The following is a 72,089-nucleotide window of genomic DNA, read 5'->3' as shown; positions in this document are numbered from 1 at the left end:
ATTGTTTGGATTCTAACATGTACCCTCCCGACATCCCATTTATAGCTGTGACAAAGAAGTAAGCAATTAATCAGACATCCCTTCTAACAATACTGACCTGCCAGCATTCAAATGCTTTAATTAAAATCGCTTCACAATGTATGCCAGGGGTAACAGGTGAGCACTGTCTCCACCAAGCAGGATGCCGCTCTCCTCATCAGCCCTGAAGCAAACATGGCATTACGGATGTCCCTAGCATGGGACCTTCAGTGAGAAAGGAAGGAAGTCTCTTGAGACGGCTTGTGCATGCCGCTGCTCACCTTCAAAAGTAGATTCAGTTCCTATCATGTTTTCAGAGGCTTTAGTATAAAAGGATGCACCCAGTGCAGAAATTTCCTCCACCCTTTCATTCTCATCTTTTTTCTCTTTCTTTTCTGAAACTTGCACAGTGATGAGCCAGATTGCCCCCAGCAGTGTTAGGCTGAAATCACCTTTGCTGCTTTAAAAATAAAATGTCAGTGCTACTTTGAGATTTAAAAATTTTAAATATCAGTAAGCACGGAAAAAGCTGGATTTTTTTTTTCCCTTTCAGTGTTAACTCACCCTTGTGACAGGTTTTAGCCTCTTGATATTCATGCCTGCTCCCCAGTAGTTCTGTTCTGGCTTTCTTGTATACAGTAATATAAGGATTCTACAATCAATGAGGATGCATTGAACTTATAGAGTTAGATTGGTTTGGAGAATTTGGAAAGATGGTCAACCATTCATTTTTATTACACTTAAATAATTTTAAAAGGTTTATGTATAATTTCATTGAAAGGTGTCAGCATTGTCTGAAACACACACCAATCCCACTATTCTCTCCTTGATTAATAGTACTTCTGTATTTATCCATTGCCTCCAGTGCCCATTTTTTAACTGTTAATATGGTCATGGAGATTACTTCTCAACATCAACATAAGCCAAGTAACTTAAAAAGATTCTAATTCTGCATGTCCCTCATTCATTGTCTTCCACCTTGAGTTTAAGTATTATTTCCTCTTTTGCTTCTATCCAAAATTCCCTTAACACATCCTTATGCAAAGTCTGTTTAAAGAGTTAGTCTTATTTCCAAATGTTCCACTAGAGCAGCTGCCTGGCAGTGGTAATATCAGACTTTCAGTTGATTTTCAACACTTCACGTGCCTTTTTCTATAAATCTAAATCCTTAATGTCTTTTTTCTCATTTCTCCCCCAAGCCACCCTCAAAACTTGTGGTCTTTGGGAATCCAAAAAAAATCCAAAAAAAACCAAAACAAAACTATGCTTTCAGAGTTTATCTTTCTTTCCACATGTGGCCCCTCCATATTTGGGGCATCTATGGAGAGTTGGCTGTGTCCCTGGCGCCCTCAAGAATGGAGTGCTGTCTGTACTCACCTTCCCCAGACACCCCTTCTGAGTCCTCTCTAGCCTCCAGGAAGGGAAGCCTCCCCTCACTTTGTTTATCCACCCCTCCCTTAGGACTCTGCATATGGTGAGCTTCCTCCTCCACTCAACAGCCCATCACGCCCTTTCTTTTTCATATCCTGTCCCCTTTCAAGTTTGTGTTCTTTTTCCTTTGAAGGACACTGATACTTCCCACAATGGTTTTCAAGTTGGAAAGATGAAACTTAAAACTTTCCTTCATTTCCCCTCTCACCCTCTCTACTTCCCTTCTGTGTATATTGAAATAATCTCTCTCTTTCTATCTGCCTCCCTCTCTCTCTCTTTCTCTCTTACACACACGCAAGCAATTCCTGCCAGCAGCTCAGGTTCAGAGAGAAGGACAACTGTCTTTTCATCACATTGGCCTGATTATCATAATAAGACCATGGGCAAGCTCAACAGAGAGTACATAGATCCAGTAGGCTGCAGCCAAATATAATTTGATTATTTCTAACAGGAATTAAGAATCTCGTCAAGGCTGTTTGACACAGAGAAATCATTTCCTTCTCCAAAGTTTGATTTTTCTCTTCACTCTCTCCATTATTTCCTCCTAATTCTTTTTGGCCCAATCTGCTCTTAAAATGTTTTCTAGAAGGTATTTGCGATAGTCAGGCTTCTCCAGAGAAACAGAACAAATAGGACTTGTATATATAAAGAGATTTATTTTAAAGAATTAGCTTGCATGATTATGGAAGTGTAGGACTTTCTCCTTAGTTCAGCTGAAAACGGAGCCCTTTCACACAACCGTGAAAAATATTAGGCTTGCAGACACTTTGAAGGATGAGAAAAATGGAATTTATTGAGCAAAAAGGAAAAAACGGGAAACAAGGGCTCTCTACAAAGCCAGAGTACTGCTAGTGCACTTCCCACCTCGCAGATTGAATCCCAGGTACTACCTGGGGAAGAGGAGGGGTCAGCCTCCTCCTCCCTGCAAACGGTGTGAACTGCCTCAGGCTCCACCCCAGTGCATGTTCCTCCCAGTTCCCAGGCTGGCCAGAGGTTCCCCAGGGACCCATTTATACTTGGCTGTCTCAGAAGCTTGATAAATCTAAAGTCTGCAGGGTAGGTTGGCAGGCTGGAAACCCAGGGAAGAGCTATGGTCCACGTCTGCTGGAAGAATTCCTGCTTACTCTGGTGAGGTCAGTCTTTGTTCTTAGACCTTTAGCTGATTGGATGAAGGCCACTCACGCTATGGAAGGCAACTTTCTTTATTGTGGCTCAAATATGTTGACACATAAAATGAACCATCATGGAAGGGATTCTCAAATTGTGTCCGACGGAACACTGATCCTTTGGCTGGAACACTGGATTGAACTGATGTCTCTCTCAGATAGTTGCTTCCATTATTAAAGGAAAAAGAATAGATGTTAATATTTATTCTATAACCCCTAGTTGCTCAATGTTCACTATCTCACTTACTTCTTATAACCTTATGAAATAGGTATCATTATCAGAATTCTTTATATGACAAATCACTTGTAGGAAATAATATATTAATTTAGAAATATGACTCTTTTTCAACCTCACATTTTGTGAAAAAAAAATGATTCAAGCTCTTCATCAAAGTATTTGCCATCATTAAACAGACCACCTTTCAAATAACTTAAATCTATCTGACTCTGCACATCACCTCCATTTAAATCCACAGGCACACTAGGAGATATTGTGGGTTTGGTTCCAGGTCATCACAATAAAGTAAATATTGCAATAAAATGAGTCACCCAAATTTTTTTGCTTTCTCACTGCATATAAAATTTATGTTTACACTATACTGTAGTCTATGTCTCAAAAAACAATGTACTACAGGGGAAAGGACCGTCTCTTCGACCTCTTGCCATATACAAAAATCAAATCAAAATGAATTAAAGACTTAAATCTAAGACCTCAAACTGTGAAATGACTACAAGAAAACATTGGGGAAACTCTCCAGGATGTTGGTCTGGGGAGGGATTTCTTGAGCAATACCCCACAAGCACAGGCAACCAAAGCAAAAATGGACAAATGAGACAATATAAAGCTAAAAAGCTTCTGCACAGCAAAGGAAACAATCAACAACAAAATGAAGAGACAACCCACAGAATGGGCGAAAATATTTGCAAACTACCATCTGACAAGGGATTAATAACCAAAATATATAAGGGGCTCAAACCACATTATAGGAAAAAAAACTAATAATCTAATTTAGAAATGGTCAAAAGATTTGAATGGACATTTAATGGCAAACAGGTATATGTCAAGGCACTCAACATCATTGATCATCTGACAAATGCAAATCAAAACTGCAATGAGATATCATCTCACCCCAGGTAAAATGGCTTATATCCAGTAAGACAGGCAATCACAAATGCTGGCAAGGATGTGAAGAACAGGGAACCCTCCTACACTGTTGGTAGGAATGTAATTAGTACAACCTCTATGGAGAACAGTTTGGAAGTTCCTCAAAAATCTAAAAGTAGAGCTACCATATGACCCAGCAATCCCACTGCTGGGTATATACCCACAAGAAAGGAAATCAGAATATCGAAGAGACATCTGCACTCCCATGTTTGTTGCAGCACTGTTCACGGTAGCCAAGACTTGGAAGCAACCTAAGTGTTCCTCAACAGACAAATGATTAAAGAAAAGGTGGTACCGGCAGGGCGCAGTGGCTCACCTCTGTAATCCCAGCACTTTGGGAGGCCGAGACAGGTGGATCACGGGGTCGGGAGATCCAGACCATTCTTGCTAACAAGGTGAAACCCCGTCTCTACTAAAAATACAAAAAAAAAAAAAAATTAGCCAGGCGTGGTGGCGGGGGCCTGTAGTCCTAGCTACTGGGGAGGCTTAGGCAGGAGAATGGCATGAATCCGGGAGGCAGAGCTTGCAGTGAGCCGAGATCACGCCACTGCACTCCAGCCTGGGTGACAGAGGGAGACTCCATCTAAAAAAAAAAAAAAAAAAAAAAAGAAAGAAAGAAAGAAAAGAAAAAAGAAAATGTGGTACCTACACACAATGGAGTACTACGCAGCCATAAGAAAGAATAAGATCCTGTCATTTGCAACAACATGGACAGAATTGGAGGTCATTATGTTAAGCGAAACAAGCCGGGCACAGAAAAACAAACTTCAGATATTTCCACTTACTTGTGGGAGCTACAAATTCAAACCGGCTAGGTGCCATGGCTCACGCCTATAATCCCAACACTTTGGGAGGCCAAGGAGAGCGGATCACCTGAGGTCAGGAGTTCGAAACCAGCCTGGCCAACATGGAGAAACCCCATCTCTACTAAAAATACAAAAATTAGTAGGGCGTGGTGGTGGGCGCCTGTAATCCCAGTTACTCGAGAGGCTGAGGCAAGAGAGTTGCTTGAACCTAGGAGGCAGAGGTCGCAGTGAGCCGAGATCTTGCCACTGAACTCCAGCCTGAGCGACAGAACAAGACTCTGTCACAAAAAAAAAAAAAAAAGAGAAAGAAAGAAAAAAAAAGTAAAACAATCAAATTCATGGACACAGAGAGTAGAAGGATGGTTACCAGAGGATGGGAAGGGTAGTAGCTGGAAGGTAGGGATAGTTAGTGGGTACAAAGAAATAGAAACAATCATAAGACTTAGTATTCGATAGCACAACAGGGTGACTACAGTCAAAAATAATTTAATTGTACATTTTTAAATAACTAAAAGTATAATTGGATTGTTTATAACACAAAGGATAAATGCTTGAGGGGATGGATACCCCATTTACCCTCATGAGATTATTACTCCTTGCATGCCTGTATCAAAGTATCTCATGGACCCCGTAAATATATACACCTACTATGTATCCACAGAACTTTTTAAATAAAAAATCATGATAAAAGAGAAGTGAAAATAGAATTAAAAACAGCAACAAAAATGTACATACTTTAATTTAAAAATGTGTCATTACTAAAAAAAAAAAATCGGAAAATTGGTGCCAATAGACTTGATTGACACAAGGTTGCCACAAACCTCAGATTTGTCAAAAACACAGCATCTGCACTGCACGGTAAAGTGAAGCGTGCTAAAACAGGGTGTGCTTGTGATTTGCTTGAGATGCAACCTTTTTAATCCATGACCCCAAGCCACAAAATATTAGGACCATCGTTTATTTTATCCTTCCCATAGAAGTACATTTACTTTAAGTTTTATAAAATATGATTGGAAAGTTCTTAAGCCTACCTCTGGGGTAACAGAAAGTCTTGGTTTTCATCACCTTACCTCTATAAGCATACAAAGCCAGAACTGATTGAAGTGGTTTGAGGCTATAAAATTTTCCTAAGTGGTACTTTGTTGAAAAAAGAAAGTGACTGAGAGGGCACCCAGTAGAAAACAAACAAAACAGCATGAGTTGAGAAGTTGTGACAGAGACCACATGACTAGCAAAACCTAAAATATTTACCATCTGGCCCTTGACAGAGAAGTCTGCAGGCTATGATAAAATGGGCACCCTGGGGTGGCCACCTTGATGGGCAGGATCCGTCCACACTCCATGCCAGTGCTCCTTTGGGGATCCTTGTGAAGACACCCTATGTTCATTTAGCAGTGATTTTTTAAAAAACATCCTATTGACTTTTGTGGAGTAATACTCACTTCTCCTTATCGTACCTAGGATGACTACTGAGAAAATTATCTTTAAATTGCTTTGGTATTTTCAGAAAAGGGAAAAAACAGATTACACTCACCAGGATAAAAACAGGTTTGACCTACAGGAGATTCTTTAAGTAAAAACGTCTTAAGTTCTGTAGAGTGGGAATCAATATGAAACCTTAATTTGGACTCAGAAAGCCCTGGCAGGGGGAGCCACTGACCAGGTGCAACCCCTGAGAGTGGGTGCTGCTGCTTCTGAGAACAATCCTGATCTGTAGAGCAAGGCTAAGAACACCTACCTTCCCAGGACTTTTGTGAGGATTCAACTGCCTGGCACAAACCTACACGGTGGGTCAAATGGGTAAGCCCAGCACTTTGGGAGGCTGAGGCAAGAGGATCACTTGAGGTCAGGAGTTGGAGACCCACCTGGGCAACACAGTGAGTTTCCACCTCTAAAAGTAAGTAAATAAAATTAAAAAAAAAAAAAAACATACACAAAAATTAAAATGTCTGGGCCGGAGTAAAAATGAAACAAACCACATCAAAACTGAGGGGCTAAGAACAATGTGTAATTTCTGACAATTGCATGGGTTTCTGGATAGTTTAGCTGGCCTCACTTGAGCTCACATGGGCCTCTTCAGTCAACTTCAGTGGGCTGAGGGCCCCATCCACTGACTGCTCAGTCTCTCTCCTGGTTATTTAATCCTGGGTTTTGCCTAGGCTGCCACAAGGCGACCTCCAGGCATGAATTTACCAAGCTGCCACTTGTGCCCCACTTCACAGTGTCCTAGAAACCCAAGCAAGCCCCATGGTCAAGCCCTGAGGCAATGTGGAGGCAACGTAGCCTCTGACTCTTGGTGGGAAGAGGGGCAAAGGGTTCTCGGCCATACCCAAGGCCCTGGTTTTGCTCAGGATGATGCCTCATAAAAGACAGAATTTTGTGTTTTCTCCACCTACATCATCCTTGGTTCTTTTCTTTCGTACCACAACCACTTTCCAAATGCCAGGATGTTTCCATATGCTAGCATGATTCCCTTGCTGGGTGTTAGACACTGCGCTGTACCCTATTAATAGGTGTGACTACTATGCTATTGCTATTCTCATCTTTCAGACTTAAGAAAGCTATGGAACTTGCCCACGATTAAGGCTGCAAAGGAGTGGAGCAGGATTACAAGCTGAGCAGTCTGTGGATCCCACGCCTGTCCTAGCCAACACTGCAGTCTCTGCAACCAGTTATATATCTCACAAGGGTCAGACTGAGCTTGGTAAGTGACCCTCTGCCTAAGAGCCCATCTGCCATGCAACAGCATTGAGCATGAACCCTGGAACTCAGAACAACTGTGGCTGTGCAGACCTGCCAGGAGTCAGGTATGAAGCCAGTCCCCTCTCATGACTGGCTGTCAGGCCCAGAACTGGACAATCCAACAGCCTGGAAGTTCTTCCCTTCAAGCAAGTTGAGTCAGCCCAGGTGCTCAGAGGGGGAGCTAATGGATGTGGGCTAACCATGAAATTGTGCCAATCTATTAGGTTGGTGCAAAAGTAATCGTGGTTTTTGCCATTACTTTTGATTGCAAAAACCGCAATTACTTTTGCACCAACCTAATAGTGTGGCCTAATTTCATGGTTAGCTTATGTCCGTTAGTTCCCCTTCCCCCCAAAAACCGAAGCCAGAACGAAGTTAAAGTGATGAAGGCAAATGTTATCCTGGATCATTGCAATAGGGGAAAAGAGACTCCACTGTAGAAATGGGCTCCATTCTGAATACAGCAGGGAGAAGGGATTTATAGCCAAGGAGCAGGGGTCAGAGGATGGAAAAATACTAAGAGAAAATGGCACCAAGTCTGGGGAGAACACCGACTGAACAGACCTGACAGGATTCCTGCTGAAGGCAGGCCAAGGTGATCAGACAGCAAAACTGCGCAGTGAAAAATTTTAATCAGGTGTCAAAGGTGGGGGATTCTTGTTAAAATGACTCAGCAAGGTTCTTGCTAAAACTGGATTTTACATGGAAGAGCACAGATGGGTATTTACAGTCTGCCTAAAGTTTGGGTGCGCAAAGAATCTTTGTTACTAGTTCCCTTTCAGAGAATCAGAAGTCCGAGTAAGCCTAATTAACTAGTTATAACTAGCCCTTCCTTGTTCTGGACTCTTCTCAGTTTCAGCCATGAAAGTCCTCCTGGGGAACCACTCAGTCCTGGGCAAACTGGAATAGTTGGTCACCTGGTTACTAGACTGATCTGCTGTCTGCCTACAAGTCTCAGAAAACATTTGGTCCCTGAACAACTAATGGAATGAGAAAAGACTTCCTTGACCGATTTTTTTTCACCACTCTGACGTCAGAGTTCAGTATGGAGCTTGGCACCAAGTGCGAGATCATGAAACACTTGTTAAGGGCTGGGCCCGGTGGCTCATGCCTGTAATCCCAGCACTTTGGGAGGCCGAGGCTGGTGGATCACGAGGTCAGGAGTTCAAGACCAGCCTGACCAACATGGTGAAATCCCGTCTCTACTAAAAATACAAAAATTAGCTGGGCATGGTGGCGTGCACCTGTATTCCCAGCTACTCAGAGGGCTGAGACAGGAGAATTGCTTGAACCCAGGAGGCAGAGGTTGCAGTGAGCCGAGATTGCACCACTGCACTCTAGCCTGGGTAACAGAGAGAGACACTGTCTCAAAAAAAAACACTTGTTGAATAAATGAACATGTGAATGCATGAATAAATGAGCCTAGTTCAGAAGAGGTGACCCTGATTCCTACCTCCCAAGTGGATGGGCAAAGCTACGAAAGCCCAGACATACCAGAAATATGGCCCAGAATTTGCCCCTAGTGTACACTGAGGAGCTATATGCCCTTCTGGTTGTTTCTAAAACAAGAAAGACCCGACAAAGTGACTGATATAAAAGACTCCTGAATATCTAATTCAAATAACTCAAGTTTTACTTACATAAACAGTGTCTCCTAAAATCTTGCACAATCCTCTTGAAGTTATGGTTAGTAAAATTCTTACTCAACATTTTCATGAATGAAGAAAAAAATCATGTTTTATGTCACCGAACTACTTTAACTTAGACTTTCTGAATTATTACACATCAGGGAAGAAACTAAATAAACGAGCAGCTATTTTAGTCTCAACTAAAGATCTGAGTAAATCAAAAGAGATTCATAAAGGCGAAGGGCAGTGTTTTGGACTACATGTTTATGTTTCCCCAAAATTCACATGAGAAAGTCTAACCCGTAAGAGGATGGTATTAGGAGGGAGATCCTTTGGGGAGTGATTAGGCCATGAGGGTGGCATCCTCATGGATGAGATTAGTGCCTTTATGAGACACCAGAGAGCTGCTTTGTTCCTTCCGCTATGTGAGGACACCGCGAGAGGATAACTGGTTTTTTTTGTTAGGTTTTTTTTGTTTTGTTTTGGGTTTTTTGTTTTTTTTTTTGAGATGCAGTCTCACTCTATCACCCGGGCTGGAGTGCAGTGGCACGATCTTGGCTCACTGCAACTTCTGCCTCCCAGATTCAAGCGATTCTCCTGCCTCATCTTCCTGAGTAGCTGGGACTACAGGCGTGCACCACCACACCAGGCTAATTTTGATATATATATATATATATATATATATATATTTTTTTTTTTTTTTTTTTTAGTAGACAAGGGGTTTCACCATGTTGGCCAGGCTGGTCTTGAACTCCTGACCTCAGGTGATCCACCTGCCTCAGCTTCCCAAAGTGCTGGGATTACAGGTATAAGCCACCACACCTGGTCGAGGATAACTGTTTATAAGCCAGCAAGAGTGGCCTCACCAGGAGCTAAATTGGCCAGCACCTTGATCATGAACTTCCCAGCCTTCAGAACTGTGAGAAATAAGTTTCTGTTGTTTAAGCCCCAAGCCCGTGGTCTTCTGTTACAGAAGCCTGAGTTTACTACGACAGTCAGTAAAGTCCAGCAGTTAAAGGCAGGCACAATGAAGTGGAGCAAACTTGCATTTGAATTCTGACTTGGACTCCTTCTAGTGGTGTGACATTGGGCATAGCATTTGAGACTAAGCCTTTTGTTTCCTCGCATACAAAATAGACATAGCACTGCCTGTCTTTTGGATTTGTGGTAAATATTCAACATGATACCATATCCTGGTGAGCCTAAGGATAGTTGTGGAATAATTATCCGTAGGCCCACATTCACTCTCAAAGTTTTCCTGGTTTGCATGAAATACTATACACCCACCCAATACTGAAAGTACTTAGCTCCAGGCCTCACACACAGCTGTGAAGTACCACAGCTTAATATACTAACCTTTTCCTAAACTTTGCATTAATTTTGTTAAATGTATATATTTTGAAATTATTTTAGCATAGTGTCAAAAAAAATGATATCACAAAAAAGTTCAAGAATATGCCATGTTGTCTTGCCACTTGGGCACCAGAGCCTGTAAAATAAAATGTCATTTTGGAAAAGAAAAGCACCTATAATGCCATCTTAATTTGTGTGATAATGATGGAATACTAACACCTACACTGGGCTTTCTATGTGCCAGGAGCTGTTCAAATTGCTTTACACTTATTAACACTACCTAGTTCTCACGCAACTCTCTAAGGGAGGCACTTGAATCGTCATCATTTTATGGAAAGGGAAACTGAGGCACGTAGGTCATCCATGTCAGCAGCAGAGCTAATACTGGAACACGATCGGTCTGACTCCGAAGTCTGTGCTTTTGACTCTGCTGAATATGTGAACAAGGAAAGTCTTACCCCATTGGTTATAACATTTCTTATCTGTCAAGGGCTGGGAAACCAGGTAAAATAAGGCACCCTTCAACAAACGAAAAGTGCTTCTATGGAGCTCAGACTTTGCAACACCGTTTGGACCCCTTGGGGTCTCTTTTTGTTGTTTCTTTCCAAGTACTCAACTGTGTTCTAAGAGAGTTAGGTTCTGGATAGGTAGTGTGATTTGCTGGAAGAAAGGATTAACTTTCCCTCTTAGAAAATCAACATATTTTACCCAAGAGAGGATTGAGAATATCCTGCCTCTCCATAAGGCTGATCATTTTTCTAATAACTACCTGGGTTTTTTGTTTTTTTTTTTTCCAATCACACCTAGAGAAGACATGAGCTCCACTCTAAGATAATGGGAATGGCTCAGATTCTACTCATTAATATAATGATTCCATAACACAATGACAGATAAAAGAACTCTTTTTTTATTCTACTCAAGGCTGGTTTTACATAAAAATAGACCATAACTCAGAGTCTGTAATATCTATGAAAAGGTTATACTCGTTACCATCCAAATAGGCTGAGCTAATAAAAATTATATTTGTTACAATCCAAATAGATTAACCGGCCTTAAGGGCTTAGCTATGTATTACACTTTTCAATTTTCTTATAATTAAATTAACATAAAATAGTCTTCACAAATAAATGGCTGTTTCAGAAATAGTTAAGCTCTGTTTAACAAAAATAGCCATTCTATTTACATGTGCAGCCACTCAGGTAGACCTGGGAATTGGAAGAGGCTCTTCTCTGTGGAGTGGACTCATGATCAAAAGATTAATAGACAGATCCCCTCTCACATGTCCTGCTGATGCCTCAGGCGCCCCCAGAAGATGGCCCAAGGACAAACCCAGCCTCCTCTTGCATTCTCCTCTGGACTGAGGGCCTCCTGGACCAACCGCCTGCTCTTCCCTGGGTGCTCCCAGCCATGCACCACAGGGTGGAGCCTCAACTGGCTCACCTGTTAAATGGGAGACCTATGGCAGGTCTCCTCTGTCCTAGCGCTCTGTTTCCTGCCAGCCTCGAAGCTCATGAATAAAGGTTCTGCTGAAATTTTCTCAGCTCATCCCCCCTTTCCTTCTCGGGAAGCCTGGTCTCTGGGTATTTGCCTTCCAGCTGGAAATCCTGTTGAAATATTGCTTCTGTTTGTAAAAGTCATGATTCAAAACATTGATGTTTTTGTTGAGGTGCCATTTTGTAATTCTGTCCTAGAAGCACGCTGAACATTAAATAAATGATGACTTAAGTCTCTCGGCTGAAGTCTTGAACAAAAGAGTTGATGCCCTTAGTTTAATTCCTTTAATGTCATCATGCTCAAAAGACTAATTAATTGCCGATCAGCCTTTTGTTTTTTCTATAAATGTCTTAAGGAATGGAAAGAAGTGGAACAAGTTATGTATCTGTTGCCATTTGAAACAATCAGAAGCTTGAGTTTTCTCAGTTCTGAAAGTCAAGAAGGAGAAAACTCACAAGGAAGAGATGGGAGCTCGTGCTGGCTGTGAGCTCAGATATCAGGCATGGGGCTGGGTGCTGTGTTGAACAACTTTAATTGCTTCAACTCATTTAATCTACTTATCATCCTGAGAATTAGGGAAACTTACTCAATTTCGAAAGGGGGAAGTAAAGGTCACAGAGCCAGTGTGAGTCAGAACAAGTTGTACAAACGCAGAAGCAAGGAGACAGATTGGTAGAGGTGAGAAGCCCAGTGCATGGAGAAGCCCTGTCAGAGTATTACTGAAACCAGAAACGGAGTGTCCGTCCATGATCTCATTATATACAGGGATTAGGCAGATAGCCTGAGCTTCACAATATGGTCAGTTCCCATTGATCTTGAGTGTTCTTCTTTGAGCTTAGTGTCTCGACTTTATCAATAGTAAAATGTAGTCTACTTGAGCTATGTGATAATATAATGTAAACCCTCACACGAGCAGCCCTCTATTTATCATTGTGATTATTTCCTTGGAAGTAAATAGAACTTAGACGATATCTTGATTGACAGATGGCAGCTCCGTCAATCTCTGTGAGCCCTCAGCAGCTGCCCACCTTTTGGGCAATCTAGTGCTTCCTCCTTGGCATCTCCACAAAAGGATGAGCAAGAAAAATAGAGATGAGGCTCAAATGAGCCCATTTTGCTGCATGTCACCAGCTTTTGTTGAAACTATGATAAGGGAGGAGGTCAAAAGTAATGGTGCAATAAGATGCCTAAATTATCTGGGGATCACTCATTTATGGCACCCCTATTCCTCATCATCATGGATGAAAAAGACCTGGATGCACATTTAATAAGATTAAAATGCTTTCATTCAAAGTGTTCCTGTGAAGCAAGTAGGTGAGAAACATTGCAATTTGCATTTTGTAGCTTTTCCCCTCCCTTGGTGTAGACAGTAGTAAAGTTATTCATCTTTACCTCCCAAGTACGTAGCACAGAGTAGATGCTCAACAAATGTTGTTTTGAAAGCACAGGTTTGTGATGTTGTGCACAGGTTCTCAATGTTGGCTGCACGTTGCTGTCCCCCAGGAAGCTTTCCTTGGAGATCCCCAGGAGACCATAACATGCAGCAAAGTTGGAGAACAATGAGAATTATCTGTGTTGCTGGAGGGCAGCTGTGACAGAGTGTCATGGCACAACTGCAGGGTCACATGCCTGTTACCCTTTCCCAGTCAGATAAGGATCAGGAAACAGCACCCAACTGATAAGGCAACTAGCTAGTGGGTGAGTTAAAAAATAAAACACCTGGGACACTGAGACAAGAAAAGGGAATGAGATGAAAATTCTTTCAGAAGCTGAAGGCCAAGCTTTGTGCTATTTCTGATGGACCTCAACACCCTCAGCATAAAACAGGTGCCTCCTAAATAACAAGATTGGCCTCACCCTGGAGCATTGGAATGGATAAGTAGAAAGTGCATGGGCTTTAAAGACCAAGCTGTACTCCAATTCCACCCCCACTCTGCAAACCTGGTGGCCTCAATGGCCTCATCTTTGAGATAGGGTCTCTCAGGGTTGTGGTGAGGTGGACTGAGGGGTCAGTCTGCATGAGGAATGAACACACAGTGGGCACCTGGTCTGATACATGCAATTTTACATTTACATACAAGCAAGTACATGTGCGTGTGTGCGCGCACGCGCGCGCGCGCACACACACACACACACACACACACACACATACGTGTCCTTCCCAAGCTTGTGCTGGCAAAAAAAACCTCAAGACCATTTTGGCAGAAGTCATCCATGCCAAAACCGCTTCCTTTTTCTACACATAAGCCAGTGTAAAAATGTCTCTTGCAGGGTCTCGGAGAAATAGTTGGGAAGGAGCTGTTGCTGTGATCCCTGACAAAATCAGCCTCCTCACTGCCATCCTCGCACTTCTTGGCTCCTGCTGGTCCCAGCACATACCCCCAGGGCACTGGGACAGCAAAGCCCCTGGGAGTCCACTTTGAGCAGCTCCAGCCACGCCTGGTAGGAGCCCTCCCTTCCCACCACCCACTTTCCCTCTCTGCTTTTTCTTCCACTCGCTTGCCTGTGTGGTCCTTTCAGCCCATGCAGGGCTGACAGACAGGTCCCTGGCCTAAAGCATATCAGTTCGTCCCACTGATCAAAAGCTAAATGACACTTGTGCCTCCCTGGGCACTTTCTTTTTTGACTTTTTTTCCTTTGGAGCCTATGTTTAACTGATTCAGTAATTCTCCATTTCACCAGAGAGCAAGCTCTCTGGGGAATTCAGCATCAGTCTCCTCATTCCCAGAGCTGAGATCGATGTGTCCACCCTGTCCTATTATAAATGCACGACGTTCCTCGTGAGAATTACTGTGTGCCATAGACCCGCTCTTCACATGAAATTAGGCCACGCTTAAAACAAACAGCGTCGCAGACAGCGTGGGAGGAAAACAGTGGCCTACATACTAAGAAACTCTCGGAGACTTCAATTTGAGATCTAAGCAGGATGAAATCCCTCCCCACACACCTGTGACATTTATCCTACGAATACTTGGTAAAAATTGATTGTCAGAGTTAAAAAGGGCCCTTGGGATGACCTAGCCCAGGGATTATTAAGTAGGGACAGACATCAAAATCACCTGAGGAGGTTTTTCAACCTGAGCAAGAGATTCTGATTCACTAATTCGAGTTGGATTTTAAAGGAATTAAAATGTTGCCATTGGATGCTTTATTTTGCATTCACTGTTTGGGTGGGTGGCGGAAGGAGGTTATTTTTATCATTGTCATTTTCTGCAAAGGGAAAAAGCACAAATTGTTCATGAATGATGGTTGCTCCTTTCACTTTTATTTTGTCATATGAATTCCCTGCACCTTCACAATCTTCGATTAAGTAAAGGAGCCAGAAAGTGGAAGAATGGTGGGCGCTCATATAGGAACAAAGAAAAGCCAACGAAGTTGAAATATTTGATCTTTTTCCCCAGGTTTTTGATAGAGGCCCTGTAACATTTCCTCTCCTGCTGCTTCAATGGCTCATTCATGTCACTTCTTTGCTTCATTTGCCTTTCTCATCTTATAGATTTTTCCCCTTTACGGACTGCTTTTGGTCCCATTTCCCTCTCACCTTCCCATTCCCCTACTCAAATCCACCTGGATAAAAATGAAAATGACTACTGTATGTCAGACACCTGGTATTTCATGATGCAGGACAAGGACCCACCCTTCAGGGAACTCAAAAAAGTGGCTTTGTCCTGAGGTCCCCTCCAGGCCACTCCCTGTACAAAGTATAGCTTGGTGATTCTCAAACTTCTGCAAACCTAAAAAAAATGTCACCTTGGATAGCTTGTAGAAATGCAGACCCCCAGGCTTCACTGGACAGAATTTGATTCAGTGAGTATAAGGTGGGTGCCCAAAGGTTTAAAGAACACAACCCAAAGGGATTATAATGCAGGTAGCCCAAGGAATAATCAAAGAAGGCTGATGTGGTCCCAGAGCCCTCGGGTTCCTGTTTGCAACCTTAATACCAAAGGCTCAACCACCAGCTCTGAATTCTCGATGTCTGCTTTGGTCCAGTGAGGATTCCTGTCACACCCACCTCACGGGGCCAGGATACCGCCTAGATGAGAGCATCATATAAAGCACCCACACAAGGCCTGGCCTGCACGGGCAGTCGCTTTATTATCATCTCAGCTGTTCTACACGCATTCTCAAAAATCAAACAATTGCTTCTGATGAGTGTGATTTCAAGAGAAAATAAAACTCTAAGAAATTAAACTTTTGCCTTAACGTCAATGTTCTTCCATGAAGCCCCAGACCTGAAACTCAGGAACTTTAATGAGGGAAATGGTTTCCTGTGACCCCTTCCTACTTCCGACATCAGTTTTCTCTGTCAACTCCTCCATGTGAGCAAGAGTCGTCTTTGTTACAGACAATAATACATTTGCATTTGGCCTTTAGTTCTAATCTTCTTCATTATGTAAGGAATAAAGTCCAAGAAATGACCTCAATTCATCTGGTTAAGCTCCATTCCCCACCCCCTACCACCTGTCTTCTTCCCAGATGCATTTCCCCTTGTGCTCAATGCCCAGCTCAAATGTCTTGTGCAGATACTATCTGTAGCTCTTTTCCCCACAATTTTATATAAGTTTGGGTTCCTTTGTGTTTTTCCCACATTTTCTAGTGTTTTGATTTTTTTTTTTTTTTTTTTTTTTTGGTCAATGTACACATCCATCTCATCCCCTGGGCCTAGCATACTCTCTCTATACTCTCTGGACAGGAAACACATCCACAGGAGCCCTCAACCCCCAGCTCGTGACCCACAGCATGATGGGCATCAGACCCTTAGTGATGTGTAAACAGGACCTGGACTTCTGACTCCTTCTGATCAGAAGTGAGAAATGAAAAAAGTGCTGGGGAAATACTTAACATTTGGATGAGGGCACCCGATATATAAAGCAAAAACAAAACAACTCTTCTTTCATGGTTTTAGCCACATCTCCTCCCACTTCAGTCAATGCTACAGTTGCAATGCTTAATTACAAATGCATGCTTGACTCCCCCCAGAGTTACAGTACAGACTGAGAAGAATCTAGCTCTTCAGTGACGCAGGAAGTGAAAAGTAGAAACAACCTCCCCAGATGTAGCTAGGCCTAATGTGTCCCTGTTTTGTGTGTGTGTGTTTTGTTTTGTTTTTTTTTTTTTTTTTTTGAGTCGGAGTCTTACTCTGTTGCCCAGGCTGGAGTACAATGGCACAGTCTCGGTTCACTACAACCTCTGCCTCCTGGGTTCAAGCGGTTTTCCTGCCTCAGCCTCCTGAGTAGCTAGGACTACAGGCACCCGCCACCACACCCGGCTAGTTTTTGTATTTTTAGTAGAGACAGGGTTTCACCGTATTGGCCAGACTGGTCTCAAATTCCTGACCTCAGGTGATCCACCAGCCTTGGCCTCCCAAAGTGCTGGCATTACAGGCGTGAGCAAACTTGCCTGGCCTATGTCCCTGTTATACACAATTTCAGTTCCCAGGATATTGCTTAGCACACCATGGGTACCCAATAGATATTTATAAAATGAATAACCATGCATATTTGTCATTTATTAGTATCCTTTCAAGCCACAGTCATTGGTTACATGGTGGTGTTTGGGAATTTTTGCAATATGGGGGGCAATTGATTTATGTGAAATTTTATATATTGATTCCAAATATAAATAACTTGCATTTGTGGTTTATTTAACTCTTGAACATTATATTTGTTTCCTGGGGCTGCCGTAAAGAATTGCCACAAGCTGAGTAGTCTAAAACAACAGAAATGTATTCTGCACGGTTCTGGAAGCTGGAAGGCTGAAATTAAAATGCAGATGGGACCATGCTGTCTCTGAGGTCTCTGGGAAAGAATACTTCTTGGATGCTTCTAGCTTCTGGTAGTTGCCAGCAATCCCTAGTGGCTGGCTTGTAGATGCAGCACTTCAATCTATGTCTCCATCTTCACGTGGCCTTCTCTCCTGTGTGTCTGTGTCCAAATTTCCTTCTTCTTAGAACACCAGTCATATTGGAATAGGGCACACCTTGGGCCCTACAGGAAGTAGGACCCTGCCCTTATGATCCCATTTAACTTGAATTACCTCCTAAAACACTTGTCTCCAAATACACCTCTTCTTAGCTTGATTATATCTGCAAGACCCTATTTCCCAATAAGGTCATATTCACAGGTTCCCAGTGAACATGAAGTTTGAGGGACACTGTAACACTATTCAACCCAGTACAGACATCTTCTTGACCTGAGAACTGTGAAGTGTAGTACACTGAAATTTTCCTCAGCCAGTTCTTTTATGGGGGAAAAGCAGTTTTATATTTCCCAAAAGCCTTGACCTTAACAGTTAATTGCAGGAAGGTGTTAGGGTGGGAGATGAACCAGATGACCATTCAAGAGTGTGTCCATCTGCACTGGGAGGAGGAGGGTCTCATCACGGAGAGAAGACCCTCGAGTCATGGAGCCAAGACAGTCAGGGAAAGGGACAGGATAGAAAGGGTTAGGTGTCTACACCCTGGTGACCACCTTTAAAATTTCAGAGTTGGAAGGTGTCTTTGTTAGCTTGAGTTGCCATAACAAAATATCATGGGCCATGTGGCTTAAATAATGCAAACTTATTTTCTCAACAGTTCTGAGGGCTGAAAGGACAAGATGAGGGTGCCGGAATGGTCATTTCTGGTGAGGCTCCTCTCCTTTTCCCCAGAGGGCCCACTTCGTGCCGTGACCTCACATGGCCTTTGCTCTGTGAGTGCCCATCCCTGGTACCTCTCTTCTTATAGGTACACTAATCCTATAGGATTAGGGCCCTGCCCTTCTGATCCCATTTAACCTGAATTACCTCCTAAAAGCCCTGTCTCCAAATACAGTCACAAAGGTGGTTAGGACTTCAACATATGAGTTTTGGGAGGACACAATTCAGTCATAGCAGACAGAACCTTGGAAGTCATTGCACAGATGAGGACCGTTTTGCTAGGTCCAGAGGTTTGATAAAGGTCTCTCCGGTTGGAAAGGGTCTCATGTTCCTGATGTTCCTCTACTCTGCTAGAGCCTCAAGTTGAGTCTTTTGACTTTCCCTTTTGCTTTACTCTTCTCAAAACACAGAAAAATAAATAAATATCTCTTAAATAAGCAAACATAGATGGCAACCCCTTCATTCTGACTTATGCCCAAAGACAATATATAGGAGTTTGAGCTACAGTCTCCTTTGAGGCAGAAACCAAACAAAATGCATAACCCACGTTGGATTCCCCATGAACCCAGCACTGGTCTTACACAGAGTAGGCATGCATAAGTACAGATGCTAGTAATATTAATAACAAAATTGTATTTAGTACTTATACTAAGTGCTTTACATATATTAAGTCATTTAATCCTCACTATAATTTCATAGATAGGTTCTAGTATCAGTGGCATTTTGCAGATAAATCAAGGAGGCTGGGAACTGTGGCTCACACCTGTAATCCCAGCATTTTAGGAGGCAGAGATGGGCAGATCATGAGGTCAGGAGATGGAGACTATCCTGGCTAAAATGGTGAAACCCTGTCTCTACTAAAAATACAAAAAAAAAAAAAAATTAGCCAGGCGTGGTGGTGGGCGCCTGTAGTCCCAGCTACTCGGGAGGCTGAGGCAGGAGAATGGCGTGAACCCAGGAGATGGAGCTTGCAGTGAGCTGAGATCACACTACTGCACTCCAGCCTGGGCAACAGAGCAAGACTCTGTCTCAAAAAAAATAAAAAATAAAAAATAAAAAATAAATCAAGGCACAGGGAAGTTTATTAATTTATTCAAGTTTCATTAATGTATAAATGAGTGAATGGATCAAGGTATTTAAAGACTGTCTAAGCTCTATGCTTCGACACTGCATAGCCATATCATTTATTTTATTTACAGTATTTGGATATAGACTTTTTATGTATTTAGGAGGAGTTGTTATTGTTTGATTATTATTGTTAAAGGTAAGAGAATGCCAGGCAAATCACACTAATAATAAAGTCACTAACTATAAGTATTCAACTCTTTATATCAGTGTATTTATATCATTACCCAGTATACATACTTATACTAAAACAAGTTTCCCAAAAATAATATTTAGCCTTACTATATACAGTAATGTACTCTGCTATTTTCTCTTGTATTCTATTTTAGTCTATTTAGTTTGTCTATTCAATTTAAGTTTTTAATGCAGATCATGACCAACCAAGTAGAGATTTCAAGAGCCACAATCCAGTCACAGTCAGCTGTTTGAAAAACAACATTCTATGTATATACAGCATCTATGTATTACATATATAGCATCTGTATTATATATTTATATACATATTACATTTTTCTCAACAACATACACATGCATATATACACCTAATAAGTAGATTTTTCTTTTTCCCTCAGCTGCTGAAATTCAGGAGTATAAAGATGCTTTAATATGTGTACATTTTAAAGCTTTCAGAATGTTTTAAAAAATGCTTTGTTGTTACCCTAAAGTAAAAGGGACTAACATATTTCAGAGGTTTAGGCTTTGAGAAGTCATTTAATTTTTCCGCAGTCCTCTCTCACAGTATGTTTCCTTTTGTTGGATGTGACTTCCCTAATAGGAACATATTTTATAGTTAAACAATTCAGGTCAGACATCAGATTGTGTCTCCATTTAAGTTCTAAATTGCATCAGACACCAAAATGCCTCCTAAGATTCTGGTGGTGAATCCGAGTTTCTGTGAATGTTCAGAACTGCAGAAAACCCTGTTTTCTTAATATGAAATCTATTACATAATGAGCTTCTGCAGAGGGTAAGATCCAAAGCTGAAAAAGTGATGCGGTTTGATACATTGTCAGAAGGAATAGTGCGACATGGAAGATTTGATCTTCCAATGCTGTGGAGAAAAGAATAAAGGAATAAGTTAAGATGTGCCTTGGAATGGTGTGCTTAGGAAGGAGATATATTAACAGGCAGGTATAGAACAGTAATAGCCTAGGAAGAGCTAATATATTAAAAAGGACGATAAAGAGATAGGTTTGAAGCATTTCCTATTTATATATTATTTTTAAATATGCCAAAGAAAAGGAACCAGCGCACACCCAGTTGAAGTGAAATGGTTTCCTGAAAATATTTAGAGGAGTAAATGTTTTATGAAGACCAGAGGCATACAAGTAAGCATATCACCACAGAATTTAAAAGTTGTGAGAACTCCTTTTTAAAGAGTCCCATTGATATCAGTTTCCTTTCCCTCAAAAAAATGTTAGTTCCATTGCTCTTCTTTCTTCCTAAAGCAAGTTACAGTCATCTTTGGATGAGCCATGCTGAGAGAGGGTTCTACCGGCACTGGCTCATCCAACACATTATTTGTACGCAGCACTGAGTCCACTTTATCAGAGCAGTGCTCCTAAAGCTGGCAAATTTGTGTGCTCCACTCCCTGAGGATCTTCCTGGAAGCCTGGGGTAAGTCAAGGAAGGGCTGACAAAAGACTCTAATACTGCAAATAGATCACCTGTTTGTGGTTCATCAAGACTTTAGTCTACTGATTCTCAAACTTGAACAGGCATCAGAAACACCTGGAGGGCTTGTGAAAACCCAGACTATTGAACCCATCCCCAGGGTTCTGATTCAGTGGGTCTGGGGTGGGGCCAGAGACTTTGCATATTCAACAATTACCAGGTGCTGCCTGCTGTGTTCTGGACCACACTTTGAGAATCACTGCTCTAGTCCCATTCTGTGGAGTTAGGACACTTAAAGTTAATATCAAATTACGGTGTAGAGCCTCCTTGATTTCCTTAGAGACACCAGCTACAAGCTGGTGATCAAATTGACTGAAGGGCCAAAGATCACAAATGAAAGTGATGAGCAAATAAGTATAAAAGGCCAATATTATAATCACAAAAATGCTGTGAGGTTCTCAAGATTGTATCTTTCAAGAAAGGAAGGGAAAACAAAGTTGTATGAGACGTAATGACCATACAAGTAAATGGTGCGGACCTCATTCTCCCTTTTTAATAAATAGCTGACGTATCCTCATGTCACCAAAGAGCAAGAGAGGTGGCACGTGGATCATACAAGCAACCTGTAATTTATCTGCAGCTAAAAATAAAGATTTCAGAGTACAAATGCTGTGAAACACAGGAGATGTTAAAATAGAAAGAGAGAGAGAGATAAGGAGAGAAAAAGCAAGAGAAAGAAAGAAAAGTTGAGAAGGGTAATTGAGAGAAACAGTCCTCTGGCGAAGACAGCCCTGTCTCTCTGAAATAGTTTATCAACTGATTCAGGGACAGGAGGCTGACTGCAGCAAGCCTAAATGTGATTCCATTTCCCACAATGCCACAGGGTGGTTCACACAGAACAAAGCTGCACTTCTTTACCTAAGAATGCCAGGTAAGCCGTCGGAAACAGCCACCATCAGTGGGAGGAAAGCAGATTGCTTTAAGAGAAAAAGGCTTTATTAAAATTCAAAGAAAAAAATAAGCTGAGATGATTTAGAAGCATTATGCATTTATTGAACAAACACTGCTAAAGACATTTCAGCAAACTGTGTGTTTAAAAAGTAATAAATAGCTATTGTGTTTACTTCATAAACTTGTCAGACTGTCTTCATTTTATTTTCCTGAACAAACTGAATTTCTGTACTGCTCATTCCCAGCCAGTTAATAAATACCTCACCCTAAAAAGTGCTGTGGTATTAAATTTACAGCAGATAAAATATGGATGAAGTTGCTGTGCCTCAGGTACGTCAAGTGTGATTTAATATCTCACACTCCTCTTATGAGGAGTAAAAGATTATTCGGCTGCTTCAACCGCCAGAGAGCGAGGTGACCTTTGCCCCCAAGTAACAGCCACTCAGCAAATAGCACCAAATGAAGACGGAGAATAACATATAGATTTGCCATAAGAAAAAATTGATCTAAATCCATATATCAAATCTGCTGATCAGAGCTCTAGAGAAATGCTTCACAATCCTTAGCAAGCACTTGCAGGAAGTTTGGGCAGAAAGAAGACCTTCCTGAAGGTATATAGGATATTTTGGTTTTTTCAATTTTTTACTTTATTACTATTATCCTTATTGGTCTTTCATGTCATTAGAATAAAATCTCCTTAGAAGAAAATGCTCTTTGACTTAATGTCTTAGTGGTGAGTATTTTCTTCTCTCTGGAGAAAGTATAACCTCTTTGAGCATTTCAGAGATCCGGAGAATCTTACAAATGAAGGCGTTGTTCCCCAGTGAAATTTCTCAACAATCTGATTTAATTTATATCTTTTTTAAAAGTTCCATCTAAAATGATAAAAAAAAAACTCCAAGGAAAACATTTGTTAGCACAGAAAATAAATTCTTATGATTAACATTCTACCATCCAAAAAAGGCTGGTGACTGAGAGAGTTCTCTACACTTCAAAGGTAGGAGAGGAATGAGTTTTAAAACGAGGATAAAAAAAAAAAGAAGCAAATTGCTGCTGAGCTATTTTTATTTCAAATATATAAAAGTAGAGTTGGTAAGTACCATGTATAAATCTTCAAAGTGCGGATTGCCAAGGGTCTTCCTCTAAAGACTGCTGTGAAAAAATAAACTTCGGCAATTAAAGCGGCTTTTTCCTTTCGCCATGAAGTGAGGGAAGTGGCCGGGTGTCCCAGGGGCTCCTGGTATCCTCTGTGTTCCCAGGCAGCGGTGAGCCTTTGCTAATTTCAAAAATCTCTTCAGCTCTGGGCCTTCGCAAATAAAGGCTTCTGTCACCTCCCCTAAAATGTGACTGCTCCAAGGTTTGAGGTTTTGTGTTTGTTTATTTGTTTTTCACTGGGCACTTTTGTGCTCAGTTGGTAATTGGTTTTACTGAGCCAGAGGGGGCTGGGGACCAGGCTGTTTATTTCAACTTCTTTCAATGGTGAATAGTGAGGCATTGGCACTAGCGGATAGGTTCACACAAACTCTGTGATTCTTGAAATATATGAATTTGGAGGGAAATAGTCCAAAAACAGGTGAGAGAGGGGATTGAGTAGGGTGGTTTGGTGGGGCGGGGGCAGGGAGGGGGAGGTGTGTGTTTGTGTTTGTGTGCAATAGCCTATTTATAATAGAAGATTTCCTACCACAAATGAACATTCTCTTGAAAGCAGATGTGCTGGACAGGCCCGCAGCCCCTTCCTAGACTGGCCCAGATGTCACTGAGTTCAACAGCTGTTCATCTCTGCACCTTTCCAAATAAGTGCTTTCACCATTCCAACTATACAATGGATTGGTCAAGGCAGGGTGACATTTCTTGAGTGATAGATGTGTCTACTGCTGTGGCAGCACCGGCCCGCCCACTTGCTGGCAATCTCTGGTTCCACGAGGAGCAGTAATATTTCCTTTGTTTGCCTCTGTGGGGAGAGGTGAACAGGGCTAGCTGAGGGTGGGGGTTTGAGAGAAACTGCTGGGAAGAGAGGAAAAGAGAGACCACCTCCTTATGCCAGCCAGGGGCAATTTTCTTTTTAAAATATATATGTGCACATTGTGAACATAGAAGAATTTAAGCCAACTGGCAAGGATCTAGAGGTTGTGCAGGGCTGGGAAGGTTTTAAAGGCATGCAGCTTCAAATCCCATGACAGAAAGTCTCCTCTTTCCCAAATTGACCAGACAGGGAAGGAAAATTGCACTGGGAACACCGAGGAATGGAAAATGATGCCCTGATTTCTAAATATCATAATACATTCCAAAGGCTAATTTCTCCTTTTCAAGCTGCTATTTTATTTTTATTTTTTGTTTCCCTCCTGTCCCCAGCTTATATTAACAAATCATCTTGTCAACTGTTTCTCAGTGTGGAATGTGTTCCTCAAAAATCTGCTGAGAAGTCAGGATCCCCAGGGATTTACATGCACCTTGCGCTGTGATGACCAGCAAGAGCCCTGCCTGAGTAGGTCCTGAAGGGAGTTTCTTCAATTAAGGGTCTTCCTTTTTCTTTTCATGTAGGTTGAATAGATCTACATGTGAGCAATACTGACTGAGGTTCTGCACTGTATTTGCAAAACTAGCTTTGCGGGGAATAAACTTGACTAACTGGAAATTATCCCATGGTAATTAATTAACATTTCAAAACCAAAGTAGCCATTTATTTTCTAATTTTTTAAAAAAGCTAACAATACCATTAATTATTCCTTTTATGAGTCTTGATAATGGCTGTTTACTGGCAATACATTAATATTACACTGTCAGGGACATAACACTCTTGCATATCACAGCATTGTTGCTTTCAACAGGCCACAACATCTATCTTTGCAGTTCTATCCTGAGAAACCCGATTATAGGTGTCACACAGATCTTGCAACTCCTGGTGCTTCAAGTCAGGGGCACCACTTTTGATTTTTGCCTACCTCTCCTCTGCTAAGGCCCTTCCCTGGAATGTGCCCTCTTGGCATCAACCTGTAACCAATAAGACATGATCTCAGCACTTAACGTTTCTAATCCAGAAACCTACTCCAGTCCTACTGTCAAATGAAGTTGCAACTAATCGTTTATTGTTTAAAGTTTTGCTTTGTTTTTAATTCAACTTAAAACTCAGGTCACGTGCTGGTGTATTTTTTAGTAGGTTTTATTTTTTAGAACAGAACTTTAGAGTCTTCCTGGTACATTTTTAATACCGTCTTTAGATTTGTTTTATTTGTCATTCAATCAATGTCACTGAATATTATTAGAAATTATAGGCCGGGCGTGGTGGCTCATGCCTGTAATCTCAGCACTTTGGGAGGCCGAGGTGGGTGGATCACGAGGTCAGGAGATCGAGACCATCCTGGCTAACACGGTGAAACCCTGTCTCTACTAAAAATACGAAAAATTAGCCGGGCTTGGTAGCGGGTGCCTGTAGTCCCAGCTACTCCGGAGGCTGAGGCAGGAGAATGGCGTGAACCCGGGAGGGGGAGCTTGCAGTGAGCTGAGATCGCGCCACTGCACTCCAGCCTGGGTGACAGAGCGAGACTCTGTCTCAAAAAAAAAAAAAAAAGAAAAGAAAAGAAAAGAAATTATAAACCACTGCTTTGGAGCTGTATGGATGAGAATTTGCAGTCCTGAAACAATGACGAAGGAAAAAATATCATTTAGAATTGTAATGATGCTATGACTAAAAAATATATATACATGAAAAGCTAAAGAAAAGAACAGACATAGAAATAAAGATCCTTAGAATTTACCAAGAAACTACATTATTCAATGTTGTCCTTAGGGAAAAAAAACCTTATAGATAAAATTAGTGGATGAAAAGAAAAAAAAATTTTTTTTTTTTTTTTTGAGACAGTCTCCCTCTGTCACCCAGGCTGGAGTGCAGTGGCGCAGTCTCGGCTCACTGCAAGCTCCGCCTCCCGGGTTCATGCCATTCTCCTGCCTCAGCCTCTCCGAGTAGCTGGGACTACAGGCGCCCGCCACCACGCCCGGCTAATTTTTTTTTGTATTTTTAGTAGAGACGGGGTTTCACCTTGGTCTCGATCTCCTGACCTCGTGATCCGCCCGCCTCGGCCTCCCAAAGTGCTGGGATTACAAGCGTGAGCCACCGCGCCCGGCGGAAAAAATATTTTTAGAGTATTTACTATATGTCTACACACACACATCTAGTGGCCCCTCTAAAATATTGTACCAAATAATACCCTTCATATCCATTTAGGAGAGAACACTCTCTTTCACAAATATGAAAAATGCTGATTATTCTCATTATTTTAAATTTGTGATAAATTGTATCATGCTTTAAGTTGTAATTAACTGATTTCTGATGTTTGAAGTTTTTTGCATGTATTTTTCTCTAGTGACCTTCTTCATGACCTTATTTGTCTGTTAGGATATTCATTTTTTTTCTTATTGATGTAGAAAAGCATTTTATATTTAAGAATGAATGTTAACTTTTGTCATTGAATTACAAGAATGTTCTCCAAGTTTGTTATTTGCCTTCTATTTTTAAATTAATTTTGCTTTGTTAGTTGTTATTGTAATATAGAAACTAAGGGTGGGAGTTGCTTAATTTTTGTATATTATAGTATGGTAGAATGTATTAGACTTTCCTTTACACTTTCTGTCTCTAGTGTAATTCATTGTAGGCTCTCCCATTCACTTCAATATTATATATTCACCTTGTATTAGTCAGGGTTCTCTAGAGGGACAGAACTAATGGAATACATATATAATCCCAGCACTTTGGGAGGCCGAGACAGGTGCATCACGAGGTCAGGAGATGGAGACCATCCTGGCTAACACAGTGAAACCCCGTCTCTACCAAAAATACAAAAAAATTAGCCGGGCATGGTGGCCTGCACCTGTAGTCCCAGCTACTCGAGAGGCTGAGGCAGGAGAATGGCATGAACCCAGGAGGCGGAGCTTGCAGTGAGCCAAGATTGCACCACTGCACTCCAGCCTGGGCGACAGAGCAAGACTCCATCTCAAAAAATAATAATAATAAATATATATTATATTTACATATATATATGGGAGTTTATTAAGTATTAACTCACACGATTAAGGTCCCACAATAGGCTGTCTGCAGGCTGAGGAGCAAGGAGAGCCAGTCTGGGTTTCAAAACTGAAGAACTTGGAGTCTGATGTTCAAGGGCAGGAAGCATCCAGAACAGGAGAAAGATGTAGGCTGGGAGGCTAGTCTAGTCTCTCTTTTCACGTTTTTCTGCCTGCTTTTATTCTAGCTGCACTGGCAGTTGATTAGATGGTGCCCACTCAGATTATGGGTGGGTCTGCCTTTCCCAGCCCACTGACTCAAATGTTAATCTCCTTTGGCAACACTCTCACAGACACATCCAGGATCAATACTTTGTATCCTTCAATCCAGTCAAGTTGACACCCAGTATTAACCATCACAAACCCACCCCTTGTAAACTTGAACCCATATACATCTCCTGAGATCATACACAATCTTCAAATAAAGACAATAATAAGGTCATAATTACGCCTAACATAATACGGCAATGCTTTGTACAACCAGAAACGTACCAATCCCCAACCCAAATATTATTACATAAAGTTAACAATACCTAAATGCTGATGTAAACTCAGTAAATTTGTATCATATGATAAAGAAGAAAGTAAATAAAATATTTTCTTAGTCCAAGTGTATATATGCACAAACATGTTTTTAACAAAAGAAGGAAGAAATACTCTTGACAATTACAGTCCTCATTTCTGCACCTGGTCATGTGGTCGTAGCTGTTATTGATGACTACCTTCTTCTACCCATTCTGTATTCCCTTTGGCTTCAGCAAGCACCTCAGCATGTCATGTGTTTTTTCCTGGTGGAGTGACTCAAACCTTCATTCCTGAGGGGTCTGGGTCATTCACAGTCCTGTTGGATTGAGCTGCTGTAGTTCCCCACTGACCTTAATCACAGGGAATGGTAATACTAAGAGACGCCCTAATGGATCTCCTGTATTCCATGCATACTCTTCCTTACATCTGTTGTGGAGTAGTAGACTGATTTCATCTTGAAAGTTGGATTGATCACCCCAACCATTACTGTAACTCCCTTCTTAGCCTGTTGACTTAAAGGTAGGAGGAACACAGAGCATCCAGGTGGCAATCTTATCTTCCAGTTTAATGGAATCGTTGTTGTGTCTCCTGGTAGCAATGTTCCTCCCTCTGGAACTAAGACATCTAGGCCAGCAGAACCTCATGTTGCGGGAACAGAAAGCAAAATTTTGCTAGTGGATCACGAGGGGTGATGGTGAGTGGTGCCACTTCCACATCCACCCCTTGATTCCTGGACCTGTAAATCCTGGCTATGGGACAGACAGTACCATATATTGGACACTGATTCAGAGCATGCATGGCTTTCTGGAGAACTTTGCCCCAGCCCTGCAAAGTATTGTTACCTAGTTGGCATCGTAATTGTGACTTCAAATGGATATTCCACTGTTCTATCAATCCAGCTGCTTCAGGATGATGGGGAACATGGTAAGACCAGTGAATTCCATGAGCATGAGCCCACTGCTGCACTTCTTTAGCCATAAAGTGAATGCCTTGGTCAGAGGCAATGCTGTGTGGAATACCATGACCATGGATAAGGCATTCCATGAGTCCACAGATGGTAGTCTTGGCAGAAGCATTGCATGCAGGATACGCAAACCCATATCTGGAGTAAGTATCTATTCCAGTGAGGACAAGTGTCTGCCCTTTCCATGATGGAGGAGGTCCAATATAATCCACCTGCCACCAGGTAGCTGGCTGATCACCCCGAGAAATGGTGCCATACCGAGGGATCAGTGTTGATCTGGCAAACTGAACACTCAGCAGTGGTCGTAACCAGGTCAGCCTTAATGTGTGCAAGTCCATGTTGCTGAGCCCATACGTAACGTCCATCCCTGCTACCATGGTCACTTTGTTCATGGGCCCACTGGGGGATGACAGGGGTGGCTGGGGAAAGAGGCTGAGTGGTGTCCACAGAATGGGTCAGCCTATCCACTTGATTATTAAAATCCTCCCCTGCTGAAGTCACCCCTTGGTGAGCACTCACATGGGATACAAATATCTTCACAGTTTTCGACCTCTCAGAGAGGTCCATCCACATACCTCTTCCCCAGATTTCTTTGTCACCAACTTTCCAATCATGCTTCTTCCAAGTCCCTGACCACCCAGCCAAACCATTGGCTACAGCCCATGAATCAATATATAATCGCTCATCTGGCCCCATTTCTCCTTTCATGCAAAGTGCACAACCAGGTGCACTGCAAGAAGTTCTGCCCACTGGAAAGATTTCCCTTCCCCACTGCCCTTCAGGGATGTCCTAGAAAGGGGCTGTAGTGTTGCAGCTGTCCACTTTCGGGTGGTGCCTGCATATCCTACAGAACCATCTCTGAACCAGGCCCTAGCCTTCTCTTCCTCTGTCAACTGATCATACAGAACTACCTTTGAGGTCATCAGTGCAGGCTGGGGGAGGGAAGGCAGGTGGCAGGAGTGGAGACCGTGGGCATCTGAGCCATTTCCTCATGTAGCTTACTTGTGCCTTCAGGACCTGCTGGAGCATGATCACATACATACCACCTCCATTTGGTGATGGAATGCTGTTGTGCATGACCCACTTTATGGCTAGATGGGTCAGAAAGCACCCAGTTCATGATAAATAGTTCAGGTTGCTTGGTGACTTGATGACCCATAGTCAAATGTTCAGTTTTCACTAAAGCCCAGTAACAGGCCAAGAGCCGTCTCTCAAAAGGAGAGCAGTTATCTGCAGAAGATGGCAGGGCCTTGCTCCAAAATCCTAGAGGCCCACGCTGTGACTCACCTATGGGAGCCTGCCAAAGGCTCCAAACAGCATCCCTATCTGCCACTGACACCTCAAGCACCATTGGATCTGCTGGGTCATATGGCCCAAGTGGCAGAGCAGCTTGCACAGCAGCCTGGACCTTTTGCAGAGCCTTCTCTTTCTCTGGACCCCACTCAAAACTGGCAATCTTTCAGGTCACTTGATAAATGGGCTGGAGCAACACACCCAGATGAGGAATGTGCTGCCTCCAAAATCCAAATAGGCCCACCAGGCATTGTGCCTCTTTCTTGGTTGTAGGAGGGGCCGAATGCAGCAACGGATTCTTCACCTTAGAAGTAATATCTCAACAGACCCCACACCACTGGACGCCTAGAAATTTTCCTGAGGTAGAAGGTCCCTGAATTTTAGTTGGATTTATTTCCCATCCTTTGGCATGCAAATGTCTCACCAGTAAGTCCAGTGTGTCTGCTACTTCTTGCTCACTGGATTACCTAATGCTAAATGACGAGTTAATGGGTGCAGCACACCAACATGGCACATGGATACATATGTAACAAACCTGCACATTGTGCACATGTACCCTAAAACTTAAAGTATAATAATAATAAAAAAAAGAAACATCAAAAAAAAAGAAATACTTTCACTACTTCACTATAAAATAGGATGCTATTATTTGGTTTGAGATATTGTATATCCATTTTGCTATAAGTTATAATCAAGAATGGAGGTTAAATTTTACATAATGATTCATTAACTTCAATGAGATATTGTTTCCTTTTTTCTATAGATAAAATAAATGATACTAATAGATGTGAAGACATCTTTACATTTCTGAGATAACTTTAATTGTGCAGGGTGGATTAAAATGATTAAATACTGCTGAATTCATTGTAGTAACGCTTTACTTAGGAATTTTGTGTTTACGTTCAAAAGTGATATCAATCAATGGTTTCCTCTTTTCTGTTCAATTCTTGGCAAGATTTGTTATCAGAATTTCTCTACCTTGATAAAAAGTATTGCAAAATGTGCTTTATTTTTATCCTATACAACGGTTTATATAATTTGGAAAATAATTGTTTCTTGAAGTTTTAAAGGATCCCTCTGGGCCTAGAACCAGCTTTTTCCAAATGAATACTATTGACATCATGACTGGATTTCCCATGTTTCCCAGACCTCTCTATATAAATTTTCTTCTGGATATTTTATCCTGACTTACTATGATTCCATTATTGTATCTTTCTTCTTTTAGGCTTTATAATATTTGCATTCCCTCGATCACATCAGCAATTGTTGCTAACTGATTTGTTTAAATGTTAATGTGGTATGTATATTTGTCCCCTTCAAATTTCATGTTGAAATGTAATCCCCAATGTTGAAAGTGGGGCCTAGTTGGAGGTATTTGGGCCATGGGGGCAGCTTCCTCATGAGTGACTTGATGACTTCCTCACAGTTATGAGGTCACGGGAGAGCTGGTTGTTTAAAAGAGCCTGGCACCTCCCCTTTCCCTCTCTTGCTCCCTCTCCCACCATGTGATGTGCCAGCCCCACTTCACCTTCTGCCATGATTGTAAGCTTCCTGAGGTTTCACCAGAAGCCAGCAGGTTCTGGCACCATGCTTGTACAACCCGCAAAACCATGAGTCAAATAAACCTCTTTTCTTTATAAATGCCTCAGTCTCAGGTATTCCTTTATACTAATACAAATGAACTAACACAAATGGTACTATGCTCACTATTGATTCTTTTACATTTAGACTTACAAGCTCATGAGTTTCAAAATGCATCATTCACTTAGTACCTCAATTGACTTTATTATATCTGTAAATATTTTTTTCAGAAATGAAACATTATTGCTTAACTTCCTTCTAGGCTCCTTCTCCCTCTGACATCTTTCTGTGGTTTTCAGACATAAACATCATCTGCTTGGTATAGAATTTAACGGACATATCACTTTTTCCCCAAACTCTACAGATAATGCCTTATTGTTTTCTGGCATGTAATTTGTATAAAACACAATGGCTAGCTTGAGTTTGTGAATATTTTTCCAAACCTGTATTTTAATCATATTTTATGTTTTTGCCTGCCTGAGAGATTTGTATACACTTAAAATTCAACTGTTTGAGCAAGATATTTCCAAGTATTGGTGTTTACTTGATACCCAGAGAGTCTTTTTAATCAGGGTGACTAAAGAACAAAGAAGAGAAATCATAGCCTTTAGGAAACTCCAATGCCTTTTCTGTCATTACAGTTCTGTTCTTATCATTAGATTCTTTTTAGGGATCTGTGTATTGTCTCATCTGGGGGAAAATGTATACTGTGGAAAAAAATATTTTACCTTCATTTTCCAATTATAACTTTGAATACTGTTTCTCTTCCAGTTCTCCTGTTTATTCTGCCACATTTCTTGTTCTGCCTTTTTATACATAGGTTGGTTCTTTATTGCCTTGCCTCCACGTGCATTATTTTATTTTATTATTTATTTTGTTTTGAGATGGAGTCTTGCTCTGTCACCCAGGCTGGAGTGCAGTGGCACGATCTCAGCTCACCACAACCTCCATCTCCCAGGTTCAAGCAATTCTCCTGCCTCAGCCTCCCGAGTAGCTGGGATTACAGGTGCATGCCACCATGCCTGGCTAATTTTTGTATTTTTAGTAGAGACGGGGTTTCACCATGTTGGCCAGCCTGGTCTCAAACTCCTGACCTCGGGTGATCCACCCACCTTGGCCTCCCGAAGTGCTGGGATTACAGGCAGGAGCCACCGTGCCAGGCCATCCATGTGCATTATACTTATTGTTTTCACCCGGTTGTTCTTTACCTCTGAATTTTCAGAAATTTTCTCAAATTCATCTTCCAGAAGACTGATCAATTTTCTGCAACATCAGTGTTCTTTTTAACTCTTCTACATTCTGCTACGGTAGAAAATTTTTCTTATTTTTTCTTAAATATTTTCTTTATCTCAGTGGTATTGATTTTTATTTCAATTTTTAAAATTACCTCATCTTTCATTTCCTACTTCATAGGACTATCATTTTAAATTTGCTGTTGCTATCCAAATTATACCTGTTTCTTGGAATAACTTTTTTCCCTCAAAAATCTTCTCTTCAGCTATCTCTTGCATATTCTATGATCTTTTTCTTTAAGGTTGCAGAACTTTTAAAAAAATCTAATTACTCATCTGCAATATCGTTTTTCTCATACCAATTCTGACACCAAATGTGCAGTTTTCTTCAGACACCAAATACTTGTTGTTTTCTACACCAGTTCTCCAATTCTCTGACACCAACTTGACGTTCAACAATTTAATTCAATTCAATTCTGACAGTAACCACTAGAGTTAGCGCAAACCTTACAGGTAAAGGGCTCAGTCCCGCAAGTTTGCCCTAACTTCAGATGATAGCCGGATGTCCCAGGAGCTACCCATCCTTCTGACTGACTGCCTATAGATTTCTCAGGTTTGGTAATCCACTAGAACAACTAACAGAATTCAGGAAAGCACTTTATTATTATTAGTGCATCATTCTAAAGGCTACAAGTCAGGAAGAAACTAATGGAAGAGATGTATGGGTCATTGGGGGAGGGGAGAAACAGAGTTTCTACACCCGTGCTGGGTGCACCACCCTCTCAGCACCTCTATGTGTTCATCAACCTAAAAAATCTCCAAACCCCATCATTATTGGGGTTTTTATGGAGGTTTCATTTTGTAGGCATGATTGAAACTATCATTGGCCACTAGTGATTAAATTCAATCTCCAGCCCCACTCCCCTCTTCAAAGGTAGGAGACTGACATTGAAAGCTCCAATCCTCTCATCATGGCTTGGTCTTTCTGGTGACCAACCCCCATTCTGAAATTATAGAGGTCCCCAGTCATGAGTCATCTCATTAGCATACAAAAGACACTCATCACTCAGGGGATTCCAAGGGTTTCAGAAGCTCTGTGCCAGGAACCATGGGCAAAGATCAAATATATACGACATACATAAATCATAGATAGCTATGTTTCTTATTAATAAATACACATACAAAAGGCATGTAATATACAAATATATGTAAATATATAACATGGATAAATAGTATATAAATAATAAATACATGTATTTATTTATTTTACACTACATTATCTTTAAATAAGAAATGTTTATCCTTATCCTCCTAGTTTCTAAAAATCAATATGATTAGATTATCCTGGGGTCTCCCTTCTTGTTCAGCAGCAGTATCCAACCTTTTTGGCACCAGGGACCAGTTTCATGGAAGACAATTTTTCCACAGACTGGGTAAGGAGGATGGTTTCAGGACGATTCAAACACATTACATTTATTGTGTATTTTATTTCCATTATTATTACATTGTAATATATAAGGAAATAATTATACAACTCGCCATAATGTAGAGTCAGTGGGAGCCCTGAGCTTGTTTTCCTGCAACTAGGCAATCCCATCTGGGGGTAATGGGAGATGGTGACAGATCATCAGGCATTAGATTCTCATAAAGAGCATGCAACCTAGGTCCTTCACATGCGCAGTTCACAGTAGGGTTTGCGCTCTTATGAGAATGCTGATCTGACAGGAGGCAGCACTCAGGCAGTGGTGCGAGTGATGGGGAGCAGCTGTAAATACAGATAAAGCTTCGCTTAGTCAGCTGCCCACTGCTCACCTCCTGCTCCATGGCCCAGTTCCTAACAGACCACAGACCAGTACTGGTCCATGGCCCAGGGGTTAGGGATTCCTGTTGTGCAGGATTACTCTCTTAAAATTTATATTTAAGGGCTAAAAGGGAGAATTTCTGTTTTCAATTAGCACATTCCCCAGCTGGCAGCTGGAGAAAAGTAGCTGTGAAAGCTGGCCACCAGAAAGAGCCTGCCAGCCTCAGAGTTAACTGGTCCCCATGAGCTGCCATCACTAACAGGTTGCAATCTTCAGTTTGGAAACACCAACTTAGAAAGTAGAAGTCAGAGAATCTGGTAACTGCTTGAATATGAAAAATATGAAGAAAGAAAAAATTAAAATTAGGATTTCTAGCTTGGGCATCTGGATGATGAAGGATGTCTTTAACCAAAATAGGAACAGATAAATAACTGGGAGTAGATACATTTTGATTTGTTGGTGTAGCAAAGTCTTATTTTGTGCACACTGCATTTGGAGTTACAGTGAGAGTTGAAAATGTTGGGTTTAGAGACCAGGAGAGAGGGAGAGGCTGGAGAAAGAGAACTTTTCGTGCTTAATGCATTAGAAATGGAAGCTGTGGGATCAGGTGAGGTCAATCCACGAGAACACTTAAGGTGAGACGAGAAGAGCACCAAAGACAGGATCGAGATAACGCAAAGCTGTTAAGAAGACTGAAAAAGATGTGCAGAAAGTTAAAAGGAAAAGTAGAAATAGGCATGAATACTATTAATAACACTGGCTGATATTTAAAGAAATGGAGCAATTATGTGCCAGGCACTATGTGACACATTTTAAATTTATTATCTCATTTAAACCTCTCAACTTAAGAAGTAGGTATTATGTCCATTTTGAAAATGAAGAAATAGAGGTTCAGAAAAGCTATGAGTCATTTCCACAGTTACACAACAACCTAGCAAAGAAGCCAGGATTCAAATGCTTTTAGCCTTATCTTGGAACTGTGATATCGCTGTGCTTGAAACGGAAAGACTTTATATGGTTTCTGTACAGCAGAGGCCCATCCCAGTGTGTGAACTGCTCAGAGTGCAGCATGAGCCCTATTGGAATGGACTAGTGTGGAGAAGGATGAAAAGCAGAGCCTGAGGCAAGTATCCCAGAGCAAGCAGTTTATTTGAGAGGTGTGAGAAACATGGGAAATGAGACAGAGAAGGGAAGGCAGCCAATACATTGTGCAATAACAGGCAAGCTATCACTGTGAACAAATAAAACTTAACCCAGCATGCAAACTCTGGAAAATGAAATGCTTCAGAATTACTCCAATAGGGTGAGTGAGCTGGGGTATTTATACAGCCCTTCCAGTCAGTTATTGTTTGAGGGCTGTTTCCATGGATTTTAATTCAGTGGACTCCTAAGTAGAGAAGCTGACCATAATAACATGGGGAAAGCACCCTGGTGGAATGCTGATGTTGGCAATTATAATAGAAGTCATCAGTGACACACCATGGCCATAATGCATGCCAGAGGGATGAGAGTGGGCACCTGAAAATGTCTGCTAATGAAAGTACCTATCAGATCTGCTGACTGTTGTAACCAAGATAAGAAAAGAGGGCCAGGTACAATGGCTCACATTTGTAATCCCTATCCTTTGAGAGGCCGAGGCAGGAGGATCGCTTGAGGGCAGAAGTTTGAGACCAGCCTGGGCAATGTAGCAAGTCACTATCTCTACAAAAATAAATAAAAGCAGAGAATTAGCAGGGGTGTGCACTTGTAGTCCTGGTTACCCAGGAGGCTGAGGTGGGAGGATCACTTGAGTCCAGGAGTTCAAGAATACAGTGAACTGTGATCCAACCTAAGTGACAGAGCAAGACCCAGTCTCTAAAAAGAAAATTCAAAAACAAACAAACAAACAACAACAACAACAAACAGAAAGAAAGAAAGGAAGAAAAGACACCTTGCAGTCTTTTGACACTAAATCTCACTTGACAAAACAACCAAAGTCTCAAAATTAAGTATATCTGAGAAAAGATTTTTAAATGATATGGGGCTTCTGCTTGGAAAGATGGAATAAATGCATTTTCTCTATTTTTTCTGCCAAGTACAACTAAAAGCCCTTGATGTAAAACCAACCTCAGAAGAGTCTGAAAAGTGCAGAAAGAATGCAGAATGGCAAGTGAACTTGGGACCAGAGGAAAGACATGATGATGAGTCCTCTGGATTTTCTTTGTGCCTCATATACCCCAGACTTGGAGCTGAAGAAACTGGAAAAATGGAAAAGTCAATAGATACAAACAAAATCCCCAACAAATGCCTGCTCTTTCTAGCCAAAACGACCAGAAAAGGAGAACGCTATCAAGACTAAATTTTAGACAGTAACCACTCTATTCCAGCCAAACACCACAAAAGAAACTACATCCCCAGGCCTATCCACACCAGCAAATGTTAAATGGGGAGCCTAGCCTTCCACCCTCAATAGGCTGTAATGAATGCCCTAAATCTTCTGCCAGGGTGATATCAGAGAAGGCCAGTAAGGAGCTGGGCCTTTAAACCCTGCCAGCAACTAACAGGGCACCTCTTCCTGCACAGTCAGTGGTGACTACTTAGGGAGCCTAAACTTCTACACCTACCTGACAATAATGAGGCACTTTTCCCTTGTCTCACTGGGGTGATATTAGAGGAGGCCTGATGGAGAGTCAGGACTTGTATTACTACCCAGTGTCACCCCCCACAGCAATATCAGTGGAGAGATCACATGGGGAGCCAGAAATTTCAACCATAACCAGCAGTGACAAGGACGTCACCCTTGGGGATCAATAGAGGTCACATGGAGAACCTGGATTTCTGCTTCCATCTGTAAGTAACAAGGCTGCATATTCCTTTCTCCCCACTTTTTCTTGCCAGAGTAATGCTCAAGCATATCAAGTAAAACAGAAAATTTAAATAAGATCCAGAGGCTGGGCACGGTGGCTCACGCTTGTAATCCCAGCACTTTGGGAGGCCGAGGCGGGCGGATCACGAGGTCAGGAGATCGAGACCACGGTGAAACCCCGTCTCTACTAAAAATACAAAAAATTAGCCGGGCGTGGTGGCGGGCGCCTGTAGTCCCAGCTACTCAGAGAGGCTGAGGCAGGAGAATGGCGTGAACCCGGGAGGCGGAGCTTGCAGTGAGCCGAGATTGCGCCACTGCACTCCAGCCTGGGCGACAGAGCGAGACTCTGTCTCAAAAAAAAAAAAAAAAAAAAGATCCAGAATCTCATAACCTGACATGAACTAAGAACCAGGATCTCAAATGAATGAAAAAAAGACCATCAATAGGCGCCAAAACCAAGAATGGTAAAGATGTTAGAGTTATCTGACAATGATTTTAAAGCAGCTATATAAGTGCTTTGAAGAGCAAATATGAGCATAATTGAAGCAAATTATTAAAAGTAGAAACTCTTGGTAAGAAAGTAGAAGGCAAGAAGAACCAAATGGATTTTTTTCCTTTTTTTTTTTTTGTAGATAAGATATCTCATTCTGTCGCCCAGACTGGAGTGCAGTGGCTCAATCATAGCTCATTGTAGCCTTGAATTCCTAGGTTCAAGTGATCCTCCCACCTCAGCCAGTCAAGTAGCTAGGACTACAAGCATGTGGCACCACATCTGGCTAGTTTTTTCTGTTTTTTGTTTGTTTGTTTGTTTGTTTTTTGCAAAAATGGGGTCTCACCATGTTACCCAGACTGGTCTCAAACTTCTGGTCTCAAGCAATCCTCCCACCTTGACCTCCCTAAGCACTGGGACTACAGGTGTGAGCCACTGAACCCAGTCCAAATGGAAATTATAAAACTGAAAAACACAACAGCTGAAATAAAAGCCCAGTGAATGAGCTCAACAGCAGAATGGAAGGGACAGAGGAAAGAACCAGTGAATTAGAAAACAGAACAATAAAAAATGTCTGATCTGGAAGAAAGAGAGAAAATAGACTGAAAAAATAACAGAAATTTAAGAACCTGTGGGAGTATAACAAAGCTTCTAACATCTGTGTCATTAGAGTTCTACAAGAGTATAGGGCTGAAAAGCTCGTGAAGAAATAATGGCAGAAAATCCCAAATTTGCCAAGAGCCATTTACCTACAGATTCAAGAAGCTGAGTGAAACCCAAACAGAAGAAACCCAAAGAAATCTACACTAAGGTAAATCATAATTAAATTTCTGAAAACTAAAGACATAGAAAAAGTATTAAAATCAGCCAGAGAAAAATGACACCTTAACAGTAGGAGACAAAGAGAATGAAAGCACATTTCTCAATAGAAACCACAGAGGCTGAAAGAAGTGGCGTGATATTTTTCAGGTACTAAAAGAAAAGAACTGTTAACCCAGAATTCTATGTTCAGCAAAAATATCCTTCAGGAATGAAGAAGAAACCAAAATATCTTGGATGAAGGAAAACTAAGATAATTTGTCATCAGCCAAACTCACATAAAAGGATAGCCAAAGGAAAATTCCTACACAGAAAAGGAAAAATAAAAGAAGGAAATTTGGAATATTGAGAAGGAACAAAATTATAGTAAGGCAAAATATGAGTAAATACAATAGGCTTTCCTTCTCCTTGTGAGTTTTCTAAATAATTTTTAAAAGTAGAAACAAAAATTATGATATTATCTGATTTTGTTCCATATGTATGTGAGGGAAATATTTAAGTATATTATGTAATAAATAAGGAGAGAAAATAAACCAAATTGAGTTAAGATTTCTATAGTTTATATAAACTGATAAAATGATGACAAGAGTAATGTGAGATAAGTTACATATATAAAATGTAAGACCTAGAACAACCACTAACAAAGGTATATGAAGAGATACAGGCATACCTGGTTTTACTGTGCTTCATTTTATTGAGCTTTGCAGATATTGCATTTTCTACAAATTAAAGGTTTGTGACAATCCTGTGTCAAGCAAATCTATTGGTTCTATCTTTTCCAACAACATATACTCATTCATGTTTCTGTGTTACATTTTGGTAATTCTCATAATATTTCAAACTTTATCATATTGTTATATCTGTTGTGGAGTTCTGCTCTCAGTAATCTTTGATGTTATTCTTGTAATTGTTTTATATTACCGCAAATGCATCCATATAAAATGGCAAACTTAATCCACAAATGTTGTGTGTTCTGACTGTTCCCCTGGTTGACCATTACCCTGTCTCTCTCTCTCTCTCTCTTTCTCCCTCTCTCTCTCTCATTTCACTATTCCTTGAGAAACAATAATTTTAACATTAGGCCAGTACATAACTCTACAATGGACTCTATGGCTTCAAGTAAAAGAAAGGGTTACATATTCCTCACTTTAAATCAAAAGCTAAAAGTGATTATGTTTAGTGAGAAAGGCATGTCAAAAGCTGAGATAAGTCAAAAGCTAGGCCTCTTGCACCAAACAGTTTCTTAGTTTGTGAATGCAAAGGAAAACTTCTTGAAGGAAATTAAACGTGCTACTCTAGTGAACACATGGATTATAAGAAAGTGAAACAGAAATATCTCTATTGCTGGTATAGGAAAAATTTTATTGGTCTTGACAGAAGATCAAATAAGTTACCACATTCCCTTAAGCCAAAGCCTAATCGAGAGCAAGATCCTAACTTTTTTTAATTCTATGAAGGCTGAGAGAGGTAAGGAAGCTGCAAAAGAAAAATTTGAAGCTTGCAGAAGTTGCTTCATGAGGTTTAAGGCAAGAAACTCTCTCTATAACATAAAAGTGCAAGGTGAAACAGCAAGTGGTGATGTAGAAGCTGCAGCAACTTATCCAGAAGATTTAGCTAAGATCATTGATGAACGTGTCTACATATTTTTAATGCAGACAAAGTAGTCTTATTTTGGAAGAAGAGGCCATCTAAAACTGTCATAGCTAGAGAAAAGAAGTCAGTGCCTAACTTCAAAGCTTCAAAAAAAAAGGCTTGACTCTCTTGTTAAAGGATAATGTACCTGATGCAGCTCTAAGATGAGCCAAGGCTCATTTACCATTCCAAAAATCATAAGGCCCTTAATAATTATGCTAAATCTACTCTGCCTGTGCTCTATAAATGGAACCACAATGCCTGGATGATAGCACATTTATTTATAGCATGGTTCACTGAATATTTAAAGTGCACTCTTGAGACCTACTGCTCAGGGAAACAGATTCCTTGCAAAGTATCACTGTTCACTGACAATGCACCTGGTCACCTAAGAACTCTGATGGAGATGTACAAAAAGATTAATGTTGTTGTTATGTCTGTTAATAGAATGTCATGCATTCTATAGCCTGTGTATCAAACAGCAATCTTGACTATCAAGTGTTATTATTTAAGAAATACATTTCATAAGGCTATGGCTGCCATAGATAGTGATTCCTCTGGTGGATCTGGGTGGACATAGTGGAAACAGCAATAGAACTAGAATTACGCCGGGCACAGTGGCTCACATCTGTAATCCCAGCACTTTGGGAGGCCAAGGTGGGCAGATCATTTGAGGTCAGGAGTTTGAGACCATCCTGACCAACGTGGTGAAATCTCATCTCTACTAAAATAGAAAAATTAGCTTGGCATGGTGGCATGAGCCTGTAATCCCAGATACATGGGAGGCTGAGGCAGGAGAATCACTTGAACCCAGGAGGCAGAGATTGCAGTGAGCAGAAATCTCACCAATGTACTCCAGGTTGGGCAACAGAGTGAGACTCCCTCTCAAAAAACAAAACAAAACAAAACAAAAAAACTAGAATTAGAAATGGAGCCTGAAGATGACTGAATTGCTTCAATCTCATGATAAAACTTGGACAGATAAGAAGTTCCTTCATATGGATGAGCAAAGAAACTGGTTTTCTTTTAAGATGAAATCTACTCCTGGTGAAGATACCATGAACACTGTTGAAATTCCAACAAAGGATTTAGACTATTACATCAATTTATTTGATCAAGCAGCAGGAAGTTTTGGAGAATTGACTCCAATTTTGAAAGAAGTTTTACCATGGATAAAATGCTATCAAACAGCATCACAAGCTACAGATAAATCTTTCTTGAACAATAACAAACAATGTCGCAAACTTCAAACTTCATTGTTGCCTTATTTTAAGAAATTACTGGCCAGACACGGGGATCACACCTGTAATCCCAGCATTTTGGGAGGCCGAGGCAGGTGGATCACCTGAGGTCAGGAGCTTGAGACCAGCCTGACCAACATGGTGAAACCCCATCTCTACTAAAAATACAAAAAAATTAGCCAGACGCAGTGGTGGGCACTTGTAAACCCAGCTACTCAGGAGGCTGAGGCATGAGGCTGAGGCAGGAGAATCGCTTGAACCTGGAAGGCAGAAGTTGCAGTGAGCCAAGATGGCACCACTACATTCCAGCCTGGGTGACAGAGTGAGACTTCATCTCAAAAAAAAAAAAAAAAAAAAAAGAGGAATTACTACAGCCACTTCAAACTTCAGCATCCACCAACTGATCAGTTAGCAGCCCTCAACATGAATGCAAAACCCTCCACCAACAAAAAGATGACTGATGAAGATTCAAATACTTATCAGCATTTTTAACAATTAAAGTATTTTTTAATGGTTGTGTACCTTTTTTTTAGACATACTGCTATTGCACACTTAATAGACTAACGTATGGTGTAGATGTAACTTTTCTGTGCTCTGGGAAACCAAACTTTTTTTTCTTACTCATTTCATTGCAATATTCACTTTTTTTGTGGTTTGGAATTGAATCCCTAGTATCTCTGAGGTAGGCTGTACACTCAAAAACACTATAAAAAAATCAAAATAGAAATCTAAAAGTATTCAAGTAATTCATAGGAAAGCAGGAAAAGGTAAATAGAAAAATGAAAAACAGAACAAAAGAAAACAAAAAATGAAATTGCAGACTTAAGTCCTAACATATCAGAAATTACTGTATGTGGGCCAGGTACAGCACTTTGGGAGATAGTGGCAGGCAGATCACTTGAGGTCAGGAGTTGGAGACCAGCCTGGCCATCATGGCGAAAACTCATCTCCAACTACATGCTATCTACAATGAACTTTTTTCAAATGTAACAAAATAGGTAGACTGGAAGTTAAAATATGTGAAAAGAGTCATGCAAACACTACTGAAGGAAAGCAGAAATGAATATATGAATACCAGATACTCTGAACTTCAGAAAAAAGAAAATTACAAGGACCAGAAAATAATACTAAACAATGATAAAAGGTCAGTCCACAAAGAAGACATAGCAATCCTAAATGTGTATGCCCCAAACAAAAGAGCTGCAAAATATGTAAAGCAAAACCTGGTAAAACTACAGGGAAAAACATACAAATCCACTGTAAGAGTTGGAGACTTTTTGACACCTCATTCTCAATAATTGACATAAAAGTATACAGAAAATCACAAGAACATAGAACTCAAAAAACAAAAACACATACACACATCAACCACCAGGGTGAAATTATCATTTATTGAACACTACAGTGAATAAGAGCAGGCAGGCAGTATGTTCTTTTCAAGTGCCTGTGGAATGGAAGATATACCAAGATACAACGTATCTTGGGTGACAAAACAAACCTCAATAAATGTAAAAGGATTGAAATCATGCAGAGTGTATTCTTTGACCACAATGGCAGGAAAAATCTCCAGACACTTGGAAATTAAACAATATACTTCTAAATAATCCATGGGTCAAAGTGAAAGTCTCAAGGAAAATTTTTAAAATACAAGAAACTGCTTCCGTTGCAAGATGGCTGACTAGGAACAGCTCCAATCTGCAGCTTCCAGCATGATCAATGCAGAAGATGGGTGATTTCTGCATTTCCAACTGAGGTACGTGGTTCATCTCATTAGGACTGGTTGGACAGTGGGTGCAGCCCATGAAGGGCGAGCTGAAGCAGGGTCAAGTATTGCCTCACCCGGGAAGCGCAAGGGGTTGGAGGATTTCCCTTTCCTAGCCAAGAGAAGCCGTGACAGACTGTTCCTGGAAAATTAGGACACTCCCGCCCAAATACTGTGCTTTTCCAACGGTCTTAGCAAACGGCACACCAGGAGAGTATATCCCTTGCCTGGTTTGGCAGGTCCCATGCCCACAGCGCCTTGCTCACTGCTGGCACAGCAGTCTGAGATCAAACTGCAAGGTGGCAGCCTGGCTGGGGGAGGGGTATCCACCATTGCTGAGGCTTGAGTAGGTAAACAAAGTGGCCAGGGAAACTCAAACTGGGCAGAGCCCACTGCAGCTCAGCAAGGCCTGTTGCCTCTGTACATTCCACCTCTGGGGGCAGGGCATAGCTCAACAAAAGGCATCAGAAACTTCTGCAGACTTAAACATCCCTGTCTGACATCTCTGAAGAGAGCAGTGGTTCTCCCAGCACAGTGTTTGAGCTCTGAGAATGGACAGACTGCCTCCTCAAGTGGGTCCCTGACCCCCATGTAGCCTAATTGGGAGACACCCAGTAGGGGCCGACTGACACCTCATACAGGCAGATGTCCCTCTGGGATGAAATTCCAGAGGAAGGATCCGGCAGCAATATTTGCTGTTTTGCAATATTTGTTGTTCTGCAGCCTCCACTGGTGATACCCAGGCAAACAGGGTCCGGAGTGGACCTCCAGCAAACTCCAACAGACCTGCAGCTGAGGGACCTGACCATTAGAAGGAAAACTAACAAACAAAAAGGACATCCACACCAAAACCCCATATGTGGGTCACCAACATCAAAGATCAAAGGTAGATAAAACCACAAAGATGGGGAGAAACCACAGCAGAAAAGCTGAAAATTCTAAAAACCAGAGCACCTCCTCTCCTCCAAAGGATCCCAGCTCCTCACCAGCAACGGAACAAAGCTAGATGGAGAATGACTTTGATGAGCTGACAGAAGTAGGCTTCAGAAGGTTGGTAATAACAAACTTCTCCGAGCTAAAGGAGGATGTTTGAACCCATCTCAAGGAAGATAAAAACCTTGAAAAAAGATTAGACAAATGGCTAACTAGAATAAACAGTGTAGAGAAGACCTTAAATGACCTGATGGAGCTGAAAACCATGGCATGAGAACTACGTGACTCGTGTGCAAGCTTCAATGGTCAGTTCAATCAAGTCAAAGAAAGGGTATCAGTGATTGAAGATCAAGTTAAGGAAATAAAGTGAGAAGACAACTTTAGAGAAAAAAGAGTAAAAAGAAACGAACAAAACCTCCAAGAAATATGGGACTATGTGAAAAGACAAAATCTATGTTTGACTGATGCACCTGAAAGTGATGGGGAAAATGGAACCAAGTTGGAAAACACTCTTCAGGGTATTATCCAAGAGAACTTTCCCAACATAGCAAGACAGCCCAGCATTCAAATTCAGGAAATACAGAGAATCCCACAAAGATACTCCTCAAGAAGAGCAACTCTAAGACACATAATCATCAGATTCACCAAAGTTGAAATGAAGGAAAAAATATTAAGGGCAGCCAGAGAGAAAGGTCAGGTTACCCACAAAGGGAAGCCCATCAGACTAACAATCTCTTGGCAGAAACCCTATGCCAGAAGAGAGTGGGGGCTAATATTCAACATTCTAAAGAAAAGAATTTTCAACCCAGAATTTCATATCCAGCCAAACTAAGCTTCATAAGTGAAGGAGAAATAAAATCCTTTACAGACAAGCAAATGCTGAGAGATTTTTGTCACCACCAGGCCTGCCTTACAAGAGCTCCTGAAAGAAGCACTAAACATGGAAAGGAGCAACTGGTACCAGCCACTACAAAAACATGCCAAATTGTAAAGACCATTGATGTTAGGAAGAAACTGCATCAACTAATGGGCAAAATAACCAGCTAATATCATAATAACAGGATCAGATTCACACATAACAATATTAACCTTAAATGTAAATGGGCTAAATGCTCCAATTAAAAGACACAGACTGGCAAATTGGATAGAGTCAGGACCCATCAGTGTGCTGTATTCAGGAAACCCATCTCACGTGCAGAGACATACATAGGCTCAAAATAAAGGGATGGAGGAAGATCTACCAAGCAAATGGAAAGCAAAAAAAAGCAGGGGTTGCGATCCTAGTCTCTGACAAAAGAGACTTTAAACCAACAAAGATCAAAAGAGACAAAGAAGGCCATTACATAATGGTAAAGGGATCAATTCAACAAGAAGATCTAACTATCTTAAATATATATGCACCCAATACAGGAGCAACCAGATTCATAAAGCAAGTCCTTAGAGACCTACAAAGAGACTTAGACTCCCACACAATATTAATGGGAGACTTTAACATCCCCCTGTCAATATTAGACAGATCAATGAGACAGAAGATTAACAAGGATATCCAGGACTTGAAAAATACAAGAAGCAGAAATAAAAAAAATTAGCAAAATTTATAGAATAAAGGTAAAGTACTTTTCAAAAGGAAATGTATAGAAGAAATAAAACTGTCTCTATATGCAGAAACATGGTTGCCTATGTAGACTACCCCAAGGAATCCACCCTCAAAAGACTTCTAGAACTAATAAGTGAACTAAGCTTGGTCACAGAATACAAGATAAATACACAGAAATCGATTGTATTTTCATCCACTAGGAAAGATATAGTGTCTCAAATCAATAATTCAACTCCTCGCTTCAAGAACCTTGGAAAAAGAGAGCAAAATAAATCCAAAGCAAGCAGTAGGAAGAAAAAATAAAGATTAAAGCAGAAATCAATGAGACTGAAAACAGAAAAACAATAAAAAGAATCAATGAAACAAAGAGCTGGTTAACTGAAAAGATCAATACAATTAATCTTCTAACAAGACTGACAAAAACAAAGAGAGAAGATACAAATTACTAGTATTAAGAATAAAATGTGATATCACTACAGAGACTGCCATATAAAAAGGATAACGTGGGAGCAGTAAGACAAACTGTACATACGTAAATTTGACTACTTAGATGAAATAGAACAGTTCTTCAAAAATTACATATTATCACAACTTGCCTATATAAAGTACATAATTTTAAAAATCTTATAATTTTCAAGAAAATTAAACTTGTATGTTAAATTCTGTAAAAAGTAATCTCTAGGCCCAGATGGTTTCACTGGGGATTTTGTTTCAAATATTTAAAGAATTAACACTGGGCACACTGGCTCACACCTATGATCCCAACACTTTGGGCGGCCAAGATAGGAGGATCACCTGAACCCAGGAGTTTGAGACCAGCCTGGGCAACATAGTGAGACTCCCATCTCTACAAAAAAAAAAAAAAAAAAAAAAAGTTTTTTAAAATGCCAGGCATGGTGGTGCACACCTGGGAGGTTGAGATGAGAGGATCACTTGAGCCCAGGAGATTGAGGCCACAAGGAGCCATTGCACTCCAGCCTGGGCAATAAAGTAAGGCCCTATCTCAAAAAAGAAAAAAAAAAAAAAGATGAATATTGATTTTGCACAATTTCTTCCACAAAATAGAATTGGAGAAAATGCTTCCTAATTCACTTTATGAAACTAATATTACTCTGATAACAAATCCAGATAAAGACAGTACCAAAAAAAAAGACAAACCAGAAAATTATAAACCAATATTCCTTATGAATGTAGATGCAGAAGTTCTTAATAAAATATTAACAAATAATTGACAAATAAAATATTAACTAATCTTAACAAATAATAACAAAACAATATTTGTTAATATTGTAAAAGGCAATTAAGTGCGTTTATTCCAGGGATGCAAGGCTGGTTTAGTATTTGAATATTAATCAGTGTAGTCTACTATATATTAACAGGGTAAAGAAGAAAAATCACATGATCGCACCAATTGATGTAGAAAAAAAAATTCAACAAAATTGAATATCCACTGGTGATAAAATCTCTCAGAAAAAAATAGAAATAGATGAGGATTTCCTAAGCCAAGTAAAAGTATCTACAAAATACATATGGTTAACATTATATTTAAAGGAGAAAGACTGAATTATTTCTGCAAAGACTGGAAACACAGCAAGGATGTGTCTAACCATTGCTATTGAACATAATGTTGAAAAGTCTAAACAGTGCAGTATGGCATGAAAAGGAAATAATAGGCATATTGATCAGAAAAGAAGAAATAAAACTATCTCTGTATGCAGAAATGTAGTTGCCTATGTAGACTACCTCAAGGAATCCACCCTCAAAAAACCTCTAGAACTAATAAGTGAACTAAGCTTGGTCACAGAATACAAGATAAACACACAAAAATCAATTATATTTTCATCCAGTAGCAATAAATACTAAAAATGGAAGTTAAAAATGTAAGACCATTTGTGATTACTTAAAATGAAATACTTAGGTATAAACCTAACGAAACATGTATAGATCTTGCATGCTGAATACCGCAAATGCTGATGACGGAAAACAAAGAAGATCTACATAAAATGGACAGATATACTTAGTTCACGGATTGGAAGACTGAACCAGGTGAAGGTATCAATTCTTTCCAAATTGATACACAGGCATAATAGTTGGATAGGGCTGCCAAAACAAAACACCACAGGTTGGATAGCTTAAACCATAGAAATTTATTTTCTCAGAGTTTTGAAGGCTAAAAATTCAAGATCAAGGTGCCAGCAGGATTGCATTCCTCTGACGCCTCTCTCCTTGGTTTGCAGATGGCCACCCTCTTCCTGTCTTTTCACATGGTCATTCATTTGTTTGTGTTCATCCCTGATGTCTCTTCCTCTTATGAAGGCATCAGTCAGATTAGGGTCCCACCTAACAGCATCATTTTAACTTAATTGCCCGTTTAAAGATCTTATCTCAAAGTATGATTACATTATCTTAAAGTATGATTACATTCGGAGGTACTAGGGGGTCATAGACTTAAATGTCACATGTAAAAATATAAAACTTTTAGAAAAAAGATAAGAAGAAATCTTTAGGATCTAGGACTAGGCAAAATGTTCTTAGACTTGACACCAAAAGCACAAGCTAAGAAAGAAAAATTGGAAAAATTGGATTTCGTCAAAATTTATAACTTTTGCTCTGTGAGAGATTTTTTAAGAAGATAAAAAGATAAACTACAGAGTGGGAGAAACTGTTTGCAAACCACATACATAACAAAAAATAAACATCTAGAAGTTTTTTTTAAAAAACCCTCAAAACTCAACAATTTAAAAAAAAAATTAGGTCATGAACAAAAGACGTGAAAAGACATTTTACCAAAGAAAATACAGTCATGTGTTGCATAAAGATGTTTGGGGCAGTGTTTGATCACGTATATGATGGTGCTCCCATAAGAGTATAATATTAATATTATACTCCTAATTTTTGCCATTAAAAGTAATGGCAAAACCCGCAATTACTTTTGCACCAATCTATACCATCTCTTTGCTGTATGTTTCCTATGTTTACATTCACAAATGCCATTGTGTTGCAGTTGTTTAGAGTATTCAGTAGAGTAACATGATATATGGGTTTGTAGCCTAGGAACAATTAGACTGTACCAAATTTATAGCCTAGGTATGTAGTAGGCTATACCATCTAGGTTTGTGTAAGTACACTATAATAATCCCATAATGACAAAATCACCTAATGATGCATTCCTCAGAATGTATCCATGTTGTTAAGTAACTCATGACTGTATACAGATGGCAAATAAGCACATTAAATTATCTTCATCATTAATTATTAAGGAAATGCCAATTAAAACCACAATGAGATACCACTATACAGCTATCAGAATGGCTAAAACAAAAAATAGTGAAAACACCAAATGCTGATGAGGATGCAGAGAAACTGCATCATAAATACATTGCTTAGTTTGCCTTAGTTTCGTGGATGCCAGTATAAGAGATGAGATTCCTGGGTCAGCAACAAAGGACAATGTGTAACTCACAACTGTAAAAGTAGCCAGATTATCAGCACTTGGACAGATTCCCTAAGCCTCAATTTCTGCAACATAACACCTGTATGCATCATGGACTGTGCTACAAGAGAGGACCTCTGAGCTTAGGAAATGTAAATCTTTTTTTAACAGGCACTAAGCCTGCCTGTCCTTTGCTCCACAGTAAGACATGATCTTCATTATACTACCCACATCCATGAAACTATAGCAAACTAACTTGCTAGTTTACAAGTAGGGTAAAATCTCCTTCTTTTCTCTCTCTGTCTTCCAAAGCTGTTTTGCTATCCAATGTCCTTGAAAAGATGGTGCAGAACAAAAGCAGCCAGTGTCTCTGCTCACAAGATGCTTAGAAGCATGAGAGGCCTGTGGAGAACTGATCCTAACACTGGTATTCTGAATACAGAAACTTAAAGTTTCCTCGTGCTCTGAAACATTGTTCAAATTATTTACCTTTTATGGGTGGAAAGGTGTTTTTTGTTATTGTTGTTATTGTTTTTTTGTTGTTTTTTTTGAGACGGAGTCTCGCTCTATCGCCCAAGCTGGAGTGCCGTGGCGCAATCTCGGCTCACTGCAAGCTCCACCTCCCGGGTTCACGCCATTCTCCTGCCTCAGCCTCTCAGAGTAGCTGGGACTACAGGCGCCCGCCACCACGCCCGGCTAATTTTTTTTTTTTTTGGTAGTTTTAGTAGCGACGGGGTTTCACCATGGCCTCGATCTCCTGACCTCGTGTTCCGCCCATGTCGGCCTCCCAAAGTGCTGGGATTACAAGTGTGAGCCACTGCGCCCGGCCTGTTGTTTTTTGAGAAAGAAAGGAAAGAAGAAAGAAAGAAAAAAAGAAAGAAAGAAAGAAAGAAAGAAAGAAAGAAAGAAAGAAAGAAAGGAGGAAAGAAAGAAAAGAAAAAGAAAGAAAAAGAAAGAAAGAAAGAAGAAAGAAAGAAAGAAAGAAAGAAAGAAAGAAAGAAAAGAAAGAAGAAGAAGGAAGGAAGGAAAGAAAGAGAGAGAGAAAGAAAGAGAGAAAGAAAGAAAGAGAAAGAAAGGGAAATAGAAAGGAAAGAAAGAAGAAAGAAAGAAAGAAAGAAAGAAAGAAAGAAAGAAAGAAAGAAAGAAAGAAAGAAAGAAAGAAAGAGAGAAAGACAGCCCAGGAAAATGATCAGTTCCGTTTTGGTGTTTATTTGTTTAGCTTTTGAGATTACATAAGATAGAAATGTAATGATGTTTTCAAAGAAAAATAGGGAAAGCTTTATACATCCCTATTCTAGTTATCTATGGCTGCCTATCACACCACCCAAAACTTAAGAATTTCAAACAATAATGTATTATGCTCTCTCACGGAGCTTGGCTTGGCTGGGTGGATGTTGCTTGAGGTCTCTCATGTGGCTGCTATTACATAGTGGCAAAGCCTGAGTTTTCTGGAAGCTTCTTCACCACCATTTCTGACACCTGGCTTGGGATGGATGGAACAGCTGAGGCCTGTCAGCCGTCTCTATCTTTGGCCACTCAAGTGGCTGGGCTTCCTTCCAGCGTGGTAATCTTAGTGTGGTCAAACTTCTGAATGGTAGTTGGCTCACTAAACAATGAGAGTTCCATAGGACCAAGGCCCAACCTGCCACGTATCCTTAGAATTTAGCCTAGAAAAGTCACATGGCATTACTTCCATGTCATTTGGTTACTGACAGAGGGCAGCCCAATTCTTGGTAAGAGGAAGCTGCATAGGGTTGGGAAGAGATAGGTCATAATTCTGAAAGACACAGTCCTGAACACCATAATCCCAAATTTTGAAATCTTGACAGAACGAAATCCTGAAAACCAAAATTATGAAAGATCAAAATCCCAAACATATAATTCTGGAAGAAATAATTTTTAAAATTCTTTAAAAGATGTTTATTTACATTTTAGAAGAGGATGTATTTGAGAAACATAAAAACACGACAGAACACTTTATAAGCCACTGAATACAATAAAACAGACAGTAATAACACACTAATAACCATTAAAAGATTGATCCAAAATGAAGTGGATCACCACTGCATATGTAAGTTGCCCAAAGGTCTGAGTTTTTGAGAAATTTTAATTTTCACAAATGCAAATGTACAAAAAGGACATCTCTTCATTTACTGGGGAATTTTCAACATTTCTACATGCACACACAAAACACACCCAGTCAACATTGTGATAATGTACTTTACAGAGTCAAGTTTGCAAAAAAATGCATAAAACGAACTAGAACTCTCTAAAAGTCTTTATATAATTTGTACCTCTAGTATTGGAAATGATGAAAAGATGAAATATATGGGACAGTGAATTGTAAAAAATAATGCTGATAATTTAAAATAGTGAGGAAAAAAGAGAAAAAAAGAACAAGAAAAAGAAAATTTAACATATGAAAGAGTATGTTACAGGGATAGATTATGGCAATTGCATGGAGATAGTCCACAAGAGCTGGCTGACTCTCACTGTCATTAACTGTATTTTGAAGTTTTGTATCTTGATGAAAAGCTGCTTTTTTTTTTTTTTTTTTTGAGACTGTGCCTCGCTCCCCCTCTGTCACCCAGGCTGGAGTGAAAGATTCTCTGCTCACTGCAACCTTTGCTTCCTGGGTTCAAGCGATTCTCCTGCCTCAGCTTCCCAAGTAGCTGGGACTACAGGTACATGCCACCACCCCAGCTAAGCTTTTTGTATTTTCAGTAGAGATGGGGTTTGCCATGTTGGTCAGGCTGATCTCGAACTCCTGACCTCAGATGATCCACCCACCTCCGCCTCCTAAAGTGCTGGGATTAAGGAGTGAGCCACCACGCCAGGCCAGCTGCTTTTTTTTTTCTTTCAGGGCGTGGCTCTCCTTGGAGAATATGTTCACATTCATTTTCTATGTGGCTCTGCTCTTGCTGTAATTCTTTTATGATTCAATATATACCGACATGAGCATTCCCTATTAAATTTTCCTATCTTCTGTGTCATGCTTCTAAGTTGTTTTGGGCATGCGGAGATCCATTTTGCATGCACGCCTGTGTAGACCACAAATCTGGCAGAAACAATCCCCGTGATTGAAAAGCACCACCGTTGCTTAAGTGTCTTCTTATCCTACCATGCCTATAATTATTTTTGAACCAGTCAATAACTTCTCTGGCTTCTTCAAGCAAATGCAGCTTTAATTTATTAAAAGGTCTGGAATTTCATCAGGTGGAAGGAATGCCAATGTAGACAAATGAAGAATTTTTAAAGTGAAGTTTTCATCATTGCCATATCTTGTGGCTAAGCCACTCATCTGAATTTTCCACCAAATGCATAGGACTGAAAGGAAAAAAACAATCTTCATTGGTGGCAACTTGAAATTCACTTGTAGAAGCCTTGATCATGCCTAATTCCAAATCTGTCATTGTAGTTTGGGATTCAACTGGACATTAGGGATTTTAGACTGTAGACTTCAGGGATTTTGATCTTTAGGAATTTCAGCATTTAGGATTTTGGCACCCGGGATTGTATCTTTCAGGATTCTGATTGGTACCACCGCACAGGAGTGTGGGTAACAGAAGATGTTGTCCACTGGGGCCTTCACTTTTGAATCTGCCACTTTAATAACAGAGAATTTGGCACTGTGTATATGTACACATTTACATTTGTATACTTCACGTTAAACATGTAGAAGAGAAAAACTGGTGATCTGGAATCATAAGCTCCAAGTTTGAATCTTGAATTTTTACACTTAATGATTATGTAATCACAAACAAGTCATTTGTCTTCAAGCAAAAATAATATAACCCACTCACACAAGTAGACAGTGAGGGATGCTTAAGATGACATGAAAGTATTTTGAAAACCCAGCAAAAATACACATGCTAATTCCGTAGCTTTATACAGACCAAATTCTCTCACCTTACCTATTTTTGAAATGTTGACTTTTCTTTTACGAAACGGAACATGCTTCTCTACTCAAGTCACTCAAATGTAGCATGGAGAGTGCAAGTAAACGTGAATCTTGGTTACATTTCACAGGGTTTCAATTCTTTTTCAGGCTCATTTTATCTGCATCCAAGCGGGATACACAGTGCCCACTGGACAGGTGATATGGTGCCTCTGTGTATCACAGGGTGACCAAAGTGGGTGGTAGAACACAGGGGAAGGTGGCTTGATCCCAAGTTGTGCTGTTGAATTACAGTCTGTCCAAGGAGAGTGATCTCTTGTTTTGGCAGCAAGTACTAATCCTGGAAACTATAAAAAGCCGACGCATTCAAAAATAGGCTGTCACATAGAAAACCATAAATTGCTGCAGCCAAGTAGTCCATCACTCTCATTCATGCTGCTACCTTAAGCTAAGAAGAGTGGTCTGCCAGAGGGGGAAAAGCACAAAACCAAACCTTATTTCTGTTATCTTTTGATTCCCTTTCTTGCCCATTTCAGGAGAAGCTAGAAGACAGCTTTATTTAATTATGTAATACCTTTTTTTAGTTTTATATGTTTAAAGGCTTCATGGAGCTGCTCGGCATAGAAAAAGGAATCTATTCCAGGAGCAAGAGTGAGATCATCATTCTTAGATGCCATACAGCTGAAAATGTCACAATAGTAAGGGATTCGTATGTAAAGCAAAATATAGAGAGACAAATATATTCTTACCTTGATTTCCATTATAATTTCTGATTTGAATATTCGTGGGAAATTGATCTGAAATGCAATACAAATCACATTTTAGAATCTTGCTGTCTATTCCAAGGCATGCTTTGCCTTTATTGGCATGTGCTTTGTGTGCAAGGAAGTCCCCTCAGGCCACCTCTCCTAGAAGAGCTGGTCAAAGAAACACATGACCATGAGATTTTGACACACTCACTAAATGTAACATGTATTACTATGTACCCCTCCGTGAATATCCATTTATTTGGAAGATCTTAAATACTCTATCAGTCTTATGTATACAAGTACACAGCAGCCACACCATTGCTCCAGATATTCAACCACATGGAGGCTGCTTTGGACTGAAGGTAGGCTAGACCACCTTGTTTTTATCACAGTTATTAAAAGACCAGCACAGAGTGGAAGTGTCTCACCATCTGATTACCAGGATATTTCCTTTAAGTGTTTTCTATAGCAGGACCCATTCATGCAGGAGTTAATTACAATGGCCTTTCTAAGGTGAAAGAAAAGAGACAGGGAAGTAACATTAAAGATCATTTCTATAATTTTCAGTTTATCTGCAACAAGCAGAAAAGTCAAGATAACTATCAGATTGAACTACAATATAGATGATTGATAGATAGATAGTTGAAGATAGATAGATACATAGATAGATAGAGATAATAGGTAGAAATAGATAAGTGGAAGAACTTTCATTGTTTTTAACTGCACAAAATAGAAGTTGTCCTAAGTCGATATGCACAGATCAAGGTGGACTTACACCAATGAGAAAGGAACTTTTCAGTTGCCAGAGTTTAATTCTAGTGATCCTGGAATTCACCCATACATTCATTTATTTGTCACACATTTATTGTATCAGAAACTGAAGAGGAATTTAAGGATGTAAGACTTAGAGTTCCTGTCTTCAAGTAGCTCGCAATCGAGAATGGGAGAAAGACATGCAAGCATATAATTATTATGCAGTGTGGTAAGCATGATGATGGCCACAGTGAGGCAGTGGGTCCTGGGAGTGAGACTCACATGGAACATGAGGGGAGTGAGAATCAGAGAAGGTGGATTGCTAGGGAGATGAAGGTAAGTTATTAAAAAACCTCTCTCAGCCTAAAAGAACAGCGTGGCAAAGTCACAGAATTCTGAAACAGCCTGAAGTCGTTCTGCAGATAGTTCAGGGAAGACATAGACAGGGGGTGGGGAGTGAGGAAGCATGGCAGAAGAAGGATGACCAGATAGGAAACTCAGTTTGAGCACGGTGGCTCACTCCTGTAATCCCAGCACTTTGGGAGGCTGAGGCAGGTGGATCACCTGAGGTCAGGAGTTTGAGATTAGCCTGGCCAACATGGTGAAATCCTGTCTCTACTAAAAATACAAAATATTAGCTGGGTGTGGTGGTAGGCTAGTAGTTCCAGGTACTCGGGAGGCTGAGGAAGGAGATCGCCTGGACCCGGGAGGCAGAGGCTGCAGTGAGCTGAGGTCACACCACTGCACTCCAGCCTGGGCAACAGAGCGAGATTCCGTCTCAAAAAAAAAAAGAGACTGGATGACAGCCACGCCCAGCAGACCAGTTGCCTCCTGGGCTCTGCCAGGGACTTGAGGCTTGAGCCTAACAATAATAGGAAGCCACTCATTGAGCAAACCCATCAAATTCCCCAAACAGAGCTTTCACCACTATTTGGACAAATAAGCTCTGTTCTTAAAAAGCAATACTTTTTGAAGACCAAAAATTCCATCATGACCCTGGCCGTAAACCTCGTAGGCTCACAGGTCTGACTGTCAGAGGGCAGGGTAAAATAATGTGAGAGTCAGCACAGTGAGCACCTTTCCTTGCTGGTGGAAAATGACAGGGGTCCTCAAACTGCATGTGCTCTCAACTTTGAGGGGACATCAACTTTGTTGGTGAAGAAAAAGGCAAAATCATTGTCTTTTGTGGAGTGACTTCTTTTAAACATGGGAAAACAGAACACTTAATGTGTTGAAACAATGTTTAAAGATGATAAACTCATTATGTATTAATATTTTACGAAAGTTCCTCTGGCCAATACAGGGAAGCAGTTTGTGTGTTGCGTTTGGCATTAATTCCATCAGAAAACTGCACAAAGAGCATGGAAGTCACTAATATGACGTGAAAATCCTAGAGTCTTCAATTATATTAGAGGCGTTAGTCCATTATATTAATCTCTTACACAGTGTCTCTCTATCAAATCAGATTAGCAAATTTGGTTTAATGTACTATAAAAATCTTATCATTTTTATTGTGTGAGAAAATTGTGGTTTTGCTTATAATGAATGGTTGATACCATTTATCCGTCTGTGTCAGATTAATGATAAAGGAGATATTTGGTGGCCTGTGTTCCCTGTCTCTTAGTAATGAAGTCAACAGTGTTATTACTCTGGGACAACTTTGGATTAATACAAAGGGATGGCCCAGGCATGCTGGCACTTCCCTGTAATCCTAACACTTTGGGAGGCTGAGGCAAGAGAATCACTTGAGGCCAGGATTTCAAGACCAGCCTGGGCAAGACAGCAAGACCCCATCTCCACAAAAAATAGTCAATCACAGTGGCACGTGCTTGTAGTCCCAGCTACAAGGAGTCCCGAGTACTTGTGAGGCTGAGGTGGGACAATTGCTTGAGCCCAGGAGGTCGAGGCTGCAGTGCGCTATGATCATTCCACTGCACTCTAGGCTGGGTGATAGAGTGAGACCTGGTCTCAAAAAAAAAACAAAAAACAAAAAACAAACAAACAAAACAAACAAAGAAATAACAGGACACTTACATGAAAACTACACGTTTAGAGAAAGGAGTTCATGATTTCCCATTTTGTTTACTGTCCAGCTTCAAGCCAAGCAAGGTATCAGTGTCTCTCACCATCTGAAGAATGTTACATGGTGATTCAGCCCCTGGCAATCCCTAAGACATGTTACTTCCATTGAATTAAGACACAAAAAGTTGCTTGGTGTCTCTTCTCACCATGCTAACTGGAACGCCTGAGAAGAAAATCACTGCAGCCGGCACTCCCTGCTTCCCCATCCTACTTCCCTGAGAAAACTGAAGCTGTCAAGAGAACTTCCACAAATTCCCACCACCATAGATGCTCTCCAGATGATTAAATCCAGCTGTACTTGGTGTAACTGCATGGAGCACAATGGATCACTGACTCCTCCTTGATACAAGTGCTTCCCTGCCCTCTCTTGGGTTTCCACCTCCCTGTGGCTCTTTCTCAGTCCACATGACTTCTTCATCTCTTTCCCCAGATATCTCTGTGTGTGACTTCTCCAGGCACAGTCCTTTCCCTTTTTCTGCTGCTACTCTCACTTCTGGGATGGCCTGGGCAGCACTTGCCCACCTGCTGTTCTCCCTATCACATGTGACATCAACTCTGTCCTCCCAACTACTCAACACTTAGCTATCCTTGATTCTTCCCTTTCTCTCACACCCACATCCAACCCAACAGGGATTCTGCCACACTGCCGTTAAAATATATTCATGACCCAGTTTCTCACAGCTTCCACGTCTGCCTCCACGGCAGAGCTGCCACACGCTTGCCCACGTCACCACATCGGGCTTCCTGCTAGACATCAAGTGGTCTGTCCCTGCCACCGCCATCTAAAAGCCCCTCAATGGCCGCAGGAAGCCTTTAAAAGCAGAAGTCAATTATCTGTTCAAAACCCTTTCCTGGTTCCTGTTTCCTTTCAGAATAAAAACCAAAGTACTTGCCATGGCCACCAAACCTTGCTAATACCTGTCCCAGGCCCCTGCAAGGTTCCCTCTGATCTTGTCTACTACACTGTCCATCACTCACCCTGCACTACCCCTCCCGGCTTCCCTGTTCTCCCCCAGCTGCAACCCCTAGTCCGAGGGCTTTTGCTCTGGCAGTAAAAAGAGGCCTTTTTCCCCAGGTATCCACATGGTTAATTTCCGCCCTGGCAAATCATTGCGCCTATGTCACTTTCCCATTGAGGCCAACTGCAACCACTTAACACCTCAACCAGTCTCCCTTACCCCCACACCCCTGCTTTATTTGATTATTGATCCTTCTTATCCTATTCTTCTTTTTACTATAACACTCATCATCCTAATATACTACATAACTCAGTTATTTGATACGATTACTGTTAATTTTCTGTCTCCCACTGCTACAATATAAGCCCCACATTGATGGGGGGTGGGGGGTCTTTATTTTGTTCATTGACAAACCCTAAGCACGTGGAACAATGTCTGATATATAATGGAAGTGAATAAATGTTTGATAATAAATTCTTACACTAAGCATTTCACCATCCATAACAATTATTCATAAATATGAAACTTTTATTTTTTATTTCCCTGACAATTAATGTAATACAAACCCACTTGGAAATTTTTAAAAATGCATCATACATTAATGTAAAGAAGATATAAATAAAAATCAATAAATTCACCAATCAGTTAAAAAAGTTAACTTTTTAGTCCATTTTTCTAAAAATGTTTATATTGTAGGCATGATTATGTATATTACTTTTTTATTAAATACTATATCAGTCATTTCCATTACATGAAGAATGTATCAAAACATCTTTTCCAAATAGCTGTTTAATATCCCATTGTGCACGTTACCATGTTTCATTTAACTACGGTCATTTAGATTGTTTTCATGTATTTCATATTATTTGCCTTTGCAATCAACATTGTTGTGTAGAGTCCTTGTCCACATATATGATTTTTCCTTGTGACTAATTCATTGAGAAGGGAGACAAATGGCATGAATAGTTTTAAGGATATTTATATATGCAGCTAATTTGCCTTTCAGAAAGGGGATGCCAATTTGTACTTCCACCAGCAGCATATCTGTACCAATGAGAGGTTATAATAGAATTAAACATCATAAAATTCTTCATTTTTTTCCTCAAAAAATTATAAATAGAATTTCCACATATTCCAATAATCCCACTTTAGGTATATATCCAAAAGAATTGAAAGCAGTATCTCCAAGAGATATATGCATAACCATGTTCACAGCAGCATTATTCACAATAGCCAAGAGGTGTAAGTAACCGTATGTCCACTGATGGATAAGAAGATAAACAAAATGTGATATATACCTGCAATGGAATATTATTCAGCCTTTTTTTTTTTTTTTTTTTTGAGACAGAGTCTCGCTCTGTTGCCCAGGCTGGAGTGCAGTGGCGCGATCTCGGCTCACTGCAAGCTCCGCCTCCCGGGTTCACGCCATTCTCCTGCCTCAGCCTCTCCGAGTAGCTGGAACTACAGGCGCCAGCCACCACGCCCGGCTAGTTTTTTGTATTTTTAGTAGAGACGGGGTTTCACTGTGGTCTCGATCTCCTGACCTCGTGATCCGCCCACCTCGGCCTCCCAAAGTGCTGGGATTACAAGCGTGAGCCACCGCGCCCGGCCTATTCAGCCTTTTTAAAATATCTCACATGCAACGACATAGATGAACATTGATAACATTATGCTAAGTGAAATAGGCCAATCCATAATAAGACACATACTGTATTATTCCACTTACACAAGGCATCTAAAGTACCAAAATCCATAGGAGCAGACATTAGAATAGTGATTACCAGAGGATGGGGGAGAGAAGAAGGGGGAGCTGTTTAATGGGTATAGTGTTTCAGTTTTGCAAGATGAAAATGTTCTGGGGATCTGTTTCACAAAAAATGAAAAGATACTTAACACTACTGATCAATTACTGATTAAGATGATCAATTTTATGTGTTTTTACTATACTTACAAATAAATTTTTAAAAAATATTCCATAGGGTGGGCACAGTGGCTCACACTTGTAATCCCAGTACTTTGAGAGGCTGAAGTGGGAGGATTGCTTGAGGCCAGGGGTTCAAGACTAGCACAGGTAACCAAGTGACCCCATCTCTACATAAAAATTTAAAAGTTAGCTGTGGAAACAGTGCATGCTCGTAGTCCCACTTACTCCAGATGTTGAGGCAAGAGGATTGCTTGATCCCAGGAGTTTGAGATTTCGGTGAGTATGATTCCACCACTACACTCCAGCCTGGGCAAGAGTGAGACCCTGTCTCTTAAAAAATAAATTATTTAATCTTTACTAATTTTGCTAACTTTAGGTAATTAAAACTATAATCTCATGATTGCCTGATTGCCAGTAAAACTGAACATTGCTTGCTATTAACTATTTATATTTTTCTTTTGAGTGTTATCTTTCCACTTTCTTTTCCAATCATCTATTGAAGTTTTATTTTTTCTTTTATTTCAATGAGCTCTTCATATATTAGAGGTACTAATCTTTCACCTTTTATATTTGTTACAAAGATTTTCCAGTGGTTTCTTTTCTTAAGATATATTTTTGCCATGCAATTATTCAATCTTTATGTAGCTAAATTTATTAATGTTTTCCTTTAGTGATCCTTTTTGTTTTTAAGCCCTTCTCCACTCAAAGATCAAGTAGATGTTCATAATGATATTTGTGTAAGTTTCACTCTTTAATTCCTCCAGAATTTGTCTGTTGATATAATGTGAGTTGAGGCTTCAATGTGATTTTTCCCAAAAAGAGTACCTAATTGTCATAGTATCTTTTTTTTTAATAAATTATACTTTAAGTTCTGGGATACATGCATGAACGTGCAGGTTTGTTACATAGGTATACATGTGCCATGGTGGTTTGCGGCACCCATTAACCCGTCATCTGCATTAGGTGTTTCACCTAATACTATCCCTCCCCTAGCACCCCACCCACTGACAGGCCCCAGTGTGTGATGTTCCCCTCCCTGTGTCCATGTGTTCTCGTTGTGTGTCCATGTGTCTCCCTGTGTCCGTGTGTTCTCATTGTTCAACTCCCACTTATGAGCGAGAGCATGCAGTGTTTGGTTTTCTGTTCCTGTGTTAGTTTGCTGAGAATGATGATTTCCAGCTTTAACCATGTCCCTGCAAAGGACATGAACTCATCCTTTTTAATGGCTGCATAATATTCCATGGTGTACATATGTCACGTTTTCTTTATCCTGTCTATCATTGATGGGCATTTGGGTTAGTTCCAAGTCTTTACTATTGTGAACAGTGCTGCAATAAACACATGTGTGCATGTGTCTTCATAGTAGAATGATTTATAATCTTTTGGGTATATACCCCATAATGGGATTGCTGGGTCAAGTGGTATTTCTGGTTCTGGATCCTTGAGGAATTGCCACACTGTCTTCCACAATGGTTGAACTAATTTACACTCCCACCAACAGTGTAAAAGTGTTCCTATTTCTCCACATCCTCTCCAGCATCTGTTGTTTCCTGACTTTTTAAAGATCACCATTCTAACTGGCATGAGATGGTATCTCATTGTGGTTTTGATTTGCATTTCTCTAATGACCAGTGATGATGTGCTTTTTTTCATATGTTTGGTGGCCACATAAATGTCACCTTTTGAGAAGTGTCTGTTCATATCCTTCACCCAATTTTGATGGGGTTGTTTGTTTTTTTCTTGTAAATTTGTTTGAGTTCATTGTAGATGCTGGAATATTAGCCCTTTGTCAGATGGATAGATTAGAAAAATCTTCTCCCATTCTGTAGGTTGCCTGTTCACTCAGATGATAGTTTCTTCTGCTGTGCGGAAGCTCTTTAGTTTAATTAGATCCCATTTGTCTATTTTGGCTTTTGTTGCAACTGCTTTTGGTGTTTTAGTCATGAAGTCTTTGCCCACGCCTATGTCCTGAATGGTATTACCTAGATTTTCTTCTAGGGTTTTTATGGTTTTAGGTCTTAGGGTTAAGTCTTTAATCCATCTTGAGTTAATTTTTGTATAAGGTGTAAGGAAGGGGTCTAGTTTCATTTTTCTGCATGTGGCTAGCCAATTTTCCCAAAACCATTTATTAAATTGGGAATCCTTTCTCCATTGCTTGTTTTTGTCAGGTTTGTCAAACATCAGATGGTTGTAGATGTGTGATATTATTTCTGGGGCCTCTGTTCTCTTCCTTTGGTCTATATATCTGTTTTGGTACAAGTACCATATTGTTTTGGTTACTGTAGTCCTGTAGTATAGTTTGAAGTCAGGTAGCATGATGCCTCCAGCTTTGTTCTTCTTGCCCAGGATTGTCTTGGCTATACGGGCTCTTTTTTGGTTCCATATGAAATTTAAAGTAGTTCTTTCTAATTCCAGAAGAAAATCAATGGTGGCTTGATGGGGATAGCACTGAATCTATAAATTATGTTGGGCAGAATGCCCATTTTCATGATATTGATTATTCCTATCCATGAGCATGGAATGTTTTTCCATTTGTTTGTGTTCTCTCTTATTTCCTTGAGCAGTGGTTTGTAGTTCTCCTTGAAGAGGTCCGTCACATCCCTTGTAAGTTTTATTCCTAGGTATTTTACTCTCTTTGTAGCGTTTGTGAATGGGAGTTAACTCATGATTTGGCTCTCTGTTTGTCTATTATTGGTGTATAGGAATGCTTGTGATTTTTGCACATTGATTTTGTATCCTGCGACTTTGCTGAAGTTGCTTATCAGCTTAAGCAGATTTTGGGCTGAGACGATGGGGTTTTCTCAATATATAATAATGTCATCTGCAAACAGAGACAATTTAACTTCCTCTCTTCCTATTTAAATACGCTGTATTTCTTTCTCTTGCCTGAATGCCCCAGTCAGAACTTCCAATACTATGTTGAATAGGAGTAGTGAGAGAGGGCATCCTTGTCTTTTGCCGGTTTTCAAAGGGAATGCTTCCAGCTTTTGCCAATTCAGTGTGATATTGGCTGTGGGTTTGTCATAAATAGCTCTTATTATTTTGAGATACATTCCATCAATACCTAGTTTATTGAGAGATTTTAGCATGAAGAAGTGTTGAATTTTAACGAAGGCCTTTTCTGCATCTATTGAGATAATCATGTGGTTTTTGTCATTGGTTCTGTTTATGTGATGGATTATGTTTATTGATTTGTGTATATTGAACCAGGCGTGCATCCCAAGGATGAAGCTGACTTGATCGTGGTGGATAAACTTTTTGATGTGCTGCTGGATTCGGTTTCCAGTATTTTATTGAGGATTTTCGCATTGATGTTCATCAGGGATATTGGCCTGAAATTTTCTTTTTCTGTTGTGTCTCTGCCGGGTTTTGGTATCAGGATGATACTGGCCTCATAAAATGAGTTAGGGAGGAGTCCCTTTTTTTTCTATTGTTTGGAATAGTTTCAGAAGGAATGATACCAACTCCTCTTTGTACCTTTGGTAGAATTCAGCTGTGAATCCGTCTGGTCCTGGGCTTTTTTTGGTTGGTAGGCTAGTAATTACTGCCTCAATTTCAGAACTTGTTATTGGTCTATTCAGAAATACGACTTCTTCGTGGTTTAGTCTTGGCAGGGTGTTTGTGTCCAGGAATTTATCCATTTCTTCTAGATTCTCTAGTTTATTTGTATAGAGGTGTTTATACTATTCTCTGATGGTAGTTTGTATTTCTGTGGGATCTGTGGTGATATCTCCTTTATCATTTTTTATTGTATCTATTGGATTCTTCTCTGTTTTCTTCTTTGTCTGGCTAGCAGTCTATTTTGTTAATCTTTTCAAAAAACCACCTCCTGGATTCATTGATTTTTTGAAGAGTTTTTTGTCTCTGTCTCCTTCAGTTCTGCTCTGATCTTAGTTATTTCTTGTCTTCTGCTAGCTTTTGAATTTGTTTGCTCTTGCTTCTCTAGTTCTCTTAATTGTGTTGTTAGGGTGTTGATTTTAGATCTTTCCCACTTTCTCCTGTGGGCATTTAGTGCTATAAATTTCCATCTAAACACTACTTTAGCTGTGTCCCAGAGATTCTGGTATGTTGTATCTTTGTTCTCATTGGTTTCAAAGAACATCTTTATTTCTGCCTTCATTTCGTTATTTACCCAGTAGTCATTCAGGAGCAGGTTGTTCAGTTTCCATGTAGTTGTGTGCTTTTGAATGAGTTTCTTAATCCTGAGTTCTAATGTGATTGCACTGTGGTCTGAGAGACTGTTTGTTATGATTTCTATTCTTTTGCTTTTGCTGAGGAGTGCTTTACTTGCAATTATGTGGTCAATTTTATAATAAGTGCGATGTGGTGCTGAGAAGAATGTGTATTCTGTTGATTTGGGGTGGAGAGTTCTGTAGATGTCTATTAGGTCTGGTTGGTCCAGAGCTGAGTTCAAGTCCTGCATATACTTGTTAATTTTCTGTCTCATTGATCTGTCTAATATTGATAGTGGGGTGTTAAAGTCTCCCACTATTATTGTGTGGGAGCCTAAGTCTCTTTGTAGGTCTCTAAGAACTTGCTTTATAAATCTGGGTGCTCCTGTATTGGGTGCATATATATTTAGGATAGTTAGCTCTTCTTGTTGAATTGATCCCTTTACCATTATGTAATGCCCTTCTTTGTCTTTTTTGATCTTTGCTGGTTTAAAGTCTGTTTGGAGTTGCAACCCCTGCTTTTTTTTTTCTTTCCTTTTTCTTGGTACATATTCCACCATTTTTTTATTTTCAGCCTATGTGTGTCTTGGCACGTGAGATGAGTCTCCTGAATACAGCACACCCATAGGTCTTAACTCTATCCAATTTGCCAGTCTGCATCTTTTAATTGGGGCATTTAGCCCATTTACATTTAAGGTTAATATTGTTATGTGTGAATTTGATCCTGTCATTATGATGCTAGCTGGTTATTTTGCCTGTTGGTTGATGCGGTTTCTTCATAGTGTTGATGGTCTTTCCAATTTGGTATGATTTTGCAGTGGCTGGTACCGGTTGTTCCTTCCTATGTTTAGTGCTTCCTTCAGGAGCTCTTGTAAGGCAGGCCTGGTGGTGACAAAATCTCTCAGCATTTGCTTGTGTGTAAATGATTTTATTTCCCCTTCACTTACGAAGCTTAGTTTGGCTGGATATGAAATTCTGGGTTGAAAATTCTTTTCTTTAGGAACGTTGAATATTGGCCTCCACTCTCTTCTGGCATAGGGTTTCTGCCGAGAGATCCACTGTTAGTTTGATGGGCTTCCGTTTGTGGGTAACCTGATCTTTCTCTCTGGCTGCCCTTAACATTTTTTCCCTCATTTCAACCTTGGTGAATCTGATGATTATGTGTCTTGAAGTTGCTCTTCTTGGGGAGTATCTTTGTGGTGCTCTCTGTATTTCCTGAATTTGAATGCTGGGCTGTCTTGCTAGGTTGGGGAAATTCTCCTGGATAATACCCTGAAGAGTGTTTTCCAACTTGGTTCCATTTTCCCCATCACTTTCAGGTACACCAATCAAACATAGGTTTGGTCTTTTCACATAGTCCCATATTTCTTGGAGGCTTTGTTCATTCCTTTCATTCTTTTTTTCTCTAAACTTCTCTTCACACTTTATTTCATTAAGTCGATCTTCAATCTCTGATATCTTTCTTCCACTTGATCAATTAGGCTATTGATGCTTGTGTATGATTCACAAAGTTCTCATGCTGTGTTCTTTAGCTCCATCAAGTCATTCATGTTCTTCTCTAAACTGATTATTCTAGTTAGCAATTCGTCTAACCTTTTTTCAAGGTTCTTAGCTTCCTTGCATTGGGTTAGAACATGCTCCTTTAGCTCAGAAGAGTTTGTTATTACCTACCTTCTGAAGGCTACTTCTGTCAAATTGTCAAACTCATTTTCCATCCAGTTTTTTTCTCTTGCTGGTGAGGAGTTGTGATCCTTTGGAGCAGAAGAGGCATTCTGGTTTTTGGAATTTTCAGCCTTTTTGTGCTGGTTTTTCCTCTTTCATGGATTTATCTACCTTTGGTCTTTGATGTTGGTGACCTTCAGATGGGGTTTCTGTGTGGATGTCCTTTCATTGATGGTGATGCTATTCCCTTCTGTTTCTTAGTTTTCCTTTCAATAGTCAGGCCCCTGTGCTGCAGATCTGCTGGAGTTTGATGGAGGTCCACTCCAAACCCTGTTTGCCTGAGTATCACCAGCGGAAGCTGCAGAACAGCAAAGATCACTGCCTGTTCCTTCCTCTGGAAGCTTCATCCCAGAGAGACACCCATCAGATGCAAGCCAGAGCTCTCCTATATGAGGTATCTGTCAACCACTGGTGGGAGATGTCTCCCAGTCAGGAGGCACAGGGGTCAGGGACCCACTTGAAGAGGCAGTCTGTCCCTTAGCAGAGCTCGAGTGCTGTGCTGGGAGATCTGCTGTTCTCTTCAGAGCCAACAGGCAGGAATATGTAAGTCTGCTGAAGCTGCACCCATAGCCACCCCTTCACCCAGGTGCTCTGTCTCAGGGAGATGGGAGTTGTATCTATAAGTCCCTGACTGGGGCTGCTGCCTTTCTTTCAGAGATGCCCTGCCCAGAGAGGAGAAATCTAGAGTGGCAGTCTGGCTACAGCAGCTTTGCCAAGCTGCGGTGGGCTCTGCCCAGTTCCAACTTCCCAGTGGATTTGTTTACACCGCAAGGGGAAAACTGCCTACTCAAGTCTCAGTAATGGCAGACTCCCCTCTCCCCACCAAACTAGAGCATCTCAGGTCAACTTCAGACTTCTGTGCTGGCAGTGAGAATTTCAAGCCAGTGGATCTTAGCTTGCTGGGCTCTGTGCGGGTGGGATCTGCTGAGCTATACCACTTGGTTCCCTGGCTTCAGCCCCTTTTCCAGGGGAGTGAACAGTTCTGTCTCGCTGGCATTCCAGGTGCCACTGGGGTATGAGAAAAAACTCCTGCAGCTAGCTCAGTGTCTGCCCAAAAAGCCACTCAGTTTTGAGCTTGAAACCCAGGGCCCTGGTGGTGTAGGCTCCAGAGGGAATCTCCTGGTCCATGGGTTGTGGAGACCTTGGGAAAAGCATAGTATCTGGACTAGAGTGCACTGTTCCTCACAGCACAGTCCCTTATGGCTTCCCTTGGGTAGGGGAGGGAGTTCCCTGACCCCTTGCACTTCCCAGGTGAGGCAACCCACCACCCTGCTTCAGCTTGCCCTCTGTGGCCTGTACCCACTGCCTAACCAGTCCCAATGTGACTAGCCATGTACCTTAGTTGGAAAGGCAGAAATTCCCCACCTTCTGCCTTGATCTTACTGGGAGCTGCAGACTGGAGCTGTTCCTATTTGATCATCTTCCTAGTATCTTTTATTAAACTTCCTTTCCCCTTGACTCAGAGGAATCTTTGTCACTTATCAAATCTTTATGTGTAAATGTCACCTTAATGGCTGCATGATTTGCCCTCCTATTATTGTTATATCAGATGTTACCTTAGCATTTTTCCTGATTTCTACCACAGCATTTTGTTGATCTATATTATAACCATTTGCTTTTTCTTTGTCTCCTATTAGATTCTGAGCTTTCTGATTTTCTTTTTGTTCTGGATCCATTATGGTGGTTGATCTGCAGCAGTTGGTAAACAGATTTTGATGACTAGGTGACAATTCTAGACCCCACTGACAGTCAAAGAGCCAGGTAGACTGGATGAGGTGGGAGAATCAAAGCCTTCCAGCTTTTCTGTCCTTGGGGTCTATAGAATGGGTTTCAGAAGCAAAACCACAGCATCTCAGGTTGGTAAGAAATTTAAGAAAAGTAGGAGCCTTTCCACAGAGCAAATATTAGGAGGAGGTGTAATATTCAGATTTTAGGAAAGCTGTCTGGGTCCAAAATAAAAATTTTAGTGTCTAAGTTTCAAGTGTCTAAACTTCTACAGCTGCATATACATTCCTTTAGCTTTAGACTTTAACCTGGGCAAAAGCCATCTGCCTATTTAACCAGCTCTATCCCTTCTAGACTGTAAGTCCCCATAAGACTGGCAGAAACTCTGACTGCCTTGTGTATTGTTGTATTCCGATAGTGATTCACATGTGATTAGCACCTGGCAGACAATAAATAAAAATTTTCCTAGTGACACAACAGATGAATAGAGATCAAAGCAATAAGCCTAAGCAAGCATTTGACTTAATATGAATAAGTCTGTAGTACACTTTTTTCAGAAATAGTTCTCATAAAATCAAAATAAACATAACAAATTAATGACCTGAGGATGGAGAGGAGAAACTCAGTCAGCTGGAGAAAAATAGCGCAGAAGAGCAGGAATGAGGGCTGGCTGTCATCTTAGGTCATGAGCACGGTATCCAAGTGACTCCAGATAAGAAAAATTATGTTAACCATTTGAGTCAAATATTGTTTCTCATATTCATAATCTCCAGATAATGATATTTTACAATGCCACTCCCAAGAGAATTTTTCCAAGTGTTTTAAGTACCTACTATTCCAGTTATCTATCATTGTGTAACTAATCACCACAAAATTTGGTGGTATGAGCCATCAATTAGCTGTTATCTCTCAGCTCTGACCACTCAATTAGGTGATTCTCACTTGGGTCCCATAGAATTGCAGGTAGATGTGGCTGGGGGAGTGGATCAGTCCATTTTCACACTGCTCTAAAGAAATACCCAAGACTGGTAAATTTATAAAGGAAAGAGGTTTAATGTACTCACTCACAGTTCTGCATGGCTGGGGAAGCCTCCGGAAACTTACAATATGGTGAAAGGGGAAGCAGGCGTGTCTTACATGGTGGCAGGTGAGAGAGAGCATGTGAAAGAGGAACTGTCAAACACTTATAAAACCATCAGATCTCATGAGAACTCACTCACTATCACGAGAACAGCATGGCGGAAACCTCCATATGAGCCAGACCATATCAGGGAGGATCATCTGAAGGCTTCATTTTCACAGTCTGGCATCTCTCCACACAATTTCTCTCCATGGCTAGCTTGGGCTTCTTCACAGCATGGTGTTGTTGGGAGAACCAGGCTTTTGAAAACTCAAGCTCCAAAAATGACTGTTCTCAGAGACCTAGGCAGAAGCAGAGAAGTTTCTTATGACTTAGCCTCAGAAGTTTCAAAGTGTCACCTCTACCACATTCTATTTGGTCCATCAGGCCAGGGCAGATTCAAGGGGAAGGAGTTGCACTCTGCCTCTCAAGGGAAGGAATGTCAAAGAAGTTTGAGCCATAGTTTGTTCCTCATATCTTCTCTAAGAAAAAATGCCTTGTAGAGGCTGAACTTACACCTCTGTGAAATCTTTCTTGTAATCATAAGCTATTTTTCTTATTTTGTCTTCTTAAAGATACACAAGAGATGACTAGAAAGCTTTTGTTTGATAGCAATAATTTCTATAATTAAAGACATTTACATCCTACCTGGGATTGGAGTTTTCCTTCCATAGTATGGACATCTAGAAATTATACGGCACATTCCTACTTATATAGAGCTCTTTACCCAAATTTTAGTCTTGTACAAAGAGTCTAAAAATGTTTCACAATAAACAGTTATTTTTCATGACTGAAACCCAACCACTCAAATTACTGACAAAACACTCCTTTTCCTCAATTGCTAACTACTACTGAATTATTATTGTCCAGATAGGAACAGTTCTGAATTTACACATAAAAGATGAAGTTATTACAACATTTTGAAGAAAATCTTTGAAGCTAATTATCTAAAGATTAGAGAAAGGATATCTTTTAATTAATTTCAAACCCTGGATTGAGTACTAAGCAGAAACATGAAAGAAAGATTTCCAATAGGAAGTGATAGTTACGGAGGAACCCCCCTCCCCTTGAGGATTACCATTTAATTTTCAACATTGATTTGAAATAAATGCTGGTATGATCTCCAAGGGCAGACTGTTGCAGTTATAAACCTAAAGGAGAAGCAAACAGTAGAGTAAGCAAAATGTATGCCGTGCTCCCATATTAAACTACCTTCCTCACGCTATGCTTTGGTTTCAAGGGGGATATTAGCTTCTTCACATTCACTGTCTCCATAGATGTGATGGATGGTGAACTTTAGAGGGACAGGCCTCAGGCCTTTGCTGATCTGTTATTTGCTTTCTCTCCACCCAGCATCCAAAACACTACTTGGCACATTAATGTTTGATAAGTGAATGGCCACAAATATTTTTATTTTCCTCATATTATGGAATAAATTTAAAATGTAAAACTGTTCAATTTAGATTTTGAAGAATGAGCTACACTTCATGTCAGACTAATCTAAAAATTACCTACAAGTTAAATAATGTATAATTTTCTGGACTTTTTTTTTTTTTTTTTGAGATAAGAGTCTTGCTCTGTCGCCTAGGCTGGAGTGCAATGGCACGATCTTGGCTCACTGAAACCTCTCCCTGTTGTGTTCAAGCAATTCTCCCACCTCAGCCTCCCAAGTAGCTGGGACTACAGGCATGCACCACCATGCCTAGCTAATTTTTGTGCTTTTAATAGAGAGGGTTTTGACATGTTGCCCAGGCTTATCTTGAACTCCTGGCCTTGAGTGATCCACTCACTCACCTTTGCCTCCCAAAATTCGGGCATTTACAGGAGTGAGCCACTGCGCCTGCTTGATTTTCTGAACTTTTTATATATCTCAATTTCTCGATTCTTTTAAATTTTTTTCTTTAAAAAAACACACACACACACACACACACACACACATTTACCAAGTACCTACAGGATGCCAAATACCAAGTGGGAAATGGTCTCTGGTCTCAAAGAACTTCCAGGAATCCTCAGGCTTTTGGAAACCAAAATTGCTTTTCCCCTCTAGTCTGTCTAAATGCAACTGTCTTCTCAACTTCTATTTTTTTCCTTTTCCTTTCAAGGTTGGTTTTTATAATATACACTATCCCATCTTTAGAACTGATGTATAACCTATGCTCTTGCAGACATGATGCTTAAATTTTAAAAGCAGTGGGAAATGGTTCTTTTCTTCAGCAGCCTTGGCCTTCCACAAACTCAACTGTAACCTCTGCAGAGCACTGCTTCTATGTTCCACAGGCCAGAGAGCCTGCCTAGATTGAAACAGTGTGCTTTGCACAAAGGGAAGAAAGCTTCCAGATGGTCTCATAGCAATATAGTACATGTTGATAACAAGTCCACACCATCCATCAGCCCATCAAGTCTGGTATCAGTATGGATAAGCAAAAAAAAAATTCAAAGTGATAGAGCCATGCCCAGACTGATCCACAAGAAATTTTCGAATCCAAATTTATCCCCACTTTAATTTCATGTCACTTTATTGACACAAATTAAATTCAGGTCCTCGTTCTTTCTCTCTTAGGCTATTAAATGACTCCTAACTGGACTCCCCTCTTTTATTAAGGCCCTCATTTATTTACTCATTCATTCAACATTTATTTTTTAACAGCAATGTTGCCATCATTTATTTATTCATGCTGCTTTTTTTTTTAATCTGTTGACCTTGTATTTCCTAAGCATGAGTACCTAAAATTTTGATGAGGATAATTTGGATTCAGGAACATTTTGACTCTGCCTAAAAACCTACGAACCCATATGTGTTTATTACCAGATAATGTGCACAACAGAAAGCCTCTGCTCAGCCATGACTCTTGCTTCCACCTGACCCAGGGTCCCAGCATCTTGACATGCTGCACTGGGGAAGCAGAAGACACCATCAGAGATGTCGGTAGGGACGAAGTCATGAATATTTGTGGATATCCTGCCAGTGCCATTCTGCAAACTGTGGGATCCACTGAAAGGTTTGAGCAGGAGGATCATGAGATCCGACAGCAGCTTGGGTTGATGGAAGGAATGTTGAATAGTATGACTATTATAGGCCCCCAGTATGCTGGGAGAAACAGAGATGAAAAGAAGGCTGAGAGCAGGGACTAAAGCCCTCAGTGGACAAGGGGAGGAGGACACAAAAGCAAAGGAATGGAGAGGGCTGAGCTGATAGCATGATTTTCAAAGGACAGCGTTTTACAGGAGTCCTGGTGGCAACAAGGAATTAAGAAATGCAACTGCATCCTCCCAGTGCACTGCTTTCTCTACCCCACAGCTCCCAGAAAGCTAACACATTCATCTGTGCATGTCTTTCCACTTTGTAAAATTCCTCATGACTGCCATCTCCTCTGGGTGAACACCGTTTACGAGCTTTGCTTCCCTCCACAACCCAGAACTGTTGGCTCCTATCAGGGTGACAGAGCCCCAGCACTCTGCCTGTGTGCATGCTGGTCCTTCTGCCTGGGGCCTTCTTAGTAATCCTAACAGACTCTCCCTCAGCCCACCTGCGGCCTCCTGGAAGCCCATCCTGACCCTACGGCCTCACCGATTGTCTGCCAGATATGCTCAGGGAACCCCTCTACTTAACTCTCTGGTGGTACTTTCCCTATTGCGTAGTGATTAG

General features: G+C 40.6%; 1 long non-coding RNA gene across 1 annotated transcript; it reads left to right on the top strand.

Moving 5' to 3' along the window:
* Window positions 1-22,511: 22,511 nt before the first annotated feature.
* On the top strand, window positions 22,512-58,263 carry LOC134732329 (uncharacterized). The gene is made up of 3 exons (XR_010115373.1): window positions 22,512-22,740; window positions 24,482-24,614; window positions 56,830-58,263. It is a non-coding gene; the product is annotated as an uncharacterized lncRNA (long non-coding RNA).
* The last annotated feature ends 13,826 nt before the right edge of the window (window positions 58,264-72,089 follow it).

Source organism: Symphalangus syndactylus, chromosome 14 (assembly GCF_028878055.3).
Source record: "Symphalangus syndactylus isolate Jambi chromosome 14, NHGRI_mSymSyn1-v2.1_pri, whole genome shotgun sequence".
NCBI classification, from domain to species: Eukaryota; Metazoa; Chordata; class Mammalia; order Primates; family Hylobatidae; genus Symphalangus; species Symphalangus syndactylus.
Note: the sequence above shows the minus strand (reverse complement) of the source record. Positions and strands in the feature narration are given on the sequence as shown.